Source organism: Ipomoea nil, unplaced genomic scaffold (assembly GCF_001879475.1).
Source record: "Ipomoea nil cultivar Tokyo-kokei standard unplaced genomic scaffold, Asagao_1.1 scaffold2759, whole genome shotgun sequence".
In the NCBI taxonomy this organism is placed as follows: Eukaryota; Viridiplantae; Streptophyta; class Magnoliopsida; order Solanales; family Convolvulaceae; genus Ipomoea; species Ipomoea nil.
This window is the reverse complement of record NW_017619187.1, coordinates 1,300,758-1,372,846: the sequence shown is the minus strand read 5'-3', so window position 1 is coordinate 1,372,846 and position 72,089 is coordinate 1,300,758. Positions and strand designations below refer to the sequence as shown.

Below are 72,089 nucleotides of genomic sequence, written 5' to 3'. Positions count from 1 at the left end.
CTACCTATTGGCCGGACCTTTAGGGGGATGTATTCAATCATGACTTTTGTAGACATTTAACGACTTTTAAAATGATAGATTTTAATAAACTTTGATGGACTTTCATAGAGTCGTTCAAAACTTTTTAAAACTTTATAAGACTCTATAAAAGTCTATATAAAAAACATTCATAGACTTTTATCAACTTTTTTATTTTAAAAAGTCTACAAAAGTCATTGAAATTCTAAATTGAATACACCCTTACAAACTTTCAATGATTTTAATTCTTATCATTTACAATTTTCTTACAAAACATTTATAATATATCATAAAATTCTTCTTATTATATAGTTCTTCACCCACATCAATATTCTCAACATTATTATTTTTATTCATAATATGCTGAGACTTATATGCTAATTGCTTATATATATTATTAATAAACATCAACAAAAAAAAAACTATTTCATTAGAAATTCATAACAATATTGAACAATAAAATTATAATAAAAGACTTGATAATGAAGAAAATATAGGATAATGAAGAAAAAAATAATTTTATTGAATTTAGATAGGTTTATAGAGTTTAAATAGGGAGAAAAAATAGAGTTTAAATAGAGAGAGAGAAAACATTCAAAGTTGTTAGAAAGAAAAATTGAAATCTTGGGGTTGATGGTTGGATTTCAACTATTTATATTTGAGAAGGAAAAGTCTACAAAAGTCTTCAAAAGTCTTAAAATTAAAAAGTCTACAAAAGTTCATAACTTTTTGAATACCACATGACTTTTAAAGACTCTTTAAAAGTCTTAATCGAATACCACACGACTTTTAAAGACTCTTTAAAAATCTTGATTGAATACCGCCTGACTTATAAAGACTCTCTAAAAGTTTGAATTGAATACCTCCAAACTTTTAAAGTTCATAAAAGTCTTTAAAACTCTATGAAAGTCATGATTGAATACACCCCCTTAGCCTTGTTTGACCTTTAGCCTTGTTTGAAGGTTTGGCATGGGGGAATATCTTGTGCTCACTAAACGTTTTTTCCCCCTCCTTTTGTGCTCACTAAGCTTGAAATCCAAGTTGAAATCCACTTACAATGTCTACATTTGACAAGAATGTCCAAGTTTGTGAGCACCTGGACAGAAAATAGGGTCTATTTCTATTGATATTAGGTCCGTTTGAAAACCTGAAAAATGATTTTTAGAAAATGTTTTTCGGGTTTTCAGTGTTCGGATGCAATAAGAAAATTCAGTCAATAAAAAATTATTTTCTGTTAACTGGGAAAATGAAGGTATTTTGACGAAAAATGACTTCTGCCAACACTCAAAACCTGTTTTGATCGTTGAATGACGTCACAATTCTTGAAGACAACGACGCAAAACATGTTTGTTTGTTTCAGGAGACTCCCGCGGAGGATCGCCCACCTCCATGAACGTCTCTATGGAGACGATCACCGGTTTAGCTCGCTGGACACCAGTTCTGCGCGAAAATATTATTCCGTGCTCTTTGGTTTATGTCCGTTTTTTTAATTTTTTAATAAATAATATTATTTGATTTCAAAAAAATAAAAAATATTATTTTTAATATTAGTATAAATATTTTTATATTTTAAATAAAATAACTAATTATATAAAATGTTTAATTATAAAATTCTACCTTATTTTCCAAAAAATAAACCAAACACACAAAGACAATCTTCTATTGTACAGCCAAATATAATAAAGGAAAATATTTTTTAAAAAATGACTCATTTTTTCAAAAATCATTTTCTTACTTTCCAAACTGACTCTCAGTAATTCTTTGGATTTTTGATTACTTATTTCTTTTTGGGAATAAGGTTCAAATTGGCCACTGAACGTAACCTGAAAATGCAATTAGGTCACTGAACGAAAAAAAGTGCAATTTGACCACTGAACACTCCAAAAATGTGCAATTTCACCTGATAGCAGGTTACCCTCAATTTTAGCAGGTTATCTGCTTACGTGGCAGCTGAGTTGGCATTTTTAATAAATTTTAATAATTACTTTTTATTAAAAAAATTTAAAAAAATAAAAACGACTTTATTTTATTTTTTTCCAATTTTTTATAAAATTTATTATTAAAATTAATTATTAAAAATTATTTAAAAATTATTAAAAATGCCAACTAATCTGCCACGTAAGCAGATAATCTGCTAAAATTGATGGTAACCTGCTATCCGGTAAAATTGCATACGTTTGGAGAGTTCAGTGGCCTAATTGCACATTTTTGAGTGTTCAATGGCCTAATTGCACTTTTTTTTTTCATTCAGTGACCTAATTGCATTTTCATGTTACGTACAAGTGGTAGTATTAAAATTTGAATGTAGAAATATTTTAATTTCCTTGACTTTATCACTCTATGATGATGGGCGAAAAGGAGAAAAATCTAAACTTAGGGTAACACAGTTATATTAAGGGTCTATTTGAAAAAATAAAAAATAATTTCTGCAAAATAATTTTTAGAAAATAATTCATTTTTTAGAAAATATTTTTATTTTTTAATATTTGGTTTAAAGTTAGAAAACAGTTGTCATTTTTTGCTTGGCTAAAGTCATAAAATTTTATTTTATTTTGTCTATTTAGTTTATTTTTAAAAGGGATAAGGGGGTTTTCAAAAAAAAAGAGATAAGAGTTAAATAGACTCTTGAAATATAGGTAAAAGTATAATTAGGCTCTTCAACTTTAAAAAAGTGTAATTAGGCCCTTCAACTTGTTATTTTGAGTAAAATAAGTCTAATTGCCGATAACCAACTGGTTACGGATAAATTATTGATGGTGACCGCGGGAAATTGTCGTTGACCGCCGGAAATTATTGTTGACTGTCGCTATTAAAAAAAAAAAAAACTTCCAGAACTGCAATATCCAGTCTTCTTTTCTCGGAGAAGATGGCGTCCGATTGTCTTCATACTACCTGCGTCCGATTCTCTTTTACCATCTACTCGTCTCTGGATTGGTCGCCTACACGTCTTCTCCATTGGATAAGACGACTAGACGTGTGGCTTTTATGCGGCATCAATGGCGGATAGTGAAAGTTGCAATCTTCATTGTTCAACACCCCGCTGGAGTCATTGTCTGATGAACCGTCTTTGATGTCCATCAAATCTTTGGTCTCCAATGACAATTGTAATAAACCACAGTTTGTGTGGAGCGGATGGATCTTGGTTTTCGATTGCATTCTTTATTTTCGTTGGAGAAGAACGATCGGTGAGGGTGAAGGTCAATTTTCGACGAAGGTGGCTGTAAGCTGAACTTTCTAGGTGGTGAATAACCGGAATAGGTTACCGGTAAACATAGTTTATTTAATCTATTTGGAACAATTTGAATGTTTAATTAAAATTTTTTAATGTTGAAGAGCTCAATTACATTTTTGGTAAAATTTAATGACTTATTTTACCATTTTCCCCAATTTGTATAAATATTTTCATCATCATTTGTTTCGCTATAATACATCTCTTTAGCCCCTAATGAAATTCGAGATCTTATATTTGTTTAACATATAAAATCATGCGACAATCGCCTCCTCAAATCAAATACCAATACGGTGTCTAGCCGGAGGCACCGCCTGCATGAACCGAATAAAATAATATTACTCCGTACCGATGATGTCAGAAACCATATTTTTTTTTCTTTAAAAAATATATTATCAACTCAAAAGATAAAATTAAATATTTATTTTAAAAAGAGAAAAATATCATGCTTTAGTTTTAGGTTTTCGTTGCCCTTTCTTTTTTGCAGGCGCTGCAGATCTTGCCCCCTCCTCTTCGTAAACCTTTTTCTCTCTCTCCACATTTATTTATTTTGTAAAAAATTCAAAAAAAATAATTTTTTTAAAAGAAAAATCTCTGTCATCACATCTGTTCTCAATAAATGTCACAGATCCGCTCCTCTTCAACCTTCTTTACTCTTGTCAAAAACTGACCCTTTTTTCTCTCTTCCCTGTCTGCAATTCTGTCCCTTCATGTTTTGAATTTCTCCTTTCCCTTGTAGCCTTACCATACACTTTTGTACAGCTCGCCCAGGTAATCCTCACTGTTCTCTTCGTCTTTGTATGTATATGTTCTTGTATGAAGCTCAGGCTCTCTGGGATTAGTTCAAGTTCTTTAACTTGGGAAGAATTACCCAACTTTTCTGGGTTTTTAGGGCAGATTTTGTTCTTCTGTTTTAGGTTAAAGTTTGAATTTTTTTCCCCGAAATCGATATGTTTAAATAATTTTTTTTGAATAAAGTTCGTGTCTTTAGCTGCTTCGATTTGAAATTCCATTGAAATGGATGATTTTTGACCTTTTATGTTCAACTTTGTCTCTGAAATCTCTCTAGATCTGGATGGGGATTTTTTGTTTATGTAATTTTATATTAATTGTAGTGAGCTTATTCTGACCTTTCAATTTCTTTTATTTTTGGACAAATCTTGCTGCTTTATCTTTATTAAAAAATTCAAAAAAAAAAATAAATAATACTTAGGTAGTTCAGATCCGTGACTTAGTCTTCGATCTCTATCCTTAACTTCCGTGTTTTTGGTGTTGAAACCAGGTTTTTGTTTCGTTGTTCCTATACATCTTGTAATTATCTCAAAGGAATAAAGAAAAAAAAAATTTTAAAAAATATGAATCACTTTCCGGTTCAGCAAAGCGGTTTCGTTGCCTGCGAAGAGAAGAGGAGCTCGATTTCCGATAAGAGAAACGCCGTGGTGTGCCCTAAGCCTCGCCGTCTCGGCCTCAACGCCGCCGTCAACGACCCTATCAGATCTCTCCGGTGGCATATCAGGTAATTAATTCTCCTCAGCTTTACTGCGGTTTCTTGCTGGATTAAAAGCTTAGTAGGAATTCTGTAATGATCTTTTGAAATCTTGATTTTCCGGCAGCCATCAGCAAGATGTTTGTGATTCCAGATCTGGATCCGATCTTCTGAACATCATCCTCACAAAGGTATTTTGCAATCATATACTTAGATCCATGTTAGGGGTTATGTTTAGTTAGGAGAAAAATTCGCAATCACTATTTGAGTACACGAGCTAAATCCGGTCGGTTCAAACTAAGGTCGATAGGCCGCTCCTATTAGGAGTTTAACTTGTAACATGATTACCAAGTCAAAAGACCAACCAATCTAAGTAAATCATGTCGGTTCAAATCAAGAAAGCCAATAGGTCGGTTCAAATCAAGAAAGCCAAAATTTCGCCCCTACGGGAGTTAGAACTTGTAACCAAATCAACAGCTTGACCAACATGGCTGGGTTGACTACCCGAGTGCATTGGGTAACCCCGTCAGGTCAAATCAAGAAGGCTAATAGGTTGTCTCAATCCCCCGAGAATCTAGGGGCTAATAGGTTGTCTCAAATCTCAATCCCCCAAGAATCTAGGGGATTTTGAACTTGTAATTTGGTTACCCGGTCAACAGTCTGATTAATTTGGTTGGATTGTTCTTATTAATTGTATTTGATTTGATGAGATGAATTGTTGGGCAGGGCGGGTATGGTGCAGAGCAAACATCGGCAGCGCAGGCAGCCTCGTCGCCCCCATTTTTTTGCGGGTCTCCGCCGAGCAGAGTTTCTAACCCATTAGTTCAAGACACACGGTTTGGGGACGAGAGAGTCGCCCCGGTGTCGCCGCGGGCAATCCCGATTCCCTCCGGCGTTGTTGCATCATCTCCGTCGTCCACCCGGAAGAGCGAGGGGTGCGCAAGAGTGAATTTTGGCAACAAGCCGGCAGTGAGAATCGAGGGTTTCGATTGCCTGGACAGGGATCGCAGGAACTGCAGCATCCCTGCACTGGCCTGAACCCAAAACCTTAAAATCCCCAAATACAACAAAAAAAAAAAAAACAAGAGAACAAGGCAGATTAAGTAAATAGTGAGTCCATTAGCAGCAGCAAAAAACAAGAAGAAGAATTTTTAGCAATTTCCAGATGAGATGATGAGTGAGTGAAAAGCAGCATGATATATGATCCCTTTTGCACAGTGTAAATATGTTTAGAGGGCTGTGTTGTGCCTGTAAGTATGATGATTATGAGAGGAGTTTAGGATTTTAATGATAATATTTAGTTGAGAGCAAAAATCCCTCTTTGTGATGTAAGTATGAATGAGGGACGGAGGGTTTTTGAAGATTTGTGTCCATTTTGTAGACTTTGTGTTGCAGAAATTCTGTGAAGAATATGTGTAGTTTGGTGTTCTGAGTCCACTGTACTCATTTCCCTTTTTAAATGGAATATAATACAGAGTTTTATTATGATATATTCTTAATTCTTACTCTCTTAGTTATAGAAAGTGTCTCATTTCTTAAGTAATAATCTGTTCATATACTTTCTCAGGATACCTGAGGCTTGAACTCACAACTTTTCAAATGGAAGTCCAACTTGAATACTATTAGACCATATAGTCTTGATTCAATTTATGATTTGATTCTAATAACTTACACATTTTATTTTTGACTTTAACATTAGTTCATGACATAGTCATGTGTTATAAAATTAAGAGTTAATTTCATCACAGGTCCATTGTCTTTGGTGTCAATTTTAAATTTAATCTCAGGACTATCGTTTTTGTCATTTAACATCCCAGACTATTATTTTTTGAACACTTTTAATCCTTCTCATGAGTTTTCTTATTTTTAATAATGACATTTTTGTCTTTTTATATTTTTCTATTGTTAACTAAAAGTGTTCAAAAAATAATAATGTGTTAAATGATAAAAACGATAATCTGAGACTAAATTTAAAATTGTCATTGTATGAAAAATTAACACTAAAGTTAATTTTAGTTTTATGAAATTTAAAGACTACAAGGCCGGTAAATTGCTATCTTATTAAATTGTTAAAGTTATTATCTAATGAATTGACTTTCAAATTTTATAGAGGTGAGACAAAAAGACAAAATGCAATAAAACTACGACTGGTTACATTGTATTAATTAATTATAAAAGCGACATTATAGTTTATGATTGAATTCGAAACTAACTATTATAGTCAATAATGGTGGGTTTTATTTTTTTTTAAGCTTCTGATTTTTATTTTTTATTTTTTATTTTTTTTTAAAAAAAGTTTATTTTAAGGGCATTCATTAACATTTTGGGTGGACTTTGAGTTTACGTATCAGACAATACTTCTGACCTACAACGATATGAGATTGACGTTTCTTGGATAGCATATCTCCTTATGTATCCTGAATTTTGCAACCACTTGGACATTATTCCATCTACCATATTTCATATTTGTTTACCATGCTGTCATAAAGTTATACTCCGTATCAATTTAATTGCAATTATTAACCTTATTATTTTTTCAGTTTATATATAATCAAGTTGGAATGAAAATTAGACTTCCTATGATGAGAACATGTAAACTGATTTCATTCGTTCATCTAAGACGAATAAAGGTTATAAATTAAGAAAAAATACTGTGATATTTTCGTAATTATTACTGTGCACTATGCACTATTAGTTATATGATGATATACATAGTTAATCTGTTATGCCACCACAATTTTTTTCTTAACAATAATTATAAAATTGACTTCGTATTGTTTTTTTCACTTAAACCTCCAACCATTAATGAATTCTAATGGGCAGTTGAGATTAGTCTTCACTTTTTGGAGAACCTTGATTTACTTTAGGTCACACTAGTAAAGTTTGACTCTTACTTGAAAAAATAGTGATTTATTTTTAAAAGAAAAATAATTTTATTACCCTAATATATAAAACAATTATAATTTTTAAAATTTAAAATTAATTGAATAAAATTAAAATTTTCACTTTTTAATGTGTAATTCGAAAGGTTACGTAGATAAGTTAAACAAAATTAATTTGGATTGCTCTCAAAAGGTTGAATCCCTAACCAAGGCCTCCCCACGTTCTGGGATGATATAAATCATGGTAACCCCTTAACCAAGGCCTCCCCACGTTCTGGGATGATATAAATCATGGTAACCCCTTAACCAAGGCTTCTCCACGTTCTGAGAGGAAGTAAATCATGGTAACCCAACTGAACACAGAGACTCAGAGACTAGATCTTTGCTTAGTGCGCACAAAGAGTCTTCTCACTTTGAAAGGTTGCTCCCACACCGTCGCGGGTAAAACTCGATCTCGGGTCATTGTTTCTAAACTTCACTTCTGTGACCAACTGAGTTGTCCATGCGGATAAAAAAAATAATTTGGATTATGATTCTTTCAAGTTGGTCCACGCACAATTATTGCGTGCAATTACTCTCTTTTTTCTTTTTATATAAAAAAAAATTAAATTAAATTTTGGTTTGTTGGAATGGTGTGCGGGTGTGAATGATGATGCTTGGAATTGCTTGTTGGCCACGCGAAAACAATGAATAATTGTGTGAACTTTTCATGGTTGTGGGTATAATGTGTGGTCGTCGTACCATATCAACATTAGCCCTTGGATTCCATAATCTTTCTACTTTTACATTTTGGTTTCCTAGCCTTTAAGTGGTTCACATAAAATTGGATTATTTCTGTTTTCTTTAATAAAACTATCAAGCATGGAACACCTAAACTATATACATATATTTTTACGTGAGGTGATGCTCTATGAATTAAAAGTTGAAAAGACACCTATTAAGAGGTTGTGATTTTATGAGGATATGTTAGGAATTGTGTAGGATCTCGATCGACTTGACTGTTTAGAAAATAATGTTTTACTAGAGAGATTGTTGTAGTCTTTTAAATAGCTCATATGATGATGGATGCGCGGGTAGGAAAAATCTTGTGACAATATAAGTTCAGTGTTCAATTCGAACCTATAACCACCCATTTAGAATGGTAATCGAGATGTCATCACACTAATTGTGAAATTGTGTGATTGGTTAATTTGGTTTCTATGTGGTCCAAATTAGCCTAGTTTAACTAAAATTCTTTTATTGAAAATATAAGTTTCTCTTGGTTTAAAATATAATTTAGGGAAAATGGCACTTTTTCCCCCTAAGTTATATACTTATAGCACTTTTTCCCCCTGAATTATTTAAGTGGCTCTTTTTCCCCCTGAAATGTTAAATGGACATATTTACCCTTAAAATAAATATTTAAAATAAATATTTCATTTATTTTTATTCTCGAACAAATTATTACTATAATTTGGTTCAAACGAAACAAATACTATAGCAACCAAACCGAAATATTCCAATTACAATTTATAATCAAAACGTGATATTTAGAGTTTATTAAAATCGCGAACCGGAATGGCCGGTTCATGTTCCAAACTGAAAAAATAAAATACATTTATTGTTGAATTTAGACAATTTTAAAATAAAAAATAAAATTTTAAAATAAAGGCGGTTCAAAATCGCGAACTGGATCCGGAACCGCCGTTTCACGGTTCGTGATTCAGTTTTTTTTATTCATAAATTTAATAAATTGAAATTCAAATATTGAGTTCTAAATCTGAATCATAACTGAAAACTTTTAATTCGATTGCTGTAGTGTCTGGTTCAGTTCGAACCGAACCGTGGTAATCGCTATATATACGCAATAATTTGTTGGAGAAGTAAAATAAATAAAATGTTTACTTTAAGGGTAGAAATGTCAATTTAATATATTAGGGGGAAAAACCACCACTTTTAAAATAATTGAGGGGGCTAATATGCTTACATAAATAATTGAGGGGGAAAAAGTGCTATAAGCATATAACTTAGGGGGAAAAAGTGCCATTTTTCCTATAATTTATTGCATCAAATTGGACGGAAAAAAAGACTTAACTTAAGTCAACAAGATTTTGATTTGCCAAAGGAAATTTCTAATGAGTGATGAAATTAAAGCGTATAAAAAGAAGAATTAATAGGAAAAAAATAAACATGATTTGAAAACTACACACATATTTCTGGAATAAAAAAATAGTGACTCCGGAAGGGGTGTCTGAGTTGGTGGAACATGATGTTCATACTAAAAAAGTCATAAGTACGATTTATGCACACTCGAATAGTACATGTTGCAGGTTTTTCCTCTCATCAAAAAAAAAAAAAAAAAAATTGTAAAAAAGACAAGACAAGATTTTAACATATAGAGTTGAAATTGCAAGTTTTAAAGACAAGGTTTTCAACATCTCTTTAGATTAAACTTTTGATTGAATACTCAAAAGTCTTTAAGACGAGATTTTCAAAATATCTTTAGATAAATCTTTTTATTGAATACTTAAGAACCTTTAAGATGATTTTTTACTATTGGATCTATTATGTAATGCTTTATTGTGTTCATATCAGTTTCACTTGGAAGATGGGGCACACAATTAAATACTTTCTCTACTAAATTGTAAGAAGAGTTTCAGCATTTCATACTGATTCAACCTAAATAATGTTGTAATAGAGCTCAATTCAGAAGTAATGATCAAAAGTCAAAACCACATCTATGCAAGCACGAGGGAATAATGTGAGAACGAAGGTGCAATCCTTTTTTGTAGAGAGTGGAATAATAAAATCTGAATTTAATAGATAACTCGAGAGAATAAATGTGTAGATTATTTGACAATCTAAAAACAAATTAGTGAGTGATTAAACAGAAGATTCATTGAATCTTGATATTCAATTCAATGCCATGTTTGATGAACCAAAATGAAAGGATCGGAGTGATAATTGCAATGAGTCAAAATCAAATTGTCCTAGAATTGAAGATAACTAAAACTCACACTCATTAGTCATTATGCAATATATATAATATAATTGAGGGTTCCGTCATCACTCATGTCATTATAAATTAAACCAACCAATTCAATGCTATAATTGCACAATCAACACTTTTCAATCTAACCTCTGTGACTCTGTCCACTTCTCATGCCAGCTTCAACTGCCCTTTTTATTTTTTATTTTTTTTTTTATTTTTAACAACAGACACATCACTATCAAAGCTAGCTAGCTTCAATTGACAAATACCTACTTATGGCAAAATTCTTCATCGCACATGCCATGCATCATGCCAATTTCTCACTCAAATAACAACAACGTAAAAGTTACTTGTCAAAATGAATCTTAATTATTATTCTTATTATTACTTTCTTCTTATTATTACTTTGAGTAATAAAGTGGTAGGTATTACTTCACCGTCCCCTCGCGCTAAGGGCCCTATACCCCAGCTAAGGGGACATTGAAGTGGTAAATGAGTTAATACATACTCAAAAGTCAAAATAGTCATCCACTATAATAGTTTTTCTCAATTTCGTCTTAAACAATTTTGGTGACCTAATGTAGTTCTATGTTTTCGTGTTTTTGTTCAATTTAGTCACCCGTTTGTTATTTCATCCATTTAGTGTTAAATAGAGAGACAATTCAGTAATTTCAACATTGACATCTCTTTACTCCTAGACTTGCGAAGTGCAAAATTCTTCTTTCTTCTACGAATTACTCTCATAATTACTCCAAAACCTGCAAATATAAAATTTGATTCGCAGGTCTGGGAGTAATTCATAAAAGAAAGAGATATTTCGCACTTTACAGGGCTGAGAGTAAAGAGAGACCAATATTGAAATTACTGAATTGTCGCTTTATTTACCACCAATTTGACGGAATAAATATTGTGTGAGATCGTCTCACCAGACATGTAATATCTTTTAGTTAAAAAGTAATACTCTTTCTGTCTCATTTTACATGTTCTATTCATTATTCAATATTCATTGATCAAACCAACTCATTCTTCTTTGCATATTTTCTTTATTAATTTTAAATTATTTTTAAACTTAAATTTTAGTTTTTTACAGTAGTTTTAATGTAGTTTCTAAATATATAAATTTTATATACTGATACTAAACTTAATACTATGAAAAATTGAATTCAAAATAACTTCAGTCAAACATCGTTAACTGAACCAGACACATAAAATAATACGAAATATGTACCTTTTATGAATATATAAACAAGTATTACATACATCAAGTGAGACGATTTCACACAAAATTTACTCTTACTTTAAAAGTATTTCATTTATTACTTAAAAAATATATTTTTTGGGTGTAAAAGTGATATGTATTACTTTAAAAATATAAACTTTTGATTTAAAAGTGATAATATATTATTTTAAAAGTATAAATCTTTTAATATAAAAGAAATACTCCGTAATTTATTATTTTAAAAGTAATAATTTTTTAATATAAAAAGTGATGAGTATTAACCGACCCCTACAGTTTTCTAACAAGTATATGCTCGCTATTGGATAACATATAAATATAGATGTAAAATAAAATTTAATGTACTATTGTTGACAGATGGAATACTTAGACATCACTATATAGCAAATTAAAGGAGGATGAAGTGCACTGATTCTTTTGATAACGCACCAGAAAGGGGCTCCTTATCCGGCCACAAACAAGTATTCTTTCATTTCTTTGTACATCATTTTTGTGGCATATTTATTTTTGAATTTTATTTTACAGAATAAGATTCTAGGAGGCAGTTTTATACCAGATATAATGGCATAATTTAACAACGATATAAATTTTTATAATTTGTTACTCTAATAAAATTTATTGGTTCGTGTTGTTATACATATTCCTACTAAAAAAAGAGAGGGAAAAAATGAATGAAAATAGAAGAGAATAGATGAGAGGAAAGAAAGAAAGAAAGAAATAAGATAAAAAAAATTGCCCCCTAGGAACTATAACTATAATTTCATTTCTAATAATCTCATTTCAGAATCCATTACTTTTTTAATAAGGTTATGTTTGGCAAATCTAGTTGAAAAGGTAGTTGAGAACAGAAAATTAAAGAGTTGTTAAGCTAGCTGATTATACTTAAAAGTGTTTGGTAAAATCAACTTTTTAATAAGTTAATAAATGTAAAAATGACATCTTCATAAAATTTAAATAGTTTTAAATTTAAATGGGTTTGTTTACATATTAAAATTTAACATTTTGAAATGAAACTATTACCATAATCATGATTTAGCATCCCATAATGAAGTAGCAATATTGTTGCGAATCTCCTTCATCTCAAAAGAGGTCTTACTTAAATTTTCGTTATGGAGAGAGGTTGTATATATATTTCGCCGGAGGATCAATGGACTTATGAACGGACGACTGGAGTTGAAAAATTTAAAGAGTTACTGGGTGGTGATGAAGAGTTGCGGAAGAAGATGGATAAAAATATAGGAGAACAGAAAAGGCTAGAATGGTTTTCAATGGATGGGTAAATAATGTCATTTATTTAAAATAATAAGGATAATTTGATAGAGAAAAATTTAGGAAGCTAATAGCTAATACCAAGGCCCCCACTAGGAATGGTTTTTCCCATCGCAAAGGTAATGACCCTATTTGGTAAAATAATTAGCAGGTCAATTTTGACTTATTTCACCATTATTAATTGTTTGACTTGGTTTAAAAATTAATATAACAGGGCGTTTGGTTGGAGGGATTTTAAATTCCCTTCCCACTTAATTCCCACCTAATTCCAAAGGCCATTAAATTCCATAGTTTGGTTGGAGGGAATTGCAATTCCATGGAATTGCAATTCCCCCATTTTCATGGAATTAAAATCCCATGTCCCCCCTGGTATTTTAATTCCTGGGAAAAAAAGATAGTGATGAGTCAAAATTACCCCTTCCTTTTTTAACCTAAAATTAATGTCTAACAACAATAATGGACATTTTTGACTTTATACTACTTATTCCCTTTCAATTCCCATGTATACCAAACATTGGAATTGAAATTCCCAGTAATTCTATTCATGTCAACCAAACACTGAAATTTAAATTCCCACTTTATTCCCAGTAATTCAACTCCCATGGAATTACAATTCCTTTCCCACATAATTCCCCCCTCCAACCAAACGCCCTGTAAATGTTTGGTTAATTAGCTTTTTGTACTAAAAAATGCTAAAATTCAAAAAGCTACTCAAAACAACTTTTTCAATTAACTTGTTGAGAGAAGAAATTATATCAAACAACTATCAGCTAACAGCTAATTTACCAAACACATTTCTACAATCAGCTAATGTTATCAACTAGTTATATCATCTAATTAACTCAATCAGCTAACAACCATTTACCAAACAGGGCCAATAACTCATTCATAGGAATGTTATTCCCATGACAAAATGACCAAACCAAACAATGGAATGAGTCTATTCCAATGAATGTTATTCAATTCCTGACTTATTCCATGAACAAAAAATGAGTGAAAAAAAGTATGGGTGTGTTTGGTTCAGATAATAGAAATCGGAATGGGAATCAAATATGTACTTGTAATGGTAATAGATTTTGGTGAAAGTATTTTGCATGTTTGGTAGTAGGATGAAATTAGAATGATTATCAATATTGATCTAATATAATGACATTCAAAGCATCAATATGAACAAAATAAATCAAAACAAAAATTAAAATGCACTAATCCAAACTTAAAAATCAGATTACCAATAAGATGGAATGATATCCATTTTAATTAGGAAATAAAGTTCGTAATTGAAGGAGTAATCAAATCTCATAATTATGTTTTAAAAAGATGTCAATCAAACAATAACTATATATAATTTTGACTCACATTCATAGTGTATAAATCCATGAACTAAACGAATCCCTAAATGTGTTGCTAAGCTTTTTCTCATGTTATTACTTTAATCCCTCAATTGTTGGTCAATTTCATTTGGTAAAGAGACTAAATTATTGACAACTTAAGTAAAAATTGAAAGACCATATTTCTCTACTTATAAATGAAAAGAAATTATATTTCAAAATATTAAATAACTGAGAATTAAAAATATAATTTTTTTTTTATTACGTGGATTGTTCTCGAGTCAATCCCTCATGTAGATATTATGTATTGGGCACATGCACTTGGCACACTTCACTCCATCTTAAGTATCTTGCGAGGATATAGAGGTGGTTGCTTAGAATCTCTCACTTCTAGAGTTTTTAGCACAGAAAAAATTGTCCCCCTATTATAATATTATTTTTATTTTTAAGTACTGTTGACTCTATTAGACTCCGATACATTTATAATAAGTTAAATATTTACAATCTTTCATTATCAAATCTCATATTCATAGCATTTTTTATGAAATATATTTTTCTCAATTTTGTGGTGAGTTTAATTTGGACTAAAAACCATAGAATATAAAATGAATAAACATTTAGAAACTTCTGCATTATCTAAATAAATAGTTCTCCCTTTTGTTTGGGTATAATAAGGTGATAAATAATGAGTGAGTTTGATAAGTCGGTCTGTTGAATATTTAATTATTTATCCACTTGGAGGATCGAAGGGGAAGCGGTGACTGTTCATTGAATCAGCACCACAAAGCACAACCTATAATGTTTTATGGTTCAATTCAAAGTCGCAATTGAATCCGGCCTCGAAGGCCCCAAAAGACAACCTCAACCTCATCCCTATCACGTGATCATGGGTTCTTGAATTGGTACAACGTATGAAAAACAACCGTTTCCCCACGTTGACCACCGCCCCATGCATTCTAGCTTCTACTATAAATTATTTGGCATTGTCAGTTGCATACCCTACCATTGCAACAAGACACCAACAAAAAACAAACAATTAAAGAAGAGGCCAGAGAGAATGAAGAGGAAAGGAGATGGCATCCTAGGAAATGAGGGTGAGAGAAAAGGGAAGAAGGCGGCGGAGGAGAAGTGTTGCGAAGAGGAAGAGGAGGTGGTGGTGGTGGTGGGTGACGGCGGAGATGGTGGTTTGATGACGGAGGAGGAGTGGTTGTGGCGGCGATGGGGTGAAGTGGTGGTGGGGGATGAGGAAATGTGGTGGGGAACATGTTGGGATCCGTGTTGGGATGTGGGGATTATGGGAATGGAAGCTTATAATGAACTGTATAATGATGTTTTGTGGGAAGATGATGTCTGGGATTTGAAACAAATCAACCATGTTCCTGTTCCTGTTCCTATTCCGGTTCCAATCCCAATCCCAATGGTTGGAGATCAAGCGTAGATAGATAGATAGATAGAGACGCCATATCCACAATTAACATGCCAAACCCTTACTACGTTCAACATTTCTTAATTAATTAATTCATTTTTTGTTTTCGATCTTTCATTTTACACAGTACACATAGTCTGTCTGTAATATATATATAGGCTCCTTCTACAACTGAAAATTAAACTCAGAAATCAGATATCCCGGTCTCTTTTGGCAATTAGCTTTTAGTAAATAGTGAATTATATTAATGAGTTTGATTAATGAATTATATGGATAAATATTTCATAAAATTAACTCTTTAACATGTAAAATGACTATATATATATATATATATATATATATATATATATATATATATATTAATAATAATTATTATTATACTATTATTTAATAAAATAAATAATTTAAAAAAAAAAAAACATAAACGGAGCGGAGCTCCCTATAGTTTTATCACTTTTTCCATATTAGTGGGAAATGTGGCATGGGAGTTTTGAAACTCCGTTAACATAAAGCTTGCGGTTTGCCCATCTATTAATGGGCAAACAGTGAGCCAAATTGGCTCTTGTATTAACGGAATCGAAACGGCTCTATAGTAAAAGTTTTTAAAAATAAAAAATAAAAAAATGTCAAATAGGTCCTTCAAACTTTAATTGAAAAGTCAGTTAGTCTCCTCAATTTTTAAAGGTGCAACTCATCAACAATTTATTATTTTATTTTGATGCAATGAAGTTCAAAAACTCATCAACAATTTATTTTAATGCAATGGAGTTCAAAAATAGATGCAGTGAAGTCAAAAAGTCAGTTAATGGCCTACTATCACATGTCATTAGGATTTCAACAAAGTGACCTACGACTGAGCCGGTCACGGAGAAGGAGACCCTGGCCTCCTTCTCCGGCGAGAAGGCGACCCAGATGGTCAGCTCGCCTTCTACTGGAGAAAGCGACCACTGTGGTTGCTTTTTTTGGTGAGAATGCGACCTTGGTCTCCTTCCTCGTGACCGGCGATCGTTGACTGAAATTTCGTCAGAATCTTGTCGATGGGTTGTCAAAACTCTAATAACCTATGATAGCAGGTCATTAATCGATGTTTAGGTTTCATTGCATTAAAATAAATTGTTGAGGTGTAATTGCACCTTTAAAAAATTTAGAGAGACTAATTTATTTTTCAGTCAAATTAAAATTTGAGTGCCTATTTAACTATTTTCCCTTTTATTGTTGAGTGACGAAAAAAATCTACATACAATTGTTATCGAAAAATATATATTGAGTAAATTTTACTTCAATATAATAATTAACAAATCACACAGAAAAAAAACATGACAAATTGCGGACCAAACCACCAACATATTTTCTTTAATAATGTGATTTGTACTAAACACAATGGGCATTTAGGGGTTTTGAACACAACTTTCTGGTCCAGATCAGATAATTAGGGGTCCCAAGTGTTGATACTCTGCGACTGCACTGTGACCTGTCATGGCCTCAATAATGTGAAAAGTCGTGGAGAACAACCTACTCTTGCTTTAATCGCTCGATACTACTTTAATTTTTGATTTCTTGTAACAAATTTCACCTCAGAATCAATTGAGCTGGCGTTAGTTCAGAACTGATTGATGGTTATGATTTCAAGAATTCATGAACTTGGAGTCCATTTATCTTTCTCCATTTTAACTTGCACATTGGAAAATTTAGTGATCAAATCCCTATGTATGGTTCTCACTACATGGGATCGGCAAATGGTGGCTAGATTGCATACACCAAGAGATGATGCCGTCCAAATGTCCAATTAAAGTTTAAGGGTATGCGAGTTCAGCACAATCTCAATTAAGTTAGTCAAATTATTGACTTTGTAATCAAATATTACAAGTTTGACTAGTGGCTGCATATTTCCCTCATTATTACAACAAAAATAATAATAATAAATTAAAGGCACGCCATGTTAAGGAGTTATGTGTCAAACTTTTTCTTGAGTAAGAGTCAAATTTTGTGAGTGTGATCTGAGTTGAGTCCAAGAGACTGGGAGAGTATAGGTTAGATGCAGCAAAAACGCAAATTATGCTGTGCAACCGAATGCACCTTGCAAGGTGCATACGGTTGCAAAACGGCGCCGTTTTGGTTAAAAAAACGCACGTCTCACTTTAAGAAGAAATTAGGTTCGATTCCCAGCAATAGCATTTTTATATATCCAGAATTTCATAACTATATATCCAGAAATTCATAACTATATATCCACAGTGAATGAATGAAGTAAAAAATCCACAATGAATGAATGAATGAAGTAAAAATCCACAATGAATGAACTAAATATCCACAATGAATGAACTAAATATCCACAATGATTGAACTAAATATCCACAATGAATGAACTAAATATCCATAAATTTATAACTATATATCCAGAAATTCATAACTATATATCCATAAATTCATAACTATATATCCACAGTGAATGAATGAAGTAAATATCTACAATGAATGAACTAAATATCCACAATGAATGAACTAAATATCCATAAATTCATAACTATATATCCACAAATTTATAACTATATATCCAGAAATTCATAACTATATATCCACAATAATACTATTGCTGAGAATTGAACTTGATTTTTTTTTAAAAGTGGGACGCGCGTTTTAAGTCAAAACGACGTCATTTTACATCGTATGCACCATGCGCATGGTACATTCGGTTGCACAGCATAACTATTGCAGCAAAAATGGGTTGGCCGATTTGGATTGTTTTATTGAAATTGGGCAAGCCCATACGGCGGAGAGTGTTGGATTTGGAAATTTGTAGTTTTGTACCTTGCTTTTCATTTGGCGAATGAAAATAGTGAAAATTTATGAAACAACAAACAAACTAACAAAAGAAAGTCCCTTAAAAAAATAACTAACAACAGAAATAATAGAAACGTTTTCAAAAAAAGAAAAGAAAGAATAGAAACAACAAATAAAATAAAATAAAAGGTTTTCTTGTTTTTTTTTTTTTTTTTTTTTTTTTTTTTTTTAAATTTTCATGGTGCTTTCATTAGAAATACGCTGCAATAATGTCAGGTGGGGATAGATCCCAATACATAATAGTAGGTTGCTGGAACGCAGCGGATGCTAACGCATGAGGTAAATAATTGTCTAATCTAGGGATGAAACTAAAAGAACAAAAATCAATTGAAGCTGCAATAGACTTACAGCTATCAACAGCATAACCAACATACGAACGAACTATAGACGGGGGTGAGACGAGATATCATTGCAATGATAGGCAATCTGTGTAAAGATGTACTGCTGTTTCACCCCAGTCTTTAAGCCATGATAACGCTTCTTTGCACGCAAATGCCTCCGCCATGAGTGGTGAGAAGCAAACTGGAAGAGGGGCACTGAATGCTGCCACATATCCACCATTCGCATCGAGTAAAACCGCCCTTACCGTTGCCGCACCAGAGTCGTGGAGGTAGCCGACATCCACGCGGCATGTCTTGGGTAGCACTGCCGCCGTGATGGGGGGCATGGCGGGCGTGAGACCGTGCGACAGTGGCAGTCCTCCAATGGGCTCCGGTTGTTGCGGCTGCGTCACAGGTGTGGATGATGGCAGCCTTGCATTGCGCCGTGCTTCCATGGTCGCCGTGGCCTTGGCTAGCAATTTCGTCGGCCGTGGCAGGGCGGTATCCCATAAAAGATTTTCTTGTTTATTACTCCCAATGTCACATTTTATTTGTCTGATTTATTATTCATTCGTCAATTCAATTTTTTATTTTTTTTTATTTTTATATATTTTCTTTACTCTTTTCTTATTATTTTTAAATGTTTAACCGTACTTTCTTCAAAAAAGTGTTAAATAGTACTTATATTTTAAAAGTATTTAAAAATTTAAAAATGTTAAGATATATGACTTACAGAAATCCAAAAAGATAACTATAAAGTCATTTAGATTCTACTAAAATAGCCAAACATCTTGTGCTTAGATGCCATTCGAGTTGGACTCCCACATGGAAGGTTGTAATTTATTTTTTCAAAAAACGATGTAGTTTTGATATATATAAGACATCATTTTTATTTTTTTTTTTTCTTTACGAAACTCTCCCCAAGAGCTTTGCCTGTCCCGATCGATCGAGACGAATCCTTCCTGTCGCCACCGGCCCCTTCGAAGTTCGAACTGCGAAGCATCACCGGTGCTTCCCTTCCAACAACCTGAAAACGTTCGCGAACGGACAGAGGTCCAGTGCGACTGAGGTAAGTTATTGCTGGTTTTTTTTTCCTCAGATTTTTTCGATTTTTTGCTTTCATTTTTCTGATTATATTTCGGTAACTGATGATGTGGTTTGTTTAATTGATTTATTATTGAATAGTTTATAGATATTTTATTTTTTTTTTTTAATTCAATGCTTCACAAATTATTTCAGTTATTGAAAAGTTCTTCAAAAGGTCAAAAATAAAGCTAGTTTGCTTGATTTTTCCAAATTTAATACAAGCTTTCAGACAGTTGAGAAATAGAGCTACTCAAACTGTCATCACTTATTGATTGAGTTTTCAGAAAATGATTTGTGGGACTTTCAGAGACAACAGGGAATTGTCTGGGTTTTGTCGTTTGGATATGTAATTGTTGAGAGTTATGTGGAATTTATGGAATATCACTTATTCACTTCAGTCTATCTGGTCACCAAACAAAGAAAGAACATAAATTGGCTAAAAGTCTTAAGATCCCACTAGCTCGTGGAGAAAAAAAAAGTTGGTTTGTCTAATAGTTATGTGCTCTAGTTACCACTTTATTATGATTATGAAGATCACTTGTTGATTGAATTTCTTATCAACCCATACTATTTTGCATTAATTCAATTACTAGTTAATGTTAAGATCAAGCTCTTACTACTATGCCAACAACTATAGCTAGTAGTGAAGACACAACTTTATTTCCTTATACCGCCACATTTAAAGAGGTAGGGTGCTGGACTGGCCCTTCAGCGTCTGCCCAACAATCCCCCTAGCCTCTTAGTGCTAGACTTGACCCTTCACCGGCTTCCGTCCAACAGTTAGTGAGACCATCATTAAGAATAATTTCAGATATTACTAAAAATCTATGATTTTCTATCTGAAGATGTTGAATTGTTGATACTTCAATTTCTCCTCAGTTTCATATATATGGTATTAAAGCTTTCCAGAAAGTAATGTTCTCAAGCATATTGTCTAATTTAGATGTCAGTGTATAAAATAGTTTGCTGAAATTTTTGGGTATTCGGACACAGCTTAGCTGTAGACGATTTATTTATTTATATTTTCTTGCTGAATTTAAGTTCTACATAGTGATTCCTCTTCAGCTCTTCATTGAGAGTACCTTCTTTTGATTTTGTTGTTAACATCTAGAATAAGTGGGATATAGTAACATTGTTCTAAGATTAATATAGTGTCTTATTATATATAGATATTATGCATTCAGCGACATATGTTATTGGCTCCTCTGTTATATCTACAGTTTTTGGTAGTAGAATAGTTTCTTTCACCACCTTTTATTTAATTCAAACAGTGCATATTTTTCTCATAGTTTAAAGTAAAACTGAATCCAATGCATGAGTCTAGTCTTAGATATATACGGGAGATTCATTTTCTTTGTGCAGGGAAATTGGCTCCTGTGTTATATCTACAGTTTTTGCTATAATAATGTTTCTTCTTTGCCAGTATTACTATTTATTTACTATCAAACATATCTGTCTTAGACTTAGTTCCAAATCTGTTCCAGATTCAGCAAGTTGTGTTCTGTTTGTTCTCAGATGTCTATCCTATTGCTGTTTTCATAACATTATTTGAAGTTAGAACCCTTATTATTTTTTAAATTATGTCTAGACCTAATATTTTGTTTACTGCCAACATGGAAATGTGTGAACCTCATTTGTGAGAAATTTTTTGAGAAAAGGGTCAAATAAGCCCTCAAACATTACCCAAAAGTGCCATTAAGACCTCCAACATTTAAAAAGTTCAATTAAACACTCAAACTTGTCATTTTGGTTCATTTAACCCCAAATGACCTGTTGTTTACCTGAAACAACCGGTCATAATTTTCCATCCAACATTCTGGCGACCGGCGAACGTAATGCTACCGGCGTCGATGTATGGAACGGAGAAGAGACAACCTCCTGTGTTGGTTGGTTAAATCCCAAGAGGACCATGGTTGGTTAAATTTTGAAAGTTGAAGGACCATGGGTGGTTAACTTAGACCACGGATGGTAACAATTTGAAAGTCGAAGGACTGTGGGTGGTCAATTTGAAAGTTTAGGGCTAAACGTGGCGAAACTACTATACTCGGATGACTCTATGTGACATTAACTCAGATAGTTGTCAATTTCCAGGACGGTAGGGATGTCTAGTAGAAACCGTTTGCCACGCCAATCTGATAACCATAGAGGATACCGCGATGGTCCACCAGCACGGCCTGTTATGCAGCGAGGACCTGGTCCCCTCCCGCCTCATCCTGCAGCCCTTGAAGAGGAACTTGAAATTCAGCATAGAGATATGCAAAGAATTCTTGCTGACAATAGACATGTACTTGACGAGAATGTGATGCTCGAAAGGGAATTGACTGCCGTAAAAGATGAGATTCTAAGATTAGGCCAATTCATTCCTAAGCTGCATGGTGACAATGAGGTGCAGGCAAGGGAGTATATTGAGCGAGGATTGAAGCTGGAGGCTGAGCTTCACTCTGCAGAACCTCTGCGTGCAGAACTTGGGGGTTTAAGAGCTGATGCCCAAAAGTTAAATGGTTTCCGACAGGAATTATCTACCCAAGTTCAAAGTTTAACGAAGGATCTTAATCAGCTGCAAACTGAGAATAAACAAGTTGCTGCCATGAAGGCTGATATTGATGGGATGCGCAAAGAGCTTGTGGAAGCAAGGTATGAAGTCAACCGAAAATAATTTATTCTATGTTATTTTGTGTTTTTCTATGGTTTCATTTTTGGTGCAACGTCAAGATACATTGTTCAATGCTTTTCTTGGTTCTGAGGAAATGTTCTGTTGCTCAATATGATAATTATTAGGAGAGTATATGAACTTGAGAAGAAAGAAAACACAGAGCTTGTGGAACAGAACCAAGCAATGGAGAAAGATCTTGTCTCTATGGCTCGTGAAATGGAAAGGTTACGAGCAGAGCAGATGGCTGCAGAGAGGAGAGCAAGGGGACTTGGTACTAACTTCATTTTCATTTCTCTTTCTCTCACTTGCAATACGATCTGATCTGAACTTCTGCATTTGAAGTTTGATATTCTAACTTCCCTCTTTACCACTCTCAGGCGTTGGACCATATGGAATGCTGAATGAAAGCCCAGAAATGGGGTATCCGAGTGGTTTGTACGGTGATCCATATAGCGCTGGAGCTTGGGGGGGACCCTATGATAGACGCGGCCCTCCAAGGCGCTGAACTCTGTGTTGGAAAGCAATGGTGGTTATAAGAAATGTGTAGTTTGGAATTTTCTGCTGCTTAACTTAATTCCTCGTTGTAGATTTGTCTAATTGAGGCATGAAACTACTGTTCTTTTTATCTAACCACTGTTGGTATGAACTGCTATTGCCTTTCCATATGTAATGTGGAAGTTATAATTGCTCTCCTGTCTCCATTGATCGGTGTTTTAGGTAACCGGTGGTGCCGCTCAAAGCCGCCGGCCAGCCGCCACTTGCATTCATCAATTGTTATACCATGGATCAAGGTCCATCTTGCATTATGTGTACGTAGTTGACATAATTCTGTATCTGCAGTCAACAATTTATGTGCCTGTAAATGAGTTGAATGCACATAAAATATTAACTACATACACATGTCATGTTAACTGCAGACACATAATATGTTGTTAAAATATTATATATTTGCAGTTAACTTATTTTGTGTATATAATTAACATATTATATGTCTGTATTTACCATGTTATGGGTATGTAATTAATGGATTATGTGCCTTCAATTTATTTATAAGCACATAAATTGTTAATTATAAATACAAAATATGTCAACTGTAGATATATAATTGATATATAATCTGAAAGTTATTTTAAATTAGAGTCTATAATGCAAGATAGATTGTGATGCATGGTATAATTTGTCTACATTCATTGTCTCTTAGTCGATGGAACTCATGGGCTCACAGTCTCGTACTAAGAAATCAAGATTAATCCACTACCTGGGCTTCACAAAATGTGGCTAGATTGCATACACTAAGTACATGCGCAAATTATGCTGTGCAACCGTATGCATCATGTATGGTGTACACGGTTGTAAAAACGACGTCGTTTTAACTAAAAACGCGCGTTTGAGAAATAACCCTGCTAGGGTTGCCATTGAGAAATAATCGTGTGCATCATGTATGGTGCACACGGTTGTAAAAATCGTGTGCATCACTGGTCTAATTGTACTTTTTTTTTTTTTTTTTTTTTCGTTCAGTGGCCTAATTACATTTTCAGGTTATGTTCAGTGGCCAATTTGAATCTTATTCTTTTGAAAAATAACCCCCGCTAGGGTTGCCATTGTCACTCTGGTCGATCATGTTTTGACGTGCCATCTCCCCCACCAATCCACCTCCCTAGCTTGGATAGTTATGCTGTGCATCCGTATGCACCATGCATGGTGCATACGGATGCCAAAACGACGTCGTTTTATTAAAAAACGCGCGTCTCCCCTTTAAAAAAAATTCAGGTTCGATTCCCAGCAATAACATTATATTGTTCATTCATTCTGGAATTTTAGTTCATAGATTATGGAATTATAGTTCATAGATTATGGAATTATAGTTCATTGATTATGGAATTATAGTTCATCGATTATGGAATTGTAGTTCATCGATTCTGAAATTTTAGTTTATAGATTATGGAATTTTAGTTCATTCATTCTGGAATTTTTAGTTCATAGATTAGATTATGGAATTATAGTTCATCGATTATGGAATTATAGTTCATCGATTATGGAATTATAGTTCACCGATTATGAAATTTTAGTTCATAAGTTGTTGCTGGGAATCGAACTTGATTTTTTTTTTAAGGGGAGACGCGCGTTTTATTAAAACGACGTCGTTTTTGCATCCGTATGCACCATGCATGGTGCATACGGATGCACAGCATAATTTGCCCCCTAGCTTAGCCTAATCTCCCCCTCTAAGCCCATCTTCTTGTCTAATTAATTTCTAGCCCACTTCCACCTTTTTGGGCTTAATCAAATTCAAATGGCCCAATAGCCCATGCCCCCATCAAACGGCAAATTATGCCATCGAAACGTGTTCACCGTGAATGGTGAACACAAGGCCAAACGACGTCGTTTTTAGGCAAAAAAAAAAAAAAATTTCGCGGATGTGGAGTTAACGGCGCGCGTTGATCAAATTATGAATTTTCTGTTATGAGATTATGAATTTTCATAAAATTCATAATCTCATAACAGAAAATTCATAATCGCATAACAGAAAATTCATAATCGCATAACAGAAAATTCATAATCTCATAACAGAAAATTCATAATCTCATAACTGAAAATTCATAATCTTATAACAGAAAATTCATAATCTTATAACAGAAAATTCATAATCTCATGGTTCCAAAGTGAATGTGTAGGCATGGTTCCAAAGTGAATGTGCAGTCATGGAGTGAATCCATGAATGTCCGTGATTCCGGACGGGAATGTGTAGGCATGGTTCCAAAGTGAATGTGCAGGCATGAATTCATAATTTATGAATGTCCGAAATCATTGTTCACCTCAAATTAAAGTGAAACCGCAAAATGTGAAAATGAAGAAGAAAAGTCACGCAATTAATTAAGAAAAAAAAAAAAGATAACGGTGTACTAACATCGTTGGAACCGTGTTCACCATGAATGGTGAACACGGTTCCATGGCATAACGCTCCCCCATCAAACCTACTTTATGCTGTCAAGGTGGGCACAGTTTCATATTCATAATTCCTATACTGTAGATTCATTAATCATAGGCTAAAATATTTACAATAAAGATTAATGGAATGGTTAAACATTCTTTACAATCAGACATAGAAACAACTTCCGTAGCAATGCTAAAGAAAACTTGATTTGCAGACTGTTTCACAAATTTGAAGCTGGATTCTTTGGAGGAACTTAAAGCTTTTTTAATGATTTGGTCAAACGTATCCAAGACTGACAGTTGTTGAATAGTCTTGCACACCACGTGAGTATCTATTTCCATTCTTCTATCCATTTTGACAATATCTCCATCAGGCTGAACTGGATATCATAGTTTAAAGGAGTCTCATTTTCATTGTCATGTTTGTCACCCAGGATGAGATTCACATACGTCATGACCAGTTATATCGTTTTACGCTTTATGAAAAAAGAACTCGTCAAGTAAACAAGAAGAAGTAACTCGTCAAAACAACGAGAGGAAAAACATAGAAACGGCAAACAAAATTAAACAAGTAAAACAAAGTAAAGGGAAATAACCGTGCGAAGGCGGATAATGAAAGACAAAAATGGTGAAGGCAGAGAAGACAATGAAGGCGGATGCTGTCTGCGGTGGAGATGGCGGCAGAGAAAAGACGATTAGACGTCGCCTCCGATCTGCTTGCTTCACGAAGGCTGCGGCCGTGTGAAAAATTGAGTAGTCAAAAAGCAGAGACTAGAGAGAATTAGAGCCGGCTTTCTAAAAACACTAAAAAATTGATCTCCTATAAATTCATCTTTTTTCCTCTTTCTTTGCCTTCTCTCCTCCAAGTCATTTTCCTATCCAATATGCAGTTATATTTATTGAAATTGGGGTGGCTATATTACTTTATTCAGATGCAGATTAATTAGGCTAACAGTGGGAGTTGAGAGTGATGTGTTGGAAAGATTCTCCCTCCCCTCCAACATATATACCCCCTTCCCCCCTCCTTCTTCCTTTCATTCCTTTCTACTTCTTCTTTACTCTTCACTCTCTAATCTCTCTATTTCCCATTCTTCCTTCTTCTCTCTCTCTTAAAAGCTTGAGAATGAGTTGCAATGGCTGCCGAGTCCTCCGCAAAGGCTGCAGTGACGACTGCACCTTAAGACCCTGCCTTCATTGGATCAACTCCCCTCAATCCCAAGCCAACGCCACCATCTTCCTCGCCAAGTTCTACGGCCGCGCCGGCCTCATCAACCTCATCAACGCCGGCCCCGACGTCCTTCGCCCTGGTACGTATAAACCATAAATCACTGTAACTCAGTAACTCAGTAATACTGTTAGTTTTAAATTTTGATCTTTTCTTTCAAATACTGTATATTAAACCACTGAACTGTAATAAAGTAATAACATAGCAGAATTCCAGATATAAAGGATAAGTTTTTTAATGTTGTTTTATATATATTTGCAGCGATTTTCAAGTCTTTGTTATATGAAGCGTGTGGCCGGATCATAAACCCTATTCACGGTTCTGCCGGGTTGGTGGGGGAAGGGAGATGGGAATTGTGCGGAGAAGCCGTGGAGGCGGTGTTGAAAGGGATGCCAATTACGCCGGTCTCCACCGGCCACGGTGGAGCTCCGGCGAGACCAATCATCCCTCTAAATGGCTCCGACATACGCCACTTCTCCAAAGACTCCAGGCCGGTTCGCCGGGTCAGGACGCGCAACCGGTTCAAGCGGTCCGCCTCCGTGCAAGGCGGAGAACTTCTCCCCGCCTTCGACGAGTTCACGGCCGAGCCGACCAAGTTCAGCATCACCGGCTGGGACTCCGACAAACCGGAAAACGATGGGAGTAACCGAGCGCCCAGTCACGACTCGCTCTCCGTTGAAACTGTGGAGCCGAGTCTTGTGAACCGGGAATGGCCGGTTTGGCTTCCTGAAAACGATACATGGACCGGTGACGAGAATGGTGAGCCGATACTGGAGCTGACGCTCGGCGTGAATCCAGCGCGCCGTGCGCCGCCAGCCGAGAAATTCTGTATTAGTAGCCTGTAAGCTGTGTAGCTGTTTTGGCGGCTTCTGTTTTTAGCTGGCTAATTTCTAGAGCATTGAGCATCTTTTAGATTCTATTTTTGTTTTGTTTTTTCTGTTTTTAGGTTTTGAATTGTGAATATTGGGTTCGCCCCAAGTGCTTGAATAAATAAATATATTTATATAATATATATACATGCATTTTATATTTATTATCATTAATTATATATTAATCAAATTAATAAAAATTTTATAAGAAATATTATCAATATTATTGTATAATACAATGTTATTAATCTATTTAAGAGGAATCAAGCTTAATATAATATATAGATTGGAGTTTTCTAGAGTGATAATAAATTTCTGTAAATTTTTTATCAAATACTAATTTCACGTGTTAACATTTATTATTTTAAGAAAAACTTATATTAAACTAACTAATGACAACATGTCCTATCAGATATATAAAATTTGAGCAAATATCAATTTTGGTCTCACAAATATTAACAAAATGAGAGTTTTGATTTCAAGAGTATTAACAAAATGACAATTTTGATCCACACGTTTAATTCCTAACAATTTTCATGACTAGCTATAATCAGAACTCATGATTAAGAATTTCCGACCCCAAAAAAACCAATTTATTTATTGGTTAACAAAAACAGAAAAGCAATTTATTTATTAATATTAATATTAATATTAATATACACATTATTTAACAACCTTGCGGTGGCGGATAACCACATAATTACATACAATGAGCAAGCAAACTCTCATTTGAATGCTATCGCTCCATAAATTGATGATGACCATTATTAGTTAAGGAATATTTTAAGGCTCCATTTTGGCTTAATTGATTATATATATATATATATATATATATATATATATATATATATATATATATTGTCTAGTTTACATGCGGTCAGCTCTTCCCGTGGATCGTCTAATAGGGTGTATTTAAATTGCTTGGTGGTGCATCCACTCCTAGTGCATTACATGACACTCATAGGCGCACCACAAATCACTCATAAGTACACCACACTTAGCGCTAAGTACACAACTAAAATATACATGGGGCAAAAAATTATCAAAATGTTATCGCGTTTTTTCTTATTAGTGCATCACAGACCAGCACTTTGTGGTACACCACAGTTCACTCAAAAGTGCATCACACGCCAGTACTTAGTGTACCATGCATCGAAATATACATGGTGCAAGAAATTATCAAAATGCCACCACATTTATTCTCATTTTCATTGATTTTCAACGGTTAATCTAATAACATTCAATAATCCAAATGAGCCCGCACGATTTTTTATTTAATATTATTATTACAAATTTACAATCAACCTAAAAGCGGTTATCTATATCACTATATGTCTATATGTGTTTTGGAGTGTGGGGCTTAAGTTGTGTTATTATATTCTTTTGCTGAGTGGTATTACCCCCATGGGGTAGGGAGTCTAATTTTAATTTATTATTTTTGGCATTTTTGTGTTCTTCAAGTGATATATATATATATATATATATATATATATATATATATATATATATATATATATATATATATATAAATGATGTCATGGACGGTATGATTCAATCATGAAATAATCCATTGTAATTAACCGTACCATGCTAGGTTCTTTTTTTTTTTTTTTTTTTTTTTTTTTTTTTTTTTGAATTACCGAACATAACAAGATTACATTACTTAAGATAAGAGGAAAGTTCTTAAGATGTTGGATCTTCAATTTATTATATTATATAGTATATACCGAAGAAATAAAGTTATCAATTATTGGGTGTTTCCATTAACAAAATTATATAGTTTAAATAGCTAAAATTTATACAATGTTGCATAACTACTAAGGCAATAACATCTTCTATTTGTGGTTTATTATTATTATTATTATTATTATTATTATTATTATTATTTATTATTATTATTATTATTATTATTATTATTATTATTATTATTATTATTATTATTATTATTATTTTATTATTATTATTATTATTATTATTATTATTATTATTATTATTATTATTATTATTATTATTTATTATTATTATTATTATTATTATTATTATTATTATTATTATTATTATTATTATTATTATTATTATTATTATTATTATTATTATTATTATTATTATTATTATTATTATTATTATTATTATTATTATTATTATTATTATTATTATTATTATTATTATTATTATTATTATTATTATTATTATTATTATTATTATTATTATTATTATTATTATTATTATTATTATTATTATTATTATTATTATTATTATTATTATTATTATTATTATTATTATTATTATTATTATTATTATTATTATTATTATTATTATTATTATTATTATTATTATTATTATTATTATTATTATTATTATTATTATTATTATTATTATTATTATTATTTATTATTATTATTATTATTATTATTATTATTATTATTATTATTATTATTATTATTATTATTATTATTATTATTATTATTATTATTATTATTATTATTATTATTATTATTATTATTATTATTATTATTATTATTATTATTATTATTATTTATTATTATTATTATTATTATTATTATTATTATTATTATTATTATTATTATTATTATTATTATTATTATTATTATTATTATTATTATTATTATTATTATTATTATTATTTATTATTATTATTATTATTATTATTATTATTATTATTATTATTATTATTATTATTATTATTATTATTATTATTATTATTATTATTATTATTATTATTATTATTATTATTATTATTATTATTATTACTTGTTTAATACATCATACATGCATAGTTGAGTAATGTTGCATTTACTCACTAATAGTACTTCTTAATGTGGCATTTGAATCTTTTTAATATTTAATTATTAACTCATAATGGGATCAACAAATTCACAGGTGCACAAGTAGTGAATGAATTTTTTATTTTTTATTTTATTTATTTTATTTTTATTTTTATTTTTTGGGTTTAGCCTTATCAATAATATTATGTCAGAAAGTAAAAAATAGATATTGATTTTTGTAGGAAAAATAACAATTTTCTTAGTTATTGCACAAATGTACAATAAAATGTTCACTAAGTTATGTCTTGTTTTGTTATTAATCAAAATTTTTAATAGATAATACCTAAAATGATTCATTGGCTATCCTTCAACTATTAATTTATTAAAAATAGTCCTTTGACTATGTAAAATTTATTCAATTTAATACATTAGAGGACGACTAAATTGAGTAAATTTTACATACTCGAAAGACCATTTTGAATGAATTGAAAGTTGAGAATAAAATTGAAATTTATAGCATAATAAATGACCATTTTGGGTGTTGATTTTTTTTTTTTTTTTTTTTTGGGAGTAGTACAAATAAAATGACAAGAAACCTAGTGACATGCTAGTAGGATGCAATTCGATCAAGTATAAACTTCACTAAGTTTGTAATTTATTTATAAATGGAATTGATTTTATTTTATTATATTATACATAAATCGAAACTGATACGTAAATTATTATTATTTCGTGATATTTTTTTCAAAATTGAATATGACTTGCAACTCATTAATCATGATGACCAAGTTGTACATAAAGTAATAAGCAAAATGCAATTTATAATATAATTTTAGAGCTAGAAAATGGATTATTAGTCATTGTATATTGGTAAGGGTGATTAGGTAGTGGAGCTACAAAGTATGACTACGCATCTGCTTTTTATTGGATGCATATATTGTTTAAACAAAGATTCCAAATAAGTCATAAGTCATTAGAACATCAATTATTATTTTAAGGATTTTTAAAAGAGATTCTAAAACGGAGTTGCTTAGCCGCATAAAACGGTTGCTGAATGCGACGTATAGCACAGACTTTTTTTTTTTTTTTTTTTTAATACTTTAAAAACAATAATGTTTTTTTTTTTTTTTTTTTCAATCAAAGTATTACTCTCTTTTAGATTCTTTTATTTTATTCCATCGGTGGTGGGCCATTCACTGAATGTAAAACTTTGAGCATAATTAACACTTTCTTGTTTTTTATTTTGTATAATCTAATGTGTCGTCATCGAAATCATGTAACGAGGTTGACTAGTTTAATGTATATTAATTCAATGAATATGAAATCATGGACCTTGTGGTCCAATGGTATCTGGTTTGCTCCCGTAAGTGGGAGGTGATAGGTTTGAGCCTCATTGGGAGGTGATTAGTAATTTGAGTATCCCCAGTAGCTCTCCAAATGAAAAGTTTAATTCTCCTTAGTTAATTTGAGTATCCTCAGTAGCTCTCCAAATGAAAAGTGAAAAGTTTAATTCTCCTTAGTTAATTTGAGTATCCTCAGTAGCTCTCCAAATGAAAAGTTTAATTCTCCTTAGTTAAGCATATGGTTTGAGTATCTCCTGTAAGTTTAATTCTATTTGTACCACCATATTTGCTATTTACACTACCCATTTAATAAGTGCAATAATTTTATAAAAAAAAGTGTATTTACACCACCTCATTAAATATAGTCAGACATTAATATTTATTATTTATTTTTATTTAATAATCAAACTATTAATTAAAAAAAAATCCCGCCTCCTTCTCTGCTGAGAAGGCGAGGGACTGCCTTCTCACTGAAGAAGGCGACGGGATTTTATTTTTGTTTTAAATCTCCAGTCAACATTAATTATTCAAAATCTTTCAGATATTCCCGTTGGCCAACAAAATAAAACCCGTTGTGAAATTAATTCCGTACGTCGACATATATACGGAGTATTTTGGTCAACCACATAACGCCTTTACTGAATTATTTCAGAAACTGTGTCCACGTCACAGACGCGGCGAACATACCCATGGATTCTTAACTAATATGTGCCCTTCGTAGGATCCACAATAACAAATATGTCATAGATTCATCTGATTCAATGAATATACTTAAATCTGTAATTGAGTGTGCCATATATACATACATACACACACACACTCAGCCATTAATTTCGTCCATATCTACTATTTAAAAAAAAAAATTAAATTAACAAAAATTGTGCACTTTAAAGCATAAAAACATACACTTAAAGAAACAAATTAAAAATGTGCACTTAAATATTAAAATTCTGCACTCAAAGACACAAAAATGTGCAATTGAATTAATTTGTGGTACCAAAAAGAAAAGTTATTTAATAATATAATTACCGCATTAAAAATTGCTGTTGTATTATTTTGTATTAATTAGTAATTTCAATTATTTAGTGACCCCAAATAAAATTGTTTACCCTATATCTTCTTCTTTTTCGTGATTAAAAAAAAAAAAAGCCTAGGCAAAATACTTTCATAAATTAAACAAAGACTCTAAACAATAAAACTCAAAATTAAGAATGTTTTTGTTCAAATTTGTGTCAACTATTATAGTTTTAAGACTTTATACTTTCATAATAATGTTTTTGTTTTTATTTTTTATAAGACAAATTAAAAGCATAGTAACTCGCGGTAAGAACATTGTTTTAAATATAGAGTGAGACATCATGAAATGTTTTATCTATCATGTGTACGCATGTTCTAAAATTAAAATTTATAGGTTAACAACTCGATCTAGATGTATTCAAAAGATTTTTTTTTTCTTTTTAAAATGCAACTTCACATACATTGTTTAATATATACATGCCTATTTATTACATGAACAATTTTCATTTTAATTTGGAATATAACATGATTGGTAAGTCATGCCATCCAACTCTATGAACTTTGCTCAATTTGCATTATTCTAATACACGAGGAAGAAGAAACCATGCTACATTCATTGAATCTATGTGATGTAACAAGAATATTATAAAATATTGTTTCCATCATCTAACTTAAATAATAATATATACCATCGATTTTACACAATATATATATATATATATATATATATATATATATATATATATATATATATATATAATAACGATATCTATACTAAAAGTTTCATGTTCTAACATTGTGAATGGAGCAATAAGCATTTTGATATCTGAGCAATAAACATCAATTAAGATAAAGAACCGGAATCCACTTTGATTCCGTCAAAATAAAAAATGGGCCCCACATATATTTATATTAAAAAATAACTACTTAAAATTTCAACTGTCGGGAAGTAGTCGATATTTCCAATCACTTTGTTTAGAAGGTCAGAAATCTGAGTATTTCTCGCCGTGCTCGAATCGTGCACAATCTTGTAGCTATATGTTGACAACAAAGTTTCTGATTAGTGATTAAGCAACACAAAATTAGTTCTTAATTACGTGTTCGTTGACAACATAGTTTGTGATTAAGCAACACAAATTAAAGTTTACTACTTAATTATTACGTGTTCGAAAGCAACTTAATATATTTTCTATCTTTTTAAGGATTTGTTAATAATAGTTGAACGAAGTTGTTTAGCCGCGTACAGCATCATCATGTAATCTGGTTGGTTAGCTCATAAAATATTGAGATTCTTTTCAACATGTTATTGCGATCTTATGTCACTGATTATGTCAAGTAATTATCAGTAAAATTTGAGAAATTCAGGGGGCAGGATTAAAATAAAGTTTTAATTCTTGGATGCATAAAAGGTTACTTAGAATAGTCGTACACAATAATTTTGCATTAAAATATTTTAAAATTTATGGTGACGACGTGGAACATCATGTTCGGGTTTATATATGATTCTTAATTTAATACGAGGAAAATAGACATCGTTTGTATGTGGGAGTAGGGGGGGGAGGGGGAGAAATAACCAATCTTTTGGGTATGGACTTCATGATGCCAGCTTTTCAAGATATCAGCAAACGAATGAGGATTTTCATTTTTGTTCAAATTCAGATATAGTATATATAATAAGACAAAATTTTCAAATAAGTTATTTGAGCATCTCTGTTAGTGGGTTTTTTATGAGTTTTTGAGAAAGCATAATTTAGATAGATGAAAGAGGAAGATAAGAGAAAGAGAGAGAGAAAAAAAAAAAAAAAAAAAAACCTTCGAATTGAACAACAAACAACTTGGTTTTTGGCATGATTATGGGATCCACTAGATGCTCTGATATTTGTGCCTTGGTCGCATGAAGCACAACCTAGCGGGCGCGTTACTGACGCTTCACTGTTTTTTTTTTTCTTCTTTTTTTTCTTTTTATCTTTCCTCCCATCTTCTCTTTTTTAATCTAACCTGCAAAAACTCCTCAAAAATCACAACGGTTCAAGATGCTCTTAGACTTATTGTTTTTGTGTAATCAGATTATTACACGTACTTAATATGGTTTTTATTTTTTATTTTTTATTTTTATCTTAGTAGAATCTAGTCACATTACTTACACTATTGTATGTACTAAGAGTTTTCATTCATTTCTCGTTGAGATCGATAAAAGATTATATTGAAATATCTTCAACTTAAGCTGCACTTAAAAATACTTTTTAAAACAATTCTAATAACATATATGTTACTTGTTTAATGATTAAATTGCACAAGTTTTAAATTCATCAACTTAAGTGCACAAAAATGATAACTTTAATATCATATTTGAGACACACACACATCACACGTGTGTGTATATGTGAGAGTTCCCAAGTAAAAAGTTATGACTGATATGATCTATTTATCTAGGTAGATTGAAGGGTGATGGTTGTTGAAATATAAAAAGAAAAATGGCAGTGTTTTTTTTTTTTTTTTTTTTTTTTTTTTTACTAAAACACGAACCCGAGTGGGCTTTAATATCAGTGTCCACTTTTTACAGGAGGACCGTATTTTTATTTAATCATTCCCCTATATATGATAAATTTTATATATGCTTAACTAGTTGTAAAAGAATATAGGGGTGTGTTTGGTTCGCACGTGAGAATCGGAATGAAAATTGGAATCAAATACTTGGTAATGGTAATGGGTTTTAGTGAAAGTATTTTGCATGTTTGGTAATATGGTAGAATTGGAATGATTGTCATTGCTAATGTTTGGTTATGTATGACCCTATAATGGGAATAAAAGTTTTAAAAATATAAAAAAAAAATAAAAATAAAAATTAAGGCAATTGATCATAATATAATGACATCCAAAACAATAATATGAACAAAAAATCAAATAAAAAAATTTAAAAGCACTAATTTAAACTTAAAAATCAAATTATAAATATAAGATGGAATGATACCCTTTTTTTAATCAAGTAGCAATGTAATGTAATCTAAGATGGTAAAAGGGAAACAAAGAATGTCGTCTCTTACAAGCAGGAAAATAAGCAGTATATGAGTTATCTCACTACTAATTTTTAAGTGCAAAAAACGGATGACTAAATGTTTAGAATGTTTCATATCGTACAAGATATGTTCGTTCATACTTAGTTCATCTGATGAATTTTACCATTACCTTACTAGCTACTAGAGTACGACTTCCAAGTGATCCTTGAATCATTGAGTTAAGCTCTGCAGGACACATTACTCTTCCTTTATATATGGGAAGCACCACTTTTTATAGAATGATAATGGTAGTACTATATACATGCATGAGTCACAATCTTAATTATATTTCATGCATATTGTAATATTATATTCATTATGTTTCATTTGATAAACAATTAGCATGAATATTCATTAAGGGATTCTCCTCACATTATTTTTCAAATTGCACTCCAAATAGCTTGAGAAGATGTGTCAAATATTGTAATATTATATTTTCCTAATAATATTACGCATTTTCTCAAATATAATATTATAATACTAACTAATTTAGATTGACGCACACTTTCTTAATTGTATTTTTATAATCTTAGTATGCAAACTCTAACACAAATCCCTAAAATAAGAGAGGAGTAACCGAGTGAATAGAGTACGATTATTCCTAGTAGCTGAAGGTAATGAGTTTAATTATTGTGAACATTATATTTTTTTAGTTGAACCTTTCACATAGCGTCTCACAACAAATAACAATTATAAAATGCGATTGGAATAAAACTACTTTATTAAAAACAAATATTGTTCCTTATGAAAATTATAAACTTTTACGGAGTAACTTTTTGCAGGTTTTACCAAAACTCAAAATTTATACTCACAATAAAATAAAACTAAATATTTTTGCATCAATTATATTGTAGGAAACATTTGCATAGGGAATAAAATATACATACATAAATAAGCCTTTGATCATTCCAAGAGACAATGTAGGATTATATAGTGAATTGAGAACAAGTTTCAATACACAATTCGCCACAAAATCCCAAAAAAAAGGAAATCACATAAATAATCCGCTTCTGGATACCCAAAAGTCATACAAATTTTAAAATCAATAAATAAAACTAAAATTTACTCGTTCATGCAAAATTATTAATAAAATAATAATTACTAAAGTCCACGATCAGTCATTTGGCCCAAAGGGTGTTCAGGCCCAGTGACGATCGCAAGGCAAATTATTGTATGGATCCACACAATGTTATGTGGACTATAACAAAAAGTACATTTTTAATGTACTAAATGTATATTATTTTTGTACTGAATGTACATTATACAATATAATGTACACTCAGAACAAAAATAATGTACATCCCCTGTATACAATGTACATTATCTTTGTACTAAATGTACGTTACTTTTGTATTGATTGTACATTATTTTACAGAAGACAAAATATAGTCCACACAACTTGTGTGAACCATGGTCCACACAATAATGATTGCGATCGCAACATTTTTTTACATATAGAAAACTAACCGTTATACAGCAATCGTTATACCCTACACCACGGCGCGCGTAGCACTGTGCGCCGTGCGCCTCCCAAAACGACGTCGTTTTGGGAGGCGCGGTAGGAAGTTGTTGTGATTATGTATATTAGTTCATACAATTATGTATATTTGTTCATACAGTTATGTATATTTTTTATACAATTATGTACACTTTTTTTATATAATTATGTACATCCGAATCAGGAAATTTTTGTGTATTATGTTAAGAATTGATGTGTATTAGGTTAAAAGTTTATGTTTATTATGTATTATTATGTTAGATTATGTGTATTATCTTTTAAAAAACAATATGTATATTTTGTTATACAATTATGTACATTCATGTATACAATTATGTACATTCATGTATAACATTATGTACATTTTTGAACATGGGTATTTTTTAAAGAAAAATTAATTGCCAAACACTGGGGCGGGAAATTTCAAAAAAAAAAAAAAAAAAAAAAAATTGAAACGACATCGTTTTGCATCTGGGCGCACAATGCAACGCGCGCCATGGTGTAGGATATAAATTGCCGTTATACAGTGGGGCAAATTATACCGCGGACCGCGGTCCAAAACGACGTCATTTCTTGTAATGAAAAGAAACGGCACCCGTCCGCTCCATTCTGCATAAAGTATATCTGTTTATATAACATATTCAGTTTCATTTTATATACACTGTAGATTTCAACACAACTACGATTTCATTTTGATATAACTACAGTTTCATTCGACATTATACACTTAAATATGTGATACTGTTATTCAGTTTCATTTTATACACACTATAGTTTCATTACAATACAACTACATTATCATTTCGATATATAACTACAGTTTTATTGGACAATATACACTCAAATATGTGAAACTGTTATTCAGTTTCATTTTATATACACTGCAGTTTCATTTCAATACAACTACAGTTTCATTTCAATTCAATTATAGTTTCATTTGATAATATAAAAATAATATGTGAGACAATTTCATTTTAGATACATTATATTTTAGTTTCATTTTGTATTTAACACACCAAAAATACGAGCTCTGTTAAGCTGTAACGACAACCGTTTCTTTACTTAAAGAAACGTCGCCGTTTTTGGATCATGGTCCACGATATAATTACTGATACAGTGGATCATGGTCCATAGTTTTATGTGGACCATTGTTGTCAAATGAAACTGTAGTAGAATTAAAATGATACTTTAGTGTTGCTAAAATGAAACTAGTGTGTGTGAAAAATGAAACTAAAAAACAAAGCTCATTAAACAATGTATTGTCAAATGAAACTGCAGTATAATTAAAATGATACTTTAATGTTGTTAAAATGAAACTAGCGTGTGGGAAAAATGAAACTAAAATTCAGAACCATACAATAACATATATTGTCAAATGAATGTGGAGTATAATTAAAACAATACTTTATCATTATTATAATTAAAATAGTGTGTGTTGAAAATTAAATAACAAAATAGAGTTCATACAATAATGTATATTGTCAAATGAAAGTGTAGTAGAATTAAAATGATACTTTGATATTGCTATAATGAAATTAGTAAATGTGGAAAATGAAATTGAAAAATAGAATATTGTCAAATGAAACTAAAGTATAATTAGAATGATACTTATTTTATGTACCATATTACTACAGGCTTGGTTTGTGGGTCGTGTATCGTTGGATTGGATTTTTCTCCTTTGGTACACAAAAAAATTGTTGTAGCATCTTAAAATGGGTTCATTAAGATACATCGGGCCAGGCTTGTTAGGTGAGCTTAAGCTAAATAAATCTTAAATCTTTGGATAAAGTAAATGTTTTCACCACTATCGGCAAATTATGCCCTGGATCCGTGTCCACAATGCATTGTGGACACGGGTCTAAAACGATGTCGTTTTTAAGAAAAACGCGTTATTTCAGTTAAAGAATAATAATTTTAATTTTGTCTCGCCGTTAACGGTGTTATTCGTTTGTGCCATTATGAATATACAATTGTAGGATTATGAATATACAGTTATGGCATTATAAATATACAGTTATGACATTATGAATGTAAGTTATAAAATTATAAATACAGAATTATGATATTATTAACTTACAATTATGAACATATAGTGATAAAATTATGAACATAGAGCTCTAAAATTGTGAACATAGAGCTTCAAAAATTATGAAGTTACAGTTATTGAATTATGAATGTACAGTTACGGAATTATGAATGTACAGTTATGGGAGTATGAATGTACAGTTATTGAATTATAAACATAGAGCTCTCACATTATGAACTTACAATTATGAACATATAGTAATAAAATTATGAACATATACTCCTATAACAAATCTGAAATTTAAAAAAAAAAAAAGAAAAAAAAAAAGAAAAAGAAATAACAGTGCCTAACGGCACTGTTACCCATGTTGCTGGACACGGTCCAGAGCATAACGATTGATCACTATCTATATGTACACTATGAAATATACTTTAAGATGATCGGTCAAATTAACTTATTTAATGTAGAAAAATACGGAGTAATACATATCCTTTTAAAAAATAAACCCAAGTATAATATATTATTCTTATTAAAAATTTCCTTATTGAAATAATTTTTCTACAGATTATTTTTGCAAAATTAAAGGACTACACTCGTGCAGAGACTTTGAAATAAAGCCTGTTTTCCTATCAACAACGGTTGACTTAGTTACAGTCAAGTTGTGAACCAAAGATTTCTCCAACAATGGATGATCAACCTGTACTTCATATTCACCATGAAACAGTGACGTCACAAAGCTGCCATTAGCTGCAGTGGTGCCCACCAAACCTTCATGTCTCATTGCTTTAAGCACCCCATCAACCACATTCCCTGTTGCTAAGTTTCTGAAATTGTTATCCGTCAAACACATCCTGTAACACCCACTCGGTTTCCATGCCGACCACAATATTATACCTTGAACGGCCGGATGTGCCGAAACCTCGTTTATAATTTGTCCCAAGTATTGTGCCTGATTAGGGCGTGATGTAACGTCCAATTCTGTGATCCAGATGGGGAGTTTTGCAGAGGAAAGTGTATCAAGTGCAGTCCTAACATAAGCCAAGTCAGGAGTATCAAAATGGGATTCCAGTCCGATTCCCAGAGGGCCGGAATATCTTTGCGATCGAAGCTGCGCGATCTTTTGAAGGTACTTGCTGGGTGACGACGCCCCATCTTCTTTATGCTCAATGGTGTTGAAATCGTTCAAGAACGGAGTCGCCTTGCCGTCCAACTGGCGGGCCAATCGGTAGTAAATCGCCGACGCATCGGCGCCGGGCCTGCTCTCGAAGAACGAAGAGTGAAGATTCTCGTTCATAACGTCCCAGTGGATTACCTGACCCGAGTATCTCTTCAACAATGAAGCAATCCTTTTAGAAGCTGCGGCTGATAATTGGGTGGGGGTTAATTTTGGGACCCAAGAAGGTTGGAAGTTTGGGTCGTCCCAGAAAATGTTTTGGCCGCGGACGGCGACGCCGCGGCCTTTGACGAGGCGGAGTAAGGCGTCGGCGGCGGAATAGTCCTCTCGGCCCTGGGATGGCTCGTTGGTGTACCACTTCATTTCGTCCTCGAACACTGTGTACTTGAACCTTGAGAAGAACCAGTTTTGATAGGCTGCGTTGTTTAAGAAATTCTTGTTGATAGCACAACCTAATGGGAAATTTTGGTCGTCCTTTGAAGAGGGAAATCGTTGCATTGGGTAATGGTTTTCCTTCACCATCCACTACTTCAATTGCCACCTTTGTCTTGCGTATCTGCACATTTTCAACCAAGTTAATGTGCATGAAAATTATATGCATGCATGGCAACCCAGCCCCGAGTTCAACTCTCAATGAAAGTTCTATAGACAATTTAGACTAGTTTGGATAAAGGTTAAATACTTTCTAATAAATAAAAATTGTACATCAAACAAGGGATATTATATCCAGAAAGAATGACGATACTTAATTTATCAAAATAACATTTTAAAATAAGGGTTTTTGACTTTTGTAGATTCATAATTGAAATGACAATATTTACACTTTAAATTGCCAAAAAATTGAATTCACACTAACAATATAAATTAAGGGTTAAAAGATTTTTTATTATAAGCTGCGCTACAATGTAATTTTTCAGATAATTTTTACCTTCTCAACACTCTTAGTTTGATGTGATACCCATTCCTCTGGGGTGAATGCCTTTACTGATATGCTATCTGCCCATATCTCAGTTTGGGTATTATTGCACTGTGGGATCAGAAGGGGGTAAAGATGAATTAAAATCTTAAAATTAAACTAAGAGTTAAACCATTCATAAAATTAAAGAAATTGGGTTAATTAATATGAAAACACACCTCAAAATGTAATTCACCAGGGCCAGAAACATTAGCAACAAAACCACCTTTAAACATGGACCAACAACCAGATCTAGCTACAACCCAAGCTGCATACACTTTGCCTGTTGCTGTTTTAAACTTGGCTGCCACATCAGCTTCACCTTCACTTAACTGTATCCAACCTACAACAAAGAAATTCAACATAGAAATAATTATTTTAAAATATTATGAGAGTTTAATTATAGGTAAAAATCGCATTTTTTTGTCCTCGAGTTATACTCATAGTATAGACTTAGTCTCAGTATTATATGCATGACCATCTTGTGCAAAGTGACAATTTTAGTCACTAAATGATCAAATCAGCCACTTTATTAAGTGACAAAAATAGTTCAGAATGGAACAAATCGCTACTTTGCACATAACTTAGGTTAAAATAATCACACATCTAACTCATTGACTAATAAGTCGATCTGTACCATGTGTATAGTTGAAGGAACAAAAACGCAATTCTCCCATAATTATATATATGCACAAGCTAGGGTGAACATTTGTACCAGAAACAATGTAGTGATTATCTTTCACCAAATCAAACTTCTGAGAAAAACCATCTCCTGCTTCTTTTCGGTTGGAAGCAATGATGAAGTTGTTTGCTTTCTTGGAAACTCCCACCGTTAGGTTTACATCAATATTTCCGAAACCAAACCATCCATTCAACCCATCTCTCATCTCTGGGTTCACCATTATCCCTCCATTGTACTGAGGTTTGAGAGGATTTTTCAAACACTGTATACAAGCAACAAAACCAAGATGTTTTACTTATATAATATTAGCACAAAACTGCTACCAATTATAATGTTTCAAGTGATAAAAATAGTGACACTCGGAAGTTGCCTCATTAGAGAAGCTGTAGTCATAGTCTTCCGCACGAACTTGAAACCCTGCAAAGTACATTACAGGTTATTACTAATTACTGAAGTTATTTAGCCTTCATTAATTATAAATAATGTAACTAGATTATAATCCCCAGTAATCCAATATATATATAACAAAGGACGACAACGCAAAATAAATAAATAAATACCTATAACAAAGATTACACATACAATCCATTGAAGCGGCTTTCCTCCTTTAAAAAGCATCATGTCTAAGAGCCCACCTACACCATTAAATTGATCAAATTCACAAAAGCTAAGGTTACAAATTAAACATTTATAAATTTCATATTATGCGGGTAAAAGAGTTGTGTGCAAATGTTGGCTATACAAAACTTTAAAGGTGTGTGTACCTTAAAAGTTTTCAAGGCACTACAAGGTGACAAGACAAAAACATATGATTTATGTTGAAATGAAGCCAATATATAGTGTCAAAGTTTTCCACCTGCGATATGCCTTTCATTTCGTTTCTAAATTGATAATATTTATTTCCCCTTTTACTTTAGCAAGTCAATCAAAATTTGGTAAATTAATTTAAAAGTTTGCCATTTAAACATCAATATTTCTTCCATATATCATTTTTACTGATCTCATGCCATTTTCAATTAGAGTAGCGTTCAAATCTTCCCAATAGGCCTTTATTTTTGTTTTTAAATTGCTAATATTTAGTAAGTCAATCAAAATTTGGTAAGCTAATTTAAAAGTTTGTCATTTAAACATCAATATTCATTCTAGATATCATTTTGATCTGCTAGTTTATTTTCTTAATTAGGGATTATTAGTTCCCTAGTTTCTTAATTAGGGATGTGTTTAATCCAAAAATAAAAATAAAAATTAGGGATGTGAATTTAAATTTACATTTAGATTCCTATATTGTTGATTGTGTTTTGATTGTTAGTTTCGTATAATTGTGAAGATTATAATATATTATTGTGTTATAGTGATGAAGAATATATTGTATAATTTATTGTGTTGATTTTGCAAAATTTTGTATAAGATTTTTAAATATATAAAAAAAAAAGATTTTAAAATTAATTAATTTATTTTAGATTTTTTTTAAAAGGGTATTTGCGACCGTTCCTTAGTTGGAAGGGCCGCGGATACCTAATTAAAATAAATAAATAAATAAAGAGAGAGAGAATCCGTGACCGTTGTTTTCTAAGAACGATCGCGGATATTCAATATATGGGAGATTGTGAGTTCAAGGCTCAGTGAATACGGTATTGAATTTTTGTGCTTCAGTAAAACTCAGTAATACTCAAAAAAAAAAAAAGTTATGTAATAATGGAGAAGGACCAGAAGCATTAGCAAACTAGCTACTCTACATGCATTTCATTCCTCTATGCAAATTGATCCAATTTAAGCATATATAATAAGAGCAAGCTCAATCCAAAAGCAATTCTAGCTACTCATGATTAGAGATTTAAAGTAAAAGCACAATAACATTGCATGTAATAAAAGCTCAAGTGAAATAGAAAAACTTGAAATGAAATTAAAGGAACTGAAATGGAATTGAAGAAAACATGACAATATTTGTTAATTATTGATCTACAAAGTGGAATTTGCAAGAGTTTATGAATTAGACTCACGAGAGAAAGTACTCAATTAATTAGTTCTATGCTAAAATCAACAAAAGATCCCTTAAGTCACAGGATAATTATTTTCACTTAAAAGAATCATATCAGAATAGGTCTTTGTTGGGCAATGAGATGGCTCGAGAGCTGAGTTCAGCATCTTGCCATCAAAACGTGGCGCTGATGTTGTGCACGTATGAAGAAATAAGCGATTAATTGTGTAGCCTATTTGAGATTTATAACATTATGATTTTGAGAAATGGGTCAAGCTTGGTTTGTGGGTTGTTAGAGTTGGATTGGACTTTTCCACCCGTACAAAGTATTTTTTGCATGCTTAGCTTGGTTTGTGGGTTGTTAGAGTTGGATTGCTATGAATGTCTTTTTACTTCCTAAAAAGCTTTGCGGGGAGATTGAGCGATTGATGAACTCTTTTTTTTTTTTTTGGGGGGGGGGGGGGGGGGTGGTGTGTGTGAGCAACGAGGGGGAAAGGGAATTAGATGGAGTACTTGGGGGGATCTTTGTAAACCGAAGAAGTTTGGTGGTATGGGGTTTAGGGCAGTGAGAGATATGAATATGACAATGTTGGGAAAGCAAGGGCGGAAATTCTTGACCGATTCGAATGCTCTGCAAAGGCGGGCTATACAAAGTTTTGTATTATTTTCTCAAATTTTGTATAGCCAGCTTCAACTAAAGCTAAAGTTACAAAATTTCAAATTATACATGAAAATGAGTTTGAGCGTAAACTTTGGCCATACAAAACTTTAAAGAATACCTACCTTAAAATTTTCCAGGGGTGGTGCACACTATAACAAAAAATATGTTCTCATGGAGCCCATATATAGTGTCAGTTTTTAATTGCGATTAATCCTTCTTTAATTTGCTTTTAGTGAGCTAATTCTTAGTAAATTCAAATTTAATATTCACATACTTAATGCGTAATAATTAACTACCATGTAGTTTGATATGGCATTCTGATTACCTATCCAAATGGATGGTCATAGGTTTGAACCCTGGTGGTGAGAGTTTAGATTCTTTGAGCTGAAAATGTTTGAGAAAGTATATAACAGATACTACCTTGTAAAGAATCATTAGTATTTAAAAAAAAAAAAAGATATGCAGTAGAATATATATATTTTTTAATTTCGGACTATTGTAACATTTTTATATGTGATTCCCAATATTTATTTTTCAATTTTTATTTTATGAATGACTTGAAAAATCTTGTCACCATTTTATCCCTTGTACAATCAGTAATGATCAGAATTGTTACATGCTAATATGCTACGTAGAAATAATTTATACGGTTCATGGGTTCATATTAGTGTTCTGGCACTAATATAATGTTAAGCATAATTAATATTATTGCAATTAATTAATTAATATACATTATTAATACATGTTTAATCCCCAGTCCATCCAACGCATGCATTAAAATGACTCTACTCCTTCTGCAATATAATCCCCAACGCATGCATTAAAATGGCTATACCTCAATTTATAATTTTAAAACAGTAGCATTTACCTCACTTAATTAGTTTTCTCTAAACCTATTCTGCCACTATAAATATGCCCTCATATCACTCTAAAAACAACTAAATTCATTTATGTTACAAAGACTCTGAAAGGCACCGAACTTTAAAATTATTCAATTTGATCTTTTTATTGTTAAAAATCTAATGATTAAGTAAAATTGATAACCTCTGGGGCAACCTCTGTGACTCCCCTTGGGGGAAGGTCACAGGATCGAATTTCGGTAGTGAGATATTGACTTTTTGAGCTGCAATAATTGGAGAAAGTATAGAACAGATACTACTTCGTAATAGAGTCAATAGTATTCAAAAAAAAAAGAAGTAAAATTGATATCCTTGTTAGTTTTCATCGTTAAATCGTTCTACATGGTAGAATGTTGTGGCATCCAATTATTATAGAAAAAAAAAAGAGTTAATTCCATTTTTTATCTTAGATTTATAGTTGACATTTCACTTTTAGTCTTTTTTTTTTTTTTTTTTCAAACCATCCTTCTTTGATCCTAGTATTATTATGGCATGACCATTATTGGTCCTCCATCAACAAAACCGTTTAAATTTCAAAAAAGTACAATGACATTTAGGTCTTCAATTATGAATTTTTTCAAAAAAATAAAAATAAATTAAAATATAGCGGGTTAACCCACTTTCTATAAAAATGATCGAAATGATCTTGCATTTAACGATATTTTTCAACGATTTTGTTAGCGGATGACCAAAATGGTCATGCCACAATAATACTAGAACCAAAGATGGATGTTTTGAAAAAGAACTAAAAGTGGATTGCCATCTATAATTCTAGAACCAAAAATGAAATTAATTAACTCTAAAAAAATATCATTATTTCCTCTCTTTCTATTGCATCTCCTCCCAACTAAAATATCCTAATAGGGTATTTGGTTGGGAGAAGGAAAAGAATTTGTAATTCGGTGAGAAAAGAATAATGTGAGAATAAAGTAAGAATTCAAAGAATTTTGGGAATGAGAAAGGTAGAACCGAAGAAGTAATATAAATACTAAAATGTCTTTAATAATAATAATAATAATAATAATAATAATAATAATAATAATAATAATAATAATAATAAATGACATATTTGTTAATTTCTTCATTTTTCCTTTGCAACGTGCCGCTGAATTGGAAATCTTTGAGGTATATGAATTGTAATTCAATGATTTGAAGGAATTTCAATTCTCTACAATCAAACAATGTAATTGATATGAATGAAAGGAAATGAAATTCATGTCAACCAATCACCCCAATCTTTTATGTATTATCATCTTCAATTCCTTCTTTCTTTGCCCCCTTTTTTTTTCTTTCAATTTACCTTCATATTTTCTTGATTTTTTTTAAAAAGAAAGTCTAATGGATGTAGACGAGGTGGAGATTGTGACATCAAAGGATTATTTTCAATTGAGCCCCAACTTCTCCAATGTCATTCAATTAACCCCTCTGCATAAAGGATAAAAATAATACAAGATTGGCACTAAAATCAACCCAATTAATAATAACAAACCTAGAATATAAGAAGAATGGTGTACAAAATGACTTAAATAAGTACATAATCTTCGCTTGAAAGAAGAAGCTAAGACTTTCAATGTGATATGACATTTTTTAAAAAATAAAATGTTAAGTAGCTTACAAACTTGCAACAAATAGCTAGACCAATCTTAGTAATCTCTTTGATCCATTTTCAACCCATTAGGCTTTATAAAACCCTAACTAGGATCAGTTTTTAGATTTTTGTGGTCTCGTTCTTGTAAATAAATGAGGTCATACAAAAAGTATAAGAGCAATCTTTAAAACCAAACCATAAGAATCCTACTAATATTTTTTTTTTTTTTTTGGTTAAAGCTAAAGAGAATTTATTAATTGAAATCCGAGTACAAAGCATTAGAAATAAACAAGGGGGGATTGTGATTCCACTCCTCACAAGTCGACTTGGAACAAGACTCCCTAGCAATGAGATGGACCGTCGTGTTCGCAACTCATGAATCCTACTAACCTACTATCTACAAAGTCTAAACCAACTGAAAATTTTAAAAAATAAAACGTCTTGAAACCAGAGAGCAGTAAGAGAAGCTAAGATTGACTTGGACTTCTAGCCATGACTTTAGAGACAAGGAATTCCATATTTCTACCAAAAGATTGAATCCCCAACTTCAAAGACATTCCGTACCCCAACCCAACAAAGTATTTGAAATGATGTAACTTATAGATTCACGGTAACTTAATTGCTCAGTAGACAGTGTCAAATACCAGTATGCACAAGAAATCTGTTCACTTTTGGCATAATCCCAATATAGTACCACTGTCAAGTTTCGAAGTTGATCTGTTCTCTCAAATACTGTCTACTAAACCAATGAGTTAAACATGTTCCTACTCTAAAGGCAATTACATTTTTGTTAGAGGTTGTTGAGTTTAGAATATGTTCCACATCAACTTTACAAGAAATTATAGACTAGTACTTAATTAGGATTATGTAGTCTAATGGTATCTGAGTTAGACTTCCATTTGGAAGATTATGAGTTCAAGCCTCAGAGGAGGCGTTATTGGTTCTTTGTGTTTTAGTAGGTTGAGAAAGTATATGAACAGATACTACAATGTAATAGAGCCAGTAACTTACAAAAAAAAGAGTAGTACTTAAGTTGAAGCTCATTTTTATGGAGTTAGAACCTTAATTGACTTGCGTGGTGAAAAATGACTACCTAATTTGAGCCATATATCCAAGTGCTCCTCTACAAGTTTGACTTAATACTTGCTTAAATTATCAAGTTATAATTTTGTACTTTACAAATTTATCTAATTAAGAGTAGAAAATTACATATTATTGTGGGTTCTAAATTCTTTATACAATTTGATTAGGTTAAAATTTATAAAACATATATATTCAGTAAGCATTATGGATTAAGAGGATTTCTCCAAATTATATTACTAAATTTAATCTCGTATTTTAAGTTTTGCACATTATTTCCTTGTGTGCCATACAAATATCCTAATATGACTGAATGTAGTAATAAAGCAATCATTATTACATGGACCATGATGCACACGTATGGACCATAAATAGAAAATACATTTTTAATATACTAAGAGTATATTATTTATGTATGTAAGGTATATTTTTTGAAAGTACATTTTTAATATATTAAGGGTACATTATTTTATATAATATATCTTCAGTACAAAAATAATATATTTTTAATATATTAAAAATATACATGATATTCATAGTTCATATAATTGTGTGGACTATAATTTGTGGTAATAAAGTGTGCTAGCACTAAATATACCACACAAAAGAATTAATTAATCATACTAATCAATTAGCAATGTTAGACAATTGAGATTTATGACATTATTATTATGGGCTTTGAGAAATGGAATGGGCCAAGCTTGGTTTGTGGGTCGTTGGATTGGATTTTTCTCCTTTGGTATACAAAAAAATGTTGTAACATATTAAAATGCAATTGTTATATCGTGGGCAATTTATATTGTGCGCCACGGTGCACATAGCAATGTGCGCCCAGGTACAAAATGCGCGCGTTTCATGTTGACGTCATGCTGATGTCACTCCATCCATCTGAACATACCAAACTTCATTATGTGTATTCAGTTAAAATTTTATGTGTATTGTGTTATGAATTTATGTGTATTCAGTTAAGAGTTTATGTGTATTATGTTAACCAAACCTATTATGTGTATTCAGTTAAAAGTTTATGTGTATTATGTATTATGTTAGATTATGTGTATTCTGTTATGAGTTTACGTGCATTCGAAACATGGGATTTTTTTTTAACAACTTAACAAAACGACGTCGTTTTGGGAGGCGTGGGGCGCACAGTGCTATGTGCACCCTGATGCACGGTATAACGATTGTATATCGTGCAGGGCGCACAAAGCATTGTGGGTCCAAAAAATTCTCTGTTTCGTATGTACAGAATTGTATAGTAGAATACACATAAACTTCTAAAATAATACACATAATCTAACATAATACATAATACACATAAACTCTTAACATAATACACAATCACAAAAAAAAAATAAAATAAATAAATAAAACTGTAATGGTTGGACAGACGGAATATCAACTCCCCACCAACTTATAAAAACGACGTCGTTTTGAGCCGCGCCCTGGTGCACGATATAATTGATTATGTGGTTAGCCTAGGATTTTGATTGTACGTTGCTACTGCGTGGTGCGTGAAGGTGTGGAAAAAGTCATAAGGAATAGTAAGTATTATTACATATTTGATTTTAAATATTTTATAATTAACCAATTATTATGAAGTGTGATAAAACATTTGTGATAGTATTTGTAAAGAATTATGAGTGTTTTGAAAGAAATATTTTATAATTAAATTCAATGAGTTGTAAACCTGGATACAATAGTAGAACAATTCACTTTGGATAATTCTTGATACTATCTCAAATATTTAATTATTAATTTGAGATAAATATATATGTATCAAAGAGTTTGAAATGTAGTGTGGAGTCTCATATTCTCAACCACGAGGCATTCATTTCAATAGTGAGGATCTCATAAATCATATTCAACCTCTACAGGGTAGAATAATGTGCTTACATTAATAATTAAGAAAAAAAAGTACTATTTTTTTCTTACAAAAGAAGGGGGATACTCATATAATCTATGCTTAGGTTGAGGCTCAGAACCTAGACCTCCCACATAGGAGAGCAATCCGATACCAGTGGACCACAATTCACTTAGTAAAAAAAAAGTACTATTAATATATAACTCAGGAAAAAAATGTTATTTTCCTTTTTTTTTTTTTTTTAACCCACACCTAACTAGAATTTATTAAGACAACCAATGAGGTTAAGAGTAAAGACGCCCAAAAAGTATCAAGGCAAATTATATCGTGCATCAGAGTTCATAATGCATTGTGCGCCCTCACAGTTTATGTATATTATGTTAAGAGTTTATGTGTATTATGTTAAGAGTTTATGTATATTATGTTTAGAATTCATTTGTATTATGTTAAAAATTTATGTGTATTATGTTAAGAGTTTATGTGTATTATATATTATGTTAAGATTATATTTATTATTATGTTAGAAGTTTCTGTGTATTTTACTCTACAATTATGTACATACAAAACATGAGATTTTTAAGGCGCACAATATAAGAATTGTGCTATTACAATCAACACCCAACCAAGGTCTAAGCCCCAAAGATAAAATAATCCCAGAAGCCCTGTACATCAAGAGAAGAATTCTTTCAGCCCAGTCGACAAAACACTGCAAATTATATCATAGATCATGGTTCACCTTTGATCTAAAATAAATATCAAATTATATGTATGCAGTTAAAAGATTGTGTACCGACATATAATATATTAATATGTTTACTACAAATACATACTATGTTAACTGCAGACAGAATGTGCAATTAACAAAGCATGCGTCTGTAGTTAAAATATTACGTGTTTGTAGTTAATATATTATATGCCTTTAATTTATTTATAGACATAATTGAATAACTAAAGATAAATAATATATTAACTGCATACATAATTTTAAACTAGAATTCACAATATAAGGTGGACATAATGATTTATGATAAAACAATTGACAAAACGCCCAATATTCAAAGAATTCGTCAATCCCAGACCACAGGATTATAAGTTGGCCCATAATATCTTCAATACAGATGCTCCCACTCCAATCCAAATGATAAAATTCAAGAGGAAATTGTCACACAGTTTAGTTGTATGAAGTAAAAAATTTAATGTATTATTATAATTTAAAAAATGATATTTTATATAACTTGTGTCCCAACTAATATCCAACTCAACAGTTGAGTTGGATCACAACCTCATTTCAAGACTTACCAAACTCACTACTGAAAATTATAAAATTTTCCACCTAAAAGTGATCTTAAATTAAGTCGAAAATCTTGTTCCGACCACTTTTGGTATCTGGAAAAACCTTTGTTGCTATTTCCAATCACTGTTTGCTTTCAGCTTGATTTAAGATCACTTTCAGGTAGTCGAAAATTCTATAATTTCCAGTAGTGACTGTACATATATACACTTCTACGTACAAGAAGCTATCTCAAACTAAAATCTCAATGTTTATAGTGAGGACTGAATCCCCACAATATTGTTGAAAATAAGCTTTAAAGTAAAAATTCTCATCTACTAAACTAATGTCCTGAGAGAGTTTTGTGTTTTGATCTTTATTGTAAAGTATTCTACTATGCATTCATCATCATATCACCAATAAGGCAAAAAGGCAGGCATCTTACTTTGTGTTGTCATGAACACTACAAGCTAGCAACGTATACACTTTTGGGTTGTCAAAGATTTGACAGGAAAACAACTAATAAATAAATGCATGAACAAGAATTCATAAGGTTAGAATGAGATGGTGTAGTCTGCACAGGTTTAACTTAATGATTCAGTAGATAATATTTAGGAGATCGAGAAGAGATCAAGGTTCAAACTTTGGCGATAGCAGTGTAAGAATTATGCTTAAAGTGGGCAGATTCCTTGTGCGCACCGGCATCTGACCTTGCTGAGCCATTGAATTATCGTGATTTATATTTTCTTAAATACTCTGGCTGAGATATGAGGGTCCTTAAGGTTGAAAATTTAACATTTTAGAAGAAGAATAAGATGATGCAACTTAAAATTAATATCTCGAGTTTAGGAATATAAATACCTTAATTAGAACTTATAAAGAAAAATACTTTATCACGTAACCTTAAAGTTTTATTCAGTACAAACGCAATTAGTCTCAATCTTCTCAACTAACACTACATAAAGTCGACCAGGACTATGTGGTCTAATGGTATCCGGGTTGGACTTCCTTTTGGAAGGTTGTAAGTTCGAGCCTCAGTGGAGGCGTTATTAGCTCTCTGTGTTTCAGTAGGTTGAGAAAGTATATGAACAGATACTACAATGTAATAGAGCTAGTAGCATTAAAAAAAAAAAAAAAAAAAAAAACACTACATAAAGTCGACCAAGAAGCATCCTCTTTTTGCTTTTTATAAACCAAGAAGACTGGCCGAGATTTAATATATAGAATATTAGAATTAATTAACCATTAAAAACAGCTCAAAAAACTACTTTAATACCTTGTCAAGAACCTTAAGTGCGTTCCAAGAATTCAATAATCGAATTATCAATATTAGGTAAATATACCGAAATAAAGAATTTATGAACTTTCTATTCATAACCTCAAAATTGGCAAAAGTTTTAAAATTAAATTTCATGACCATAAAAATTTGGAGATTTTACTTACGTTATTATAATCGAACAAAACTGTTGTATGCAAGTTTATTTTATAAGTAGTATAAGACATGGTTATAATTTATTATCTCAAGTTTTTTCTCTTTTTTTTTTTTCTCTTTAAAAGAAAAATCATCCCTTATTAAAATAAATAGGCTTGGGTGTAGTTCACATGCAACCATCAATTGAGTAAAAAAAGAATTTAAATTCCTACTAACCAAACATTGAATTTCACACCTTCAAGAAATTATTAAGAAAAAAAAATTAAATTTATAATAACCAGCCGATTGTTAGTTAAGTGGCTGCGTATGTTAAACATGATTCTTGTACATGAAAGGTTACAATCGAGCTCAATTCTTGTTGATCAACATCTTCTAAGTCAAATCTGTTACATAAAGTTTTTCTAATGTAATTTATCTCTTATCTACGGTTTGATGGCTATTACACCCATAATTATTCTACTTTAGACTTTTTTTTGTCTATTTTTTTTTTCTTCTTTAACCTGAGATACCTTCAAATTGAAATTGACCAGAGAACTATAAAACCACCACACTTTGAGGGCAACTATAGTGTACATGACTCGTGTGATGCTATATATAATATATGCCTTCATCAAATCAATTTCTCTTTTCAATGATGTTTCAACCGACCGTTGAAATTTGAAAATAAGTACAAAATATAGGCCCACTACATATATATATATGCCTTCATAAAATCAATTTGAATTTCAAATAAATAAGCATAAAATATAGGCCCACTACATACATAATGTCAAATTAACACAGTGCCGTGTCAATTGTTATGCACCATGCTGTGAACCACGTCGTTTCACTATGGTGGAGTAACGGTATCATTAGTGATACCGTTTAACTCTACCAAATTTTTTATTTTTTTTAAAACTTCAATCGACGGAATTTTTACAATTTTCAGTGTAGATATATAGTTCACTAATTCTGGATATATAATTCACTAATTCTGGATATATAGTTAATTAATTCTTGATACATAGTTCACTAATTTTGGATATATAGTTAATTAATTTTGGATATATAATTTATTAATTCTGAATATATAGTTCAAATTATGAACAGCATAACTCCGTTAACGGCAATCGATTTTATTTTTATTTTTATTTTTTTTGTTAAAGTCGGACGCCAAAACGACGCCGTTTTTGCAACCGTTGCACCATGCATGGTGCACACGGTTGCACGGCATAACTTGCGGTGCCGTGTGGATCATAACAAAAAAAATATTTTTAATATACCAAAAGTACATTATTCGTGTACTAAATTTACATTATACAAATAATATATTTTCAGTACTCACATAATGTATTTTCTCTTAATACAAATATATTTTTAATATATTAGAAATACATTATTTGTGTACTAAATATACATTATTTAATAGTATAGTACACACAATTATGTTGACCGTTGTCACGCTGAGCTTTTGCCATTTGCTTTTTGTTTTTGGTTTTTTTCTTTCTTTTTTTTTTTTTTTTTTTTTTTGGTTTACATATGACGTCTGGTGTCCTTATCTCTGTGTTAGATACAGTATGAATATAATTGCTTTACAAACTGAGCAGCTATGCATACATGTGTATGGTTTGATTTATCGACTAAATTTTGATATTGACCCACAATAATACATCAAATAATTGAGCTATATTAGAATTAGGGTACATTAGTATTGGAAAAAAAGGGGTACATTAATAATTAATCATTCTAGTTATAGAGTAATTCTGTATGAAACCGACTCAAATAAGACGTGTAATACTTTTTAATAAACTTGTAAAAAATTACCTTGCAGTATACTAAAAATGAATTGCTAAATATTAATCGAAAGAATAAGTTTAGGGTTAAAGCAATCAACTGCAAATTGTGCAGATGCATGCCTGCACAGACATGTCAGTTGGTTTTTTAGTAGACTGTTGTGAATAAATATGCAAAATCAAGCCGGCCTTACCAACGATGGTGTGGAAGTTTTACCCTCTTGTGGGGTGATTCCTTGTGGACACCAAACACTACTCCTCCCACATATTGAGCTATTGAGTCACTGTATGATTTACATGTCCATAATTCTGTCTAATTGAAATGTGAAACTAATTAGAATAAGAAATTTTACTTTTTGTGGGTAAATGATTTCCAGAATCACACTCTTCTTTTTCATCACCTAGACACCTACCTTCCCAAGTAGTACATATCCTTGAGAACGTACATTTTTCCTCTATCTATTAATCTATTATTATGACACCTCAAGCTAAAATACCACAAGTGTTGATGTAATAATAATTGAAATTTTTTAAATTGATCTAAAATATCTAAAATAATCTCAATCTCACATTTAAAGAAAAATGACTCTTTTAATTTCTCAATTATAGAAAATAGTTGACCCAATTCTTCAATTATTGGGGCCCTCACATTTAGTCCCTTTGTTATTATTTTGGTAATGTATATAGTTCATCGATGATAATCTAGAGACTCTATCCACCACCAAGATATTTAACATATTTTATCAATGATTAACTAACTATAGTCTATATACGCCTGATGGATTAAATTATCGGGGTAATCCGACTCAATAACCTAATAATTAAAGGAATAAGAGATAAAGACAAAGGTATTGAAAGGGTAAGAATGTTGTATTAAGACTTGTGTAATGCTATTACAAATAGATTTGATATGTCCTAACAAGACAATTACAACACAATATATAGAAAGTCGCCCTCTAACTGTCCCTAATAAAAGGGGGCAGTTACGACGTACTTGACCATGCCCAGCCTTATGAATAGATTCTAATTGACCACGGTCGAGGACGAGCCTTGATTTCAACCTTGGAGGTTGAGGCGGAGCCCTAGGCCAAGCACGATGCTCTACCTCGAGACTCCAAGGTCACCCGAATATGCATGCCTTGTGCTGCTCTATCAGGTCAGTTTGCTCCGGATCCAAATCTAATATATCCAACAACGCCATCAAAATAATAATTATTGAGGGATTATATGTGAATGTCCCATTAATTAAAGGACTAAAAAATGTATTTTCCCCACTTTTAATTACCAAACTTCCCCCTTCTTCATTTGAAGGACATTCTAGACATTTTGAACTTAACTTCATTTATTTGAAAAAGTCAATGAATCAAATTAAAAGTGGTTGAATTTATAGATGATGAGAACCAAAAAATAAAATTATCGTGATAGTTAAGGAATAAAAAGTGAAATTATTTCTAATCAATTTTATTTCACATACTCTTATATTTTGATTGACGATGAAAACTTACAATCACTATTCGGAAGTGTTTATTAGGTAAACCTACCTTGTGATACATATTCAATTCGTATATTTAATTCATATTATTTAGTGCGACGAACAAATATTAATATTAAGGGCTATTCAAAGTTTTTTTTTCTTTTTTCTTTTTCGTCTAACCAATCAATAAAAAAATATGTTACGAAAAGAAAAATAATACTATTTTTCTTAATTTAATCCAATTCTCTTATCCTTTCCTTATCTGGTACGGAAAACTTGGCATTTGTCCGTAGATCCAATGCCTAAAAATCCTGGATTTCTCTTAACGTTGGAAACTCGATTAAGCAAGTATCATTAAATACGACAAAACACCACGGGACCGGCAAAATATTATGAATGCGAGGTCCCAGTATTCATCATGCACCTACAAATTCCGCGTTGATATAATAAATACGTCACGAATTCACGATGTTGTAATAATGTATGCTTTATATTCAATGAAATTATATGTTTTAAGTAAAGAAAATTCAACCAAATATGAAAAACAACAACAACAACAACAACAACATCTTACATATAATAAAGCTATATGGTTGGGAGGTAATTAATGTTATAATAATGTTACAATTAATTACCAACATTATTATTATTACTAGCTATAAATATAAAATAGCCACAACATCTTTTACTAAAAAAAAAAAAAAAAAAAAAAACACAACATTTGAAAAATAAAATAGCTATTGTTTTTTCTCGCCCATAACAAAGGATTACATATATTGAATTAATGGAGTTATTAAATGTTATGATATTAGGATTAAGGATTCCGATTCCCAATTAATAGAAAATATGAAATGATGCAATATTAATTAAATATCTGATTTTATCATGAAAGTCTATTTGATATACTTTTGTTATTTATGGTGGTTCTTGGGATTACAATATTAATTAAATTTTCGATGAAAGCCTATTCGATATCTGAAACAATGCAATTAATGCAAGCCTCTACATATAATTTTTCTCCCTCTCAAATGCTTCAAAGAAATGGCAGAAGCGAGAAGGGATGAAGAAAGCAAATGTTGCGGGCTGTGGGTCAATTATTGGACTTCAGAATAAAAAAAAATCATTTAAGCCATAAATAAAAATTTAAATATATATATAAATGTATATATCGTATGTGTCTTTAATGTTTTTCTGGATGTCTAAACTTAGGACTTTTAAAAGAAAAAAAATACATTTGAATTATCTCCACAAAAAAGTGGTCTTGGACTTATAAAATGACATTTGAGTTTATGAAATGCTATGTGCATAAAGAATATATTATATAATCATATAAAAAAATGTGTTCAATTAGAGTTTAAATTTACTCATACAAAATTTGAAATTTGCTTTCTAAATGTAATTATCTTAGTTATTATTCGTATTGTGAAAATTATAATATAGATGAAATACAATTAAGAATAAATCAATGTAATTATGTAAATTCTCTCTATAAGTTTATTTGAATATATACATAATTAGAGATTATATTAACCATACAAAATTTTAATTATAATTTTGTATTCTATAAAAATAATAAATACTTGACCAATGGAAGCTCACAAATATTATTATATTAAACAATTTAAAATATTTTTATTTTTTCTATTTTTTATTTATATTTATAATAACATAATTTTTTCTCCGTGTATCGCGCGGGTGAACAATTTAAAATATTTTTATTTTTTCTATTTTTTTATTTATATTTATAATAATATAATTTTTTTCCCGTGCATCGCGGGTGAATTACTAGTAATAATAATAATAATAATAATAATAATAATAATAATAATAATAATAATAAAATCATACGGAGTATTAAATTTAATTAATTCTAAAAACAAATTTTGTTTAAAAAAAAAAAAAAGAGCAACAACGATTATTTCAATTAAATGTAATGTTTGTATTCCAAATTCGATTCTCTTGTATGGATAACAACTAGTTTTTTACGCACATTGCGCGATTTGATAATGCCCAATGTTTTTCGTAATAAGTATTTTAAAGTATATCAAGGCAATATTATATTGGAATTGTTAAATTTTACTCCGTATGTTTGAAATTCCTAATTTAAGGAATTTAGATGTAGTAAAAATTTAAAAATTTTAATTATAATGTAACGCAAAGATATTGGACGATTGATAAATATGATGTAACCCAAAGATCAAAATGCTAAAGAAAGTGTTTTGGTTATTCAACCGTTTGAAGCAACAATTTGTTCCAAACCACTGAAAATACAAACATTGCAATTTACAATATTTTCACTTAGCATTTTTTAGAATGATTTCCCCAAAACACATCTATATTTTAAAAAAAATTATTATTAAAACAATTATTATTATTATTATTATTGTTATTATTATTATTATTATTATTATTATTATTGTTGTTGTTGTTGTTGTTGTTATTATTATTATTATTATTATTATTATTATTATTATTATTATTATTATTATTATTATTATTATTATTATACCCTTAGGTCATTTTAAATGTTAATTTAAACAGCTAATTTTTTCAAATACCTTTTTACCAACCGTTGATATAATTCGCTGGTCAAATCCGCTAATGCTAACCGCTAACTGCTGATTGTCAAACACGGACATTGCGATGTAGTTTCTCACTTCAATTTGTTGTATGATTTGAATACTCTCTTTGTCAACAAATCCCTCAAAGTAGTTAATATGATTGACTTTATTAATTTAAATTTTAAAAAAAAATTCATGGTATTAATAAAATACTTGGTAAATAAATATATAGCATTATTTTGTATTATAACTTTGATATTTAATTAAAAATTAGTGCACAAAAAAGATAATAGTCAATGTAGTGAATATAATCAATTGATGAATTTGAATGTAAAAAATTTTTACATTGGAGAAAAATAAAGACAATATAACTAATGAAATTATTTCTCTTAATTAATTTATTGATAATGAATAATTTTTTTTAATAAAGACATTGTAGGGACAATGTAGCTAATATAATCAATTGATGAATTTCAATTTTGAAGGTAAAGAATTTTTATATTGGAGAAAAATAAAGACAATATAACTAATGAAATTATTTCTCTTATTTAATTTATTGATAATGAATAATTGTTTTTGAACAAAGGCATTGTAGACACATAATTCTAAATTAAAGAAATGCATATGTATTTTTTTTTTGTGGTAGCTACTAAATTATTATTTATAATTTAATAAGAGTACTTAATTTGCGAACTTTGATTGGAATGGTGTTCGAACCTAAGATCTTTATTATTGAAATCAATGAGTAAGTTAACGGTGAACTAACAGAAATTAACAGAAAAGTTAATATTTAACGGAAAAGTTAACGGATAATCATATTTATAAGGATAAATTAGGAAATCTCAAGGAAAAATTAAAATCTGATCAATCTGAGCCATTCATTTGATTAAAAAATTTAACCGTCATTTTTTCTACCCATTATAGGCCTAATTCTCTTGGGCTCTTATTAGTACACTAGTTTTTTACGCGCATTGCGCGATTGAGATAATGCCCAATGTTTTTTTTTTTTTTTAAATAAGTACTTTAAAGTATATTAAGGCAAGATTATATTGAAATTGTTCATGCATAAATAATTGAAGGTTGAATTTGCGTATTTAAATAGGTAATTCTTCTCCCAAAGGTTGAGTCCCCAACCTCAAGGGCCCCCACACCCTGACCCGACAGAGCATTGTGGGAAGTTGTAAATCACGGTGACTCAATGGTTCAGCAGACAGGACCAAATGCTGATACGCACAAGGAATCTGCCCACTTTGGACATAATTCCCGCACTGCCGCCGCCGAGGTTCGAACCTTGGTCTCTTCTCCCAAATACTACCCACTAAACCATTGAGCTAAGCCCGTGCGGGTTAAATAGGTAATTCTAAGTTTACAAATGCAAGATAATATAGTCAAGATTGATTATAATTGTCAATAAAATAATTGTATAGGTATAGTTGAAACCAAATACGGGACATAAGGGAGAACAAATAAAAATTAGGGCATAAAATATTAAATATATACTAATATTGTTTGAGGAGATTCCGACATTAGGATTTGTGGTTAAGTTCTATTAAGACTTTAATATTAGAATTAGATTAATGGTGTAGTTATAATTCTATATTAGACTTTAATATTAGAATTAGACTACCGGTGAATTAACGGAAAAGTTAAATGGATAATCATATAATTAAGGATAAATTAGAAAATCTTAAAAGAAAAAAATTAAATCCTGAACAATATGAACCATTCATTTGATTTAATAATTTGGCGGTCATTTTTTCTACCCAATGTTAATAATTAAATAAATTCGCTGGTCAAATCCGCTAGTATAATCCGCTAACGTTAACCGCTAAGTGCTGATTGTCAAACAAGGACATTGCAAGGTAGTTCTCACTTCAATTTGTTGTGTGATTTGAATACTCTCTTTGTCACAAAATCCCTCAAGTAGTTAATATGGTTGTCTTTAATTAATTATATTTTTTTTAATTTTTTCATGGTATTAATAAAATACTTGGTAAATAAATATATAACAGTATTTTGTATTATAACTTTGATATTTAATTAGAAAAATAGTGCACAAAAAAGATAATAGACAATGTAGTGAATATAATCAATTGATGAATTTAAATATAAAATTTTTTACATTTGAGAAAAATAAAGACAATATAACTAATGAAAATATTTCTCTTAATTAATTTATTAATAATGAATAATTTTTTTTCACTGAATTAAGACATTGTAAGGACAATGTAGCGAATATAATCAATTAATAAATTTGAATATAAAGAATTTTTATATTGTAGAAAAATAAAGACAATATAACTAATACAATTATTTCTCTTATTTAATTTATTGATAATGAATAATTTTTTTTTGAATAAAGGCATTGTGGACACATAATTCTAAATTAAAGAAATGCATATCTATAATTTTTTGTTGTAGCTACTAAATTATTATTTATATAATTTAATAAGAGTAAAATAGAGTACTAATTATGTCAACTTTGATTGGGATGAGGTTCGAACCTAAGACCTTTTTTTTTTTTTTTTTTTTTTTTTTTTTTTTATTGAAATCAATGAGTAAGTTAACGGTGAACTAACGGCAATTCTTAAAATTTTAACGGAATTAGTAACGGTGTGTGGGTATTTTAGGAAATTTTAGTGTAAAATTTAAATCTTATCAATCTTTTAATCAATCTGAGCCATTCATTTGATTAAAATCTGTGACCGCCATTTTTTCTACCCATTATAGGCCTAACTCTCTTGGGCTCTTATTAGTATAGTAGATAGATAGTAGATATATATAAGTATAGTAGATGTATTTGCCATCTCAGGAGGAGTGGCCGTGTGCATTGTACATGAATTTTAATACTTGGATAGTCATAATTTTATTTGTTTCTTTCAACACTTTCAAGATTGAACTAGTCGCATATGATACGGTCTTCTTATAATATTATTTATCTTAGCTTCCCTCTCGAACCCCCAAAAAAATATTTGTCAATCAAAATTTTGTCCTACCTCACCTCACTCCAGTGGGATCTACGTAGCAGGGCCGGATTTTGGGCTGTGCAAGCTGTTTTATCGCAAAGAGCCCCCAAATTTTAGAGGGCCCTAAATTTTAAAGGGCCTAATATTTAATTTTTACCTAGATAGTTTAGAAATAAAGAATAAAAGTTTTCCATTAAATTTAAAAGCCTCTATGGAGAAATGGTAGAAACATATGTTTATTGTATTTTAATTTAATTTAAAGGTCAAAGGTTCGAAACTTGGATGTATGTCTCCCTTTGTTTTTAATCCTTTTGCACTGTGTGCAGTCGCGCACACCATTATTATTATTATGTTATTTTACTACATTATTATTATTATTATTATTATTATTATTATTAGGGTTGTAAATGAGCCAAGCAGCTCGCGAGCTGCTTGCGAGCGGCTCGGTCAAAGCTCGGCTCGAGCTCGGTCAAAATCAAGCTCGAACCGAGCTCGAGCGGCTCGTTTAGTAATCGAGCTCGAGGCGAGCCTAGATATTCTAGGCTCGTGGCTCGTCAAGCCGCTCGCGAGCCATATAATATATATATATATATATATATATATATATATATATATATATATATATATATATATATATATATAAATAATACATAATACATAATATAATATAATATAATAATAATATATAAAAATAACAATTAGAAATTAAAATTTTAAACTTAAAATCTCTAAAAGATTTCTATTATTTATGTATGGATAAAACAAAGTAGTTTGAATTTTAAATCAAAAGTATTAAATAAGTCAAATTCAATGTCAAAATCGAGCTCGAACTCGAGCTCAAGATCAAGCTCGAGTTCGAACTCGAATAATCGAACTCGGCTCGAGCAGTCCAAAAATTACCGAGCTCGAGCTCGAGCATCAGTTATAGAACTCGATCGAGCTCGAGCTCGAACTCGCGCCGAGCCTTCATTAACGAGATCGAGCTCAAGCCTACCCAAGTTCGAGCTCGGATCGGCTCGTTTACACCCCTAATTATTATTATTAAAAAAAAATTACTGTACGTATTAGTTTTAAAGATTGTGATTTTGGTAGGACCTCATTTATTTACCAAAACGCGGCCACAAAAATCTAAAAACCGACACTGCTACGTAGTGTATACTATCGAATAGTTACCATAAATTTTTCTTGTAAAATAAATAAATAAATAAATTTGTCAACAGGTATAAAGTCCAAATATATAGAAACTTCATGAATGCAGTATCATTCGATACGACAACGAGGACGGGGCCAGCAATGTATTATGAAGGGAGCTGTCCAAATGGTAATAATTTCAATTGCAAATGTATCATCATCAATTGATATCATCGACAGGGTCTGATCTAATCCACAACAATTATGGTTTGTGCCTAAATACGTACCTACTCCAACTCTGATGATTTTTTTTTTTTTTTTTTTTTAGTATCATGTACTTATATTATCTTATTATTCGATTTTCTAATTCATAAGACCTTAATAGTAGGTGATAGAATTCAAAATATTAGTGATAAAGTTAACTCATCAGCAGAGGTGGATCTAGAAATTTTCTTCAATAAAAGTGGAAGATTAAAACTAATGAGATTTTAAAAAATTAAAAAAAAATTAAAAATAAAAAAATAAAAACACTTAGAGGCCGTATCATAAATATTGTTGACTAGGAAAAAAAATAAAATACATTAAAACACAATATAAAATATTCAAAATAAAATATGAAACATAATTACTTAAATATAATAGTTCGAATAAAAATCACTCATCTCGCTATTAATTAATATTAAAAAAAAAAAGAAAAAAAAACAAATATTATAAATAAAGAATCCAATTAGAATTAGAAATTAATCTTACAAATTATAATCTCACTACTAATATTAAAAAAAAAAAAAAAAAAAAAAAGCCAAAATGTGAAATTTAAAAAATTGTGTGCTAAAATTTGAACCCCTGACATAGGGCTATATTAATATCATTATTTTTGTCTATTTTTATTTTTCCGGGATGATATGTAAAGTATAAGTTCAAGTTATTTAGAAACTTTTTCTTAAAATATTCTTCCCTTATTAAATTATTCTTCCAAAAGATTAAACTCCAATAATCCTAACCCCCTTATTAAATTATCGCTTTAAAACTTGAATATTTGTCAATTTATTATATCTCACAAATTTTATTTGAAATCTAACTTACTTATACATGGTAGTTAAAAATTAAAGTTGTAACAAACTCTATATGATACCTGCATGAAGTTCTTGATTTTTTGTTTTCACTGTATTTTATCCTAAGGATTGATGTGATTTTATAGAATAGGGCAAGATTAATATTTATGTGAACGATCTATTTCATCTACAAGGGAATTAGTTGAATTTGCATAATGCATTAATTGTTATTCGAACCAAATTATCTATTTTTGAATTAAGATAACTGAAATTTTTTCAATCTAACTTGTCAGTTAACCAATTAATTAATCGGTATAAGGGAAAATTATACTTTTCGTACCTAATTTATAGAGTAATTGTAGCATTCATCCCTTAGTGTTGGTCATACTAACTTTTCGTCCCTAGGTTATCATTGAAGTTGCACATTTCGTCCCTTTACTAATAAAACATTAGGGATAAAATTTGCTCAGGGACAAAAAGTGAGCACAGAAAGACGAAAAGTGCAACGCCAATGATAACTTAGGGACGAAAAGTGAGCATGACCAACATTAAGGGACGAATTCTACAATTATCCTATAATTTAGGGACGAAAAGAACAATTTTCCCTCGGTATAATATTAGTCAAAATTCAAAATAATTAAATTAATAAATGAAAATTCAACATTTAAATTTATATGATTTTAATACCAAGTGGCTTGTAGTCTATTGGTATTTGGTTGTTCTTTTATATGGGAGGTTTTGGTTTCGAGCCTCAGTGTAAGTGTAGATTGGGAAGTATGATACTTCCGTTAAGCTATAACGCCTGCCGTTTCTTTAAACGACGCCATTTTTGAGGCAAAAATACGCATTCCGTTAAGCTGTAACGCCTGCCATTTCTTTAAACGACGCCATTTTTGAAGCATGGTCCACGATATAATTGCTGGCTCTTGTATATATAGTAGTGCAAACCCACTTCCTAAACCAATGTGAGTTTACACCTTTATTTTTCAACTCAAATTGGTCTACTTTCATAATCAATTTCTCATTCACTCATTGTCCGTTTTGAGTGTACGTACAATATATCAATCTCTTCGTCTCATTATGAAGAACTTGAATTCACTTTGACCCGACCTAAATCGAAAGTGGACACTACTAATATTTGTATCACAAAATAACCACTTTCCATGCCATTTTCTTGCTACTTTTCTAACAATAGATAATACAAAAACCATTTGTATTACTCAAAATTCATACCATAAATATACAGCTTCTAGTCAATCAATCTAAATTTAATAATCCTTTATTATAGCGATATAACATTGTTAATTTCCTATCATCATCGACTTTCATCATTCTTCATCAAATTAGTAAGAATACTCAATGTTCCAATCAATGGAGTTTTGATTATTCTTATCTTCAAAAAACATATAGGTGGCGGATGAACTTCAAAAAGAACCTGTTTTTTAAAAAAATTGGCCTATAGGTCAATTCTGACTTATTTGACCACTTTTAATTGTTTAATTTAGTTAAAATATCAATATAAATGTTTGGTTAATTAGCTTTTTGCAACTCTTAAAGGCTAAAATTCAAAAAGCTACTCCAAGCAACTTTTTTAGAAAAGAAATTATATCAAACAGCTATCAGCTAACAACTAATTTACCAAACATTTTTCTACAATCAGCTAATGTTATCAACTATTTATATACCCTCTAATTAACACAATCAACTAACAGCTATCAGCTAACAGTCATTTTACCAAAAGAGGGCAATAGGAATCAAATGGATCGGAGTTGCTGCACGTTTGATAAACTAACAAAGAAGGACGAAAGACTAATATTATAATGGAAAATATTATAAAATTAAATGATATTCCTTTACTCATACTATAATAGCACTGTGTTGGCTAATTTATTATAATCATTAAATTAAAAATGTGTAGAGTTGATAATATATAATATATATTGTAAGGACAAATATGACGACATGATATTTTAAAATATTTAATTCCTTTTTCTGAATGTTGATGGTTTTAAAAACTCATACATGTGCATAGTGCTCCCCACCCACTCAATTCACATTAAAAATTAATTAAACAAATAGCCAATTCAATGAGCAATACTGAGTGTACTTTTATCACAATTTATATTTTATTTATTTTCTTTTAATAAAATTTGAACATATAATAATAATTGTATTATCAAAAAATTCACTTTTCTTTGTTGAACAAACCCTTATGGCACGTCTTGTTCGTGAAAAAATAATTGAGAAATTAAATTTATATTTCATGAAAAAAATTTATTGAGAATATTAGTTCTATAACTTAATTTAATTTAGAATTGTTAAAAATATCAAGACTAATATATCTTTACACAAAATATATATAGGGGATAAACAAAAATAGCAAAAAAAAAAAGTAAATAAAAAAATATTTTTAAATTATCTTGGAATAAAATTTTCATCAATCAAATAAGATATAAAATTTCTTTCTTAATTTTTTTTTTTTTGAGAAAAAGGAATTAATTCATCAAATCAGCTTCAAGAATGTTTACAAGAAAAGAAGGTGGTGTATCTAACCACTCCCCGCAATCTGACAAAGAATGTTTAAAATTTCTTTCTTAAAATTTTAAAATATTCAATTTTATAAAAATTTATTTTCATACCAACCAAATGCACACAATCTGTTGAGCTCCTTGTGGCCATCATTCAATCTAGTGAACTATTGAATCACTATAATTCACTATCCACTATTTTGTCGAGTCGAACTATGAAGCCTTTAAGGACTATAAAATTTTGTATTTGTATGGAACCATTTAGCTATTTCAGTCTTCCAATATGATTTGTAATTATCTATCTCTAATCTGGTAGAAAAATTAATAAATAAATAAATAAATCTATCGCCAAACTTGATAAACCTAGTGGGGTAAATTATGATGTGCAACCGTGTGCACAATGAAACGTATTCATAATTTCTATACTGAGATTCATAATTTCTATACTGTATAATTATCAAATTATGAATATATAGTATAGAAATTATGAATCTACAATATAAAAATTATGAATCTAATTCTGTGTGCATTTTATATTGTGCACAAAGTTGCACAAAATAGTGCTCCACCTAGTGGGCCTCTGACAACAACCCACAACAATATACTTTTATTCATTTGATTTATTTCCTCGTATTATTCACCTGTCACTTTCTGTGACCAATTCCGTCATCTTCCGTCTTACAAAAGGAATCATTTAACGTCACCAACATTACGTCACGCACCGCTCTGCACCTAAAATATCTAACACAGTTCACCTCTTGAAGCAACACGCACCTTCAGCGGATCAATTTGTCTGTCGCCACTTGTTTTCGCAGCCCTACGTTTAGATGTGGGAATGTTAAGATTTAATTTGATTTGAAAATCAAATTAAAGAAATTATATTTCACTTTAACAGTTCAGAGTTTGGAGATCGGAGGGGCTCATCATGAAAATGTAGGCGGAGATAAACCCAAAGATAGGTCGGCAACTGCTTTGTTGTAGTACTGTATTATATATATATATATATATATATATATATATATATATATATATATAATATATATATATATAGATTTTGAATCAGGTGTACACCCCCTTTAGCCGAGCACATGAGAACTCTTTTTAATTGTTGATCTGTTATTTTGAATGGTCCAGATTATATATAATATCAGTACACATGCGTTGCTTTTATTTATTGGACAGGAGCGTTTGTGTAATTGCATATATGGGGTGATTATTACATACACCAATGTTCGCGGGGTTTGGTGCGTGTGTGTATTAAAAAGGATATTTTAATCATTCTCTCTACGCAATCAATTTTTGCTTACCGTAGACGATTCCTCTCTCGACCCTTCCTCTGTCTTCTCCGTTTCTTCTTCTCTTCGTCTCTCCGGGAGCTCTTCGATCGGTGACTGGTAGACATGGCAGGGTCTTCTAGGAGACTATCCAAGCGGCTTAGGGGGATATCCTCAGCTTCAAGTTCCGGTAATCCTCACTCCGATTCGTTGTTTTTCTTTTTAGTTTTGTTTTGTTTTGTTTTTTTTTTGTTTTTATTATTATTTTTGTGGTTTTCTGCCATGGGTATGTTGTTTAGCATTATTGTGATGAGTACTTCCAATCTAGGGTTTAGGTATGCTTTAGGTTGCAGTTCGATTTTTCTGTTTTTTCTTCGATGTCCGGTGATTCATTGCGGGTTTGGGGGGGGGGGGGGGGGGGGGGTGCACGGCGTGTGCGTTTGTGGTGTTGTCCGGTTGATGGGGCGGTGCACGGCGTGTGCGTTTGTGGTGTTGTCCGGTTGATGGACTAGGGTTGTTAGTTTTTTTGTTTTTTTTTTTTTTGGTAAGTATTGCGGGGGGAGCGGTTGGACTGGTGTGGGTGTGGGGGGCGGAGTAAATAATGTTGGGGGGGGGGGGGGGTGGGGTGTGCGATTGATGGGTTAGGGTTTTGTTAGTTTTCCCCATTTTTTTGTGTTTTTTGTTTTGTTTTTGTTTTTTCTTTTCTTTTCTGGTTCGCCTTGGGTTGGGGATTGAGATCGTTTATGGTTGGTGGGGGTTTTGGTGGGTTTTGGGTTGATGGTGTGTGTTTGGTTTTTATGGGTTTCGGGTGTTTGTGGGTGTTGTGTTTTTTTATTTTATTTTTTTTTTGTTTTTTTATTTTATTCGTATTTGTGGTGTTTCTTGTTCCAGGTTGGATTTTCATTTGCAGTGGATATTGTGTGGGGTTTCATTTGTTTATCGTGTGTATTTTTTAATTCTTGTGGTGTTGGTTTTGATGCCAAAAGTGTTTTTTTGTATTGTTTGGTGCCTTTTATTGCCCTTTTTTTGTTCCGTACCTTTATGGGGTGGGGGGTGGGGGGGCTTGGTAGGTTGGTTTGTGCGTAATTTGCTGTGTCTGTGTGCTTACCTGTTTGATTGCATATTATATTTGTATATATTGTTTGATTTGTTGCCTTTTGTATGCTTCGTTAGGGGTCAGTGCGTCGTTATACTATCTGTGTGCGTCATACGCTTTTTATTAGTTTTTTTTTTTGTTGATATCTTAAGTTTGGTATTATAGCTCATTGATGTTTATATTTAGGATGTTTGGGTTCCGGTCTATGCATACGGGTGTCCCACTGTTTGTGTGGGATATAAACGGGTGGCATTTTTACGTTGTTTTGTGGTGATTGGTTAATTTTGGGGTTGTAGATAATGTATGTTTATGATTACGTTGTTTGTGATCCGGTCTATGCGTACATGTGTCTCGTTGTTTTCGTGATAAGTAACGGGGGTGAGTGATATGGGCCTTTTTAAAATTGTGTTCATGGTCTGTGCTTATAAGTTTAACACTGTATGCACGTATGGTATTCTGGTTAGTGGGAAATTGGTGCGCTGCATTGTTGGATGTTTTTGTGTCCTTGATAAAGTTTCAAATGCTGGGTTCCCGGTATATGCGTACATGTTCATTGCGGTGTGCATTTGTATGCATTTGGTTTTTTATTTTTTATTTTTTTTATTTTTTATTTTATTTTTTTTTTTTATGTCTTGCGTATAATTTTTGGAACCCCCTAGGTGATTTTGTGGAGGAGCCTGTAGGTGTTGCTGTGGGGGAGCCAGAAGTTGTTAGCGATGGCGGGGTACCTGTGATGCCGCCTGAAGTTGCCCAATTGCCGCCGCAGCCAGCACAACCAACTATGGATGCCGGAGGATCGCCCGAGATTCCCGATCAAGTTGATGAGACACTTTTTCCCCCTCTGAAGATTCGTGCTACTCCAACGCATTTGGTTAAACCGATGAAGAGGTTTTCTGCGTGCCAAAAGAAGGCGGTCGTGGAGTTGGGTTTGGGGGAGTTACTGAATCTGCAAGTCCGGGACATCCCGAAGTCGTTGGCCAGATGGTTGCTTGTCAATTTCAACCCCAAGGATATGTGTTTGCGTCTTGAGGATGGGGCTGTGGTAAAGGTTACGGAGGGTGATGTTCATTCCATCTTGGGACTGCCGGCGGGCGAGACTGTGATTTATAAAAGGGCGAAAGATGATGTCAGCGACGCTTTGAAGGATTGGCGTTCGCAGTTTGACAAGAACAATCATAATGTTATTTATGCTCTTGCTTTCCCACAGAGATTTTGTTTGTTTCTATTTTGCACGACAACATTGCGTTTTACACTTGTAACCCGAATTTTAGTACTACTATGTGGTTTCTTTTTTGTCCCTTCAATTTTTTAAAGTTTGTTCTTTCATGGGGGTCAGTCAGGGCCTAACCTTAGTTTAAATATGCAAGGCACACACTTTACAACCGCTATGCTATTGAAATTATCTGGTTGTTTACCTTCTTTGCTTATGTTGTGGGTTCGATTTGTATGTCTGTGCGCAATGGTCGCTCACTAAATGCGTGTCACGGTTACGGTCCGTGCATATTTGTGGCCCATCATTACGGTTTGTGCGTCATGGTAATAATTTCTGAGACATGCTTGCCTTTATAATTTTCTGAGCTGGTGTTTACTCTTATCGCTTTATTTGCCTTTATAAATTTAGTTTTCCCAATATATCTTCTACGCTTACATTGTTCAATTGTAATAATCGACTAATAACTCTATTGTGTCAAGACATCTTCTATGCTTAAATTGTTCGATAATAATTTCAAATTATTCCCATTCCCATTTTTTCCCGACGCAGTACTACCCCTGTGCGTCGTCTCGTAACGGTTTGTGCGTCATAGGAATAAGTTGTGCACCATGTTTGCCCTTATAAATTTCCGAGCTAGTATTTAATCTTATCGCTTTACTCGTCTCTATTATTTTAGTTTTCCCAATATATCTTCTACGCTTAAATTGTTCAATACTAATAATCTACTAATAACTATATAATGTCAAGACATCTTCTCAGCTTTAATTGTTCGATAATAATACCAAATTATTCCTGTTTCCATGTGTTTCTACACAGTACTACCACTGTGCGTCGCCTATTATCGGTCTGTGCGTATGTTTGTATGTATGTCTACTATCACCTCAACTCAAGTGTAAACTGTATTTTTTCTGCTTCAGCTGTATACTGGTTCTCGCACATGCATGCTGTTTTTTTTTTTTTTTTTTTTTTTTTTTTTTTTTTTTTTAAACCACAATGTAATGGTAAGAATTAAATACATGATCCAGTTGTCCAAATATAATAGTTCGAATTAAATCTTAACGAAATGACTATTTTTTTCAAGTGTAATGCCAACTTTATTTTTGTGGACAACTCCTACTATTGTGGCCGGTTGCTAGTCCACAGGTCTTGCATGTTCGTTTCTTCTTACTTTGCTCCTTCATTGCTATCTCTTTAGCAGTCCTCATGCGTTTTCCTGACCCTTTGTTGCTTGAAACGGGTGGTGGGTGCACATTGACTTCCTCAGGTTGTGGGACGCCGCAGTATGACTCCATAATCACTTGTTTGCCTTGGTTGGTGCATCACTAACAACCGGCCCTGTGTTTTTGGTTTTCTTAAAACCTTCACGTGAACAAACCATCTTTTTCCTCAAAATGGCCCCATACCTGTTCTTCTTGTCGGAACTACGACGCACATCAAAGCCAGCTATAGATGCATACTTCATGTAGAATTCAATACCGTCGTCTAACTTTTTAAACATTTGACCTTGTGCCGGCTTAATGTTGGGGTCGCACTCAGTTAACCAAGTCTCGTTGCCGCCTTGTGATACGTCCATAACACATTCTCGCTGCCCGGCATCATCTTCCATGGGTAATGGACCTGACAAACAACATACATTAGTAAACTGGTAGTCTGTTCACGAACCACTGTTAGCCCAATATGCACCAACTACTTATGTACCACGCACACGTCACAATATTCTGAAATCATGGAGTTTCTGACTGCTACGAATACACCTACACGCACACACCTGTTACTACGGTTACTATGCACTCTCACACTTCCTCACGCGTTTTATCTCTTACCCGACATATGCACATTTATATGACCTATAATATCTTCCCTAATATCATGCTTAAGATTCCATAAATATAATGTCCATAATTAAACAACTAAATAGAATTACATTATATTTTCAAAAAAA

At 31.5% G+C, this 72,089-nt stretch overlaps 3 protein-coding genes and 1 pseudogene across 4 annotated transcripts; 3 read left to right on the top strand and 1 right to left on the bottom strand.

Annotated features, from left to right (window-relative positions):
- Positions 1-3,757: 3,757 nt before the first annotated feature.
- On the top strand, positions 3,758-6,218 carry LOC109156900. The gene is made up of 4 exons (XM_019304787.1): positions 3,758-4,018; positions 4,530-4,763; positions 4,861-4,924; positions 5,460-6,218. The coding sequence occupies exons 2-4, from the start codon at positions 4,603-4,605 to the stop codon at positions 5,769-5,771; spliced, it is 537 nt and encodes a 178-aa protein (XP_019160332.1). The 5' UTR covers positions 3,758-4,018; positions 4,530-4,602; the 3' UTR covers positions 5,772-6,218.
- Positions 6,219-19,875: 13,657 nt separating this feature from the next.
- LOC109156907 (protein FLX-like 3) lies at positions 19,876-23,441 on the top strand. The gene is made up of 4 exons (XM_019304800.1): positions 19,876-20,076; positions 22,185-22,727; positions 22,872-23,017; positions 23,124-23,441. Exons 2-4 carry the CDS (start codon positions 22,195-22,197, stop codon positions 23,249-23,251), a joined length of 807 nt encoding a protein of 268 aa, XP_019160345.1. The 5' UTR covers positions 19,876-20,076; positions 22,185-22,194; the 3' UTR covers positions 23,252-23,441.
- A 3,159-nt stretch (positions 23,442-26,600) lies between these two features.
- On the top strand, positions 26,601-27,923 carry LOC109156753 (LOB domain-containing protein 40-like). Of its 2 annotated transcripts, XM_019304586.1 has the most exons (3): positions 26,601-26,753; positions 26,784-26,987; positions 27,167-27,923. In XM_019304586.1, exons 1-3 carry the CDS (start codon positions 26,651-26,653, stop codon positions 27,748-27,750), a joined length of 891 nt encoding a protein of 296 aa, XP_019160131.1. In that variant the 5' UTR covers positions 26,601-26,650; the 3' UTR covers positions 27,751-27,923. The 2 variants fall into 2 exon arrangements, with proteins under 2 accessions (XP_019160131.1, XP_019160130.1); XM_019304585.1 differs by having other exon boundaries at positions 26,601-26,987.
- Positions 27,924-40,065: 12,142 nt separating this feature from the next.
- Positions 40,066-42,381, bottom strand: LOC109156735 (annotated as a pseudogene).
- Between the last annotated feature and the right edge of the window lie 29,708 nt (positions 42,382-72,089).

What these genes read in the sequence shown, in the direction of transcription:
- LOC109156753 (XM_019304585.1), top strand. Translation starts at nt 26,651, where the DNA reads ATGTGTTGGAAAGATTCTCCCTCCCCTCCAACATATATACCCCCTTCC. An exon ending in CCCCGACGTCCTTCGCCCTG is followed by an intron (nt 26,988 to 27,166) that starts GTACGTATAAAC and finishes ATATATTTGCAG; the next exon opens with CGATTTTCAAGTCTTTGTTA.
- LOC109156900 (XM_019304787.1), top strand. Translation starts at nt 4,603, where the DNA reads ATGAATCACTTTCCGGTTCAGCAAAGCGGTTTCGTTGCCTGCGAAGAG. An exon ending in TCTCTCCGGTGGCATATCAG is followed by an intron (nt 4,764 to 4,860) that starts GTAATTAATTCT and finishes ATTTTCCGGCAG; the next exon opens with CCATCAGCAAGATGTTTGTG. An exon ending in TGAACATCATCCTCACAAAG is followed by an intron (nt 4,925 to 5,459) that starts GTATTTTGCAAT and finishes ATTGTTGGGCAG; the next exon opens with GGCGGGTATGGTGCAGAGCA.
- LOC109156907 (XM_019304800.1), top strand. Translation starts at nt 22,195, where the DNA reads ATGTCTAGTAGAAACCGTTTGCCACGCCAATCTGATAACCATAGAGGA. An exon ending in AAAGAGCTTGTGGAAGCAAG is followed by an intron (nt 22,728 to 22,871) that starts GTATGAAGTCAA and finishes GATAATTATTAG; the next exon opens with GAGAGTATATGAACTTGAGA. An exon ending in GAGGAGAGCAAGGGGACTTG is followed by an intron (nt 23,018 to 23,123) that starts GTACTAACTTCA and finishes TACCACTCTCAG; the next exon opens with GCGTTGGACCATATGGAATG.